Source organism: Xenopus tropicalis, chromosome 6, assembly GCF_000004195.4.
Source record: "Xenopus tropicalis strain Nigerian chromosome 6, UCB_Xtro_10.0, whole genome shotgun sequence".
In the NCBI taxonomy this organism is placed as follows: Eukaryota; Metazoa; Chordata; class Amphibia; order Anura; family Pipidae; genus Xenopus; species Xenopus tropicalis.
Window position 1 is genome coordinate 59,218,582 of NC_030682.2, and position 72,089 is coordinate 59,290,670.

The 72,089-nt window shown below is 39.1% G+C and overlaps 1 protein-coding gene across 1 annotated transcript; it reads right to left on the reverse strand.

The window, feature by feature from the left end:
* Positions 1-8,822: 8,822 nt before the first annotated feature.
* mcm6 (minichromosome maintenance complex component 6) lies at positions 8,823-56,128 on the reverse strand. Its single transcript, NM_001016221.2, is given in 17 exon segments — positions 8,823-9,069; positions 12,780-12,919; positions 18,526-18,693; positions 21,045-21,156; positions 22,748-22,909; positions 28,861-28,989; positions 29,412-29,567; positions 31,047-31,154; positions 35,563-35,704; positions 36,407-36,548; positions 37,395-37,545; positions 37,632-37,777; positions 41,374-41,539; positions 42,860-43,109; positions 47,342-47,452; positions 49,608-49,754; positions 56,000-56,128. Coding segments are annotated over 17 exon segments (2,466 nt in total). The 5' UTR covers positions 56,110-56,128; the 3' UTR covers positions 8,823-8,943.
* Positions 56,129-72,089: the final 15,961 nt, after the last annotated feature.

The following is a 72,089-nucleotide window of genomic DNA, read 5'->3' on the forward strand; positions in this document are numbered from 1 at the left end:
AAACAGACAGCAGGTAATAATAAGGGCTTTTTCTCTATAAGTAAAATTAACATTATTTTTAAAAAGTAAAAAAAGTTTTAATCCCTCCAAAAAGGTAAACAAAATCTAAAAAATTAGATTTTTTTTTGTTCATAATGTTTAACAATATCTTAAAATAAACAACTATTTTTAAAATTACTACTATTTCTAGAATTTTTAGGGATCATTTACCTAGACTCCAGACAAAAGCATGAAGATAATAAAATGTGTCCCTTAGTTCTCATTCACACACACAAAAAAATTTGGCGTATGGTACAAATGGCAGTGCCAGCAGGTGTAAAGCAGTCATGACCCCAGTAGTTTTGGGTCCCCAACACTAACATTTAAGACATTGTGCCCTCCAACAGCGTGACAACAAAATTACTGGTCAGACACATTGTGTCCCCCTGCACCAGAATTTAAAGACAGACGCATCATAATACTGTGATGCCTAAGAATTTCATAACATAGAAGCATTTTATATATATATTAATAGCATTTTATGACAAAACATAACCCTAGCCCTCAGATTTTCATGACATACCATGGCCCCAGCACCTTTAACTACAACTCCCCTTCTCCCTCTCCCGGCAGCTCAGTGCCAAATCTCTTTACTTCTGCTTAGTATCGAACACTAGATGGACAGAACAGAGCATGTGACCGAAACCAACATTTTTTTGCTCTGATCAAACACTCTGCTTTGATCAAACATTCTGACATAGTGAGAAGCAGGAAGAGAATGTTTTTTTAAGAGAAATGAAGAAGTTGCATACTACTCCATCCCATACCACTTCCAGCATTTCTGCCTTTACTTTAATTGAAGAACATTTTGCCATCATCCTAACTCTCCTTCATAATTAATTCACAAGTTGCCTTCTTCTCACTCCAAAACAAAAAGAAGTGTGGAGTACAAGTGGATATATTTGGTACCTTCCCACCAGTATCACAATGTTTTGGGGAGGTGAGTAACCAATTTCCTTCCTAAGGTGCAACGGATACAAGAGATCACTAGGTTTTATACATAAACAATGCCCCCTAGTGTCAATTTATATACAATTTCTTCAGACACAGTCCATAGTATGTCCATAAATCAAAGTGAAGAAACCTACAGAAAACAGTAAGGAGCACAACTTGCAAAAAAACATAAAAAGTTGTTACTAGACAGCTTTGTTACCAGACAGCTTTTACACTCTCTCTAACAGCCCAACATTTTTTAACTTTCTTTGTAAAACACAACCAATTATTAGTGATATAGTACAAAAACCATAGAAAACATTTAAAATGCACATCCTCATTTAGTCCCTAATCAGCAGTATTTAACTTTATAATTCAAAACAATTCTCTTTGCAATAACTTACGTGTATTGTGACCCACTGGGACTGTCACTTGTTCCAGGATTTGCCAACGCAATTGGCTTACATTATGTCTGAACTTAGAAAAATGTCTGCTGATGCTCGTGATTCTTTTAGATGCATTCTTTATATTACTTCTATGTTTATTCAGACACGCACGTATTTGCCTATAGGTTTGCCCCACACAGGCCAGTCCACATGGGCATTTAAGAAGATATATCACATTTTTGGAAAGACATATAAAATAGCCATTTACTTCAATATTAAATCCTTGTGAAGGATGAGTATGACATGACAAGCACAGGAATATGCCATACTCTGGGGTTTACTGAAATGTGCGGTTTCTGGGCTCTCAAGGCTTTCATGGCACTCATGTTAGTGGAGATCAGACTATTACCCAGGTTTTTGAAAGGGATAATAAGCCAGCCCAAAATTACACCACAAATGACCTCTTGCACACACTTTTTTAACCTACTCCTTGCACTTTGGTTTTTGTGAGTTGCATATTTTCCTGCTTGCAGTGTTAGTTTTGCTTCTATTAGATACTTAACGCATTGGGACTTGTATCAGCTACAGTCAGGTGATCCCAGTGGAGGCTAATTGAAAGGGCAAACCATTTGGGGGTTTAAACCTTGAAAGCAAGTAAGTTGCAGGTAAAACTCAGTACATGTATAAAATGTACAATAAAACAGTGAAATTCTTGAAAATTCAGATAAAAGTGAGTGTAGGACTAGCCAGCCTGGGAATGACTTTTAGCTCTTACAGTGCCCTATAGTCTGTAGGTTTGATGTCAATTTGAGAATATACCTAAAGATGAATTAATTAAAGCTCACTCTTTTGTGAAACTTAATTGCCTTTTTAAGGCTCTATGCTAAATGTGGCTTGCAAATATAATTAAAGTACATGTCATAAATCTCTACAGAACACACAGTTTAAATACCACACAATATTCCTCTTTTATGTAGAAATGGAAAATAACACTCAAACATGCTCATTTATTTTTACTTTTATGTAGCTAGCAGTTGCTTTCACATGAAAAAAAACTGTCTTATTTTGTTCACAAATCATACCATATGCCCATTATGAGTAGGTGGATAACGAATCATCCTTAATTACATAATACTCAACACAGAAGGGATTGAAAATAACATCATAAATATTCAGATATCTAAATCTGAATCTGCTTGTTTAAAGAATATTGCAATTTTTTTTGTAAAACAGCAGTTTGAAAACTCAAAAAGCACTATTTAGTTCTCAAATTTAATAAATGGTAAGCTATAACAGGTTTTGATTTATTCCAAGTTGAGCAAAATTATTTGTTGTAAGTTTTAGAATTTCAAAGTTGTGCTGGTGTATAAAATGTTTAGAAAAGTAACCAATAACTATTTAAAATGCAGGGGTTTCAGTTTCAGTATACATTGCTTTCCCTTTCGACCTTTGCTATCTATGCTAGTTAGTAATTGAGAAAGAAATGAAAGAAAATTAAAAAATATAAAAATGTAATATGGATAATGAACAACCAATTCACTGCACATGCTCTTTGCTGCTGTCAGGTACTGAGCTTAGGGGCCGACACACAATATAATATATATATATATATATAAACATAACAGAGTGACAGCACTCACGGGTTTTCACAAAAATAATCAAAAAGATAACAAAATTGCTAGAGCAAATAGTGAGGTTTTTATTGGACCTACGTTTCAGTTCCCTACTGGAACCTTCGTCAGGGATGAACATACAGCGTTAGTGTCAGAGATTTTAAGTACATCTTTTGGCGCCAAAAAGCGCCGTTGCTAAGCAACCAAAAGTATACAAACACGAAATAAAGAGTGCAATGTGAAAAGTAAAGGAGAATAAAGTTTTTATCAAACATGCGTGTGGTGTCATTATTGGGGGTCCCTTGTTGCATACTTCAGCCCAGTATTGAAATCGCCAATGTACAGCAGACCAGTAATTCTCATGCAGGCAGAGAATGTTCTCTGCCAGTGCGGAACTGTAACTCACCGTATGCAGGACAGATAGGTGCGCGTAAACCAACGGTGCTCATCTGTATGCTTATAGCCAGGGCACTTATCCACAGCGACATCGCAGTGTAGCTAGGTCGCGATCCCCCGTAAGGCTGGCTGACTCATTGGCGTGTCAGGAAATGTTATGCCCGTAATGCGCATCAAGCAAGGACATGTAGAGCTGCAACTCGGCTGGTTATAACCAGGGGGGTGCACTCCACCGATATGGTCCGAAACAAAAGTTTAGTGGGCAACACAGAACACGAGAGCGCCATACCAGCAGGGGTAGTTAGTTGTCCCGTATTGGTAGCGCCTGTCCTGGTGAGAATTAGCCCCACGCGGGGCGCCTTCTTTTTAGCTGGAAACTGCTGGTCGGGGGTCCTTATACGCATAAGTCTCACCCCACTGGATCCTAGGGGTACTCCTGCTACCCAAGGCTTCATTATACGGAAGGGCATTTACAACATAGGGGCCAATGACACCGGGGAGTACACATTGTTTGAAAGAGAAGAAAAGAGAAACAATAAAACTGAAAATTGAAACATCAAAGGTTGCATACAGCAGTGCAACCGTTGTAGCAGTTCGTTGTAACAAATACATAGCAACACGTTGTTCTTGATACAGAAAGCTGTGTGGGGGTAGAATGAAGTACATTATATAAAGCAGCCCAATGGCAAAGTCTCATTCAGTTCTCTGGGACTCACACAGTCCAATTTATAGATCCACCTTGATTCCTTTTGGAGAAGTGCTTGGTCCCTATTCCCTCCTCGTGATAGGGGGGGTTGGTAGTCAATTGCCATGCACTTGAAGGTGGGAAGAGAATGCTTCATACGGAGAAAATGCCTGGCCACTGGTTGGTCCGCTTTCCCTTCCTTCAATGCTTTGCTGACAGCCGAGCGGTGATTACCGATCCGTTCACGTAGTGTGGTGATGGTTTTACCTACATAATATAGTCCGCATGGGCAGGTAATAATGTATATCACATAAACTGAGGTGCACGTTAGTCTGTGGTTAATTTTGAATCTCTTTCCAGTGTATGGGTGGGGGAAGTCAGGTCCTGTAAGCAAACATCTGCAGGTTACACAGTCCGGGCATTTATAACAGCCCAATTTTTTATTAGTGGAAAGCCAGTCAGTATGGGTGGTAGGACTCCCTTTGAAGTCTGTTTTTACCAGCAAGTCCCTCAGGCTGCTGTTCCTTTTGTAGCCCATCATGGGTTTGTTGGCTAAATGTAAAGATAAAGTCTCATCCTGGCTAATCATTGGCCAGTTTCTTTGAACGCTTTTGGAAAGATTTGATGAAGCAGAATTGTAGGTTGTAGTGAAAATTAGAGGAATCTGTTGGGTTTTTATAGAGTGCTTGTCATGTAGTAGTTTGTCTTGCGTGTACTGAAGGGCTCTGTGTAGTTGTTCATTCAATTGGGTATCGGTGTAGCCCCGTTGCAGGAATCTGTCATACATTTCACCTAGCTGTACTTGAGCTGTATCGGGCGAACTGTTATTCCTAATGACCCGTAAGAATTGGGAAAAGGGGATACCTCTGATGGTGGCTGGAGGGTGGTGGCTTGAGGCGTGAAGTATTGAGTTGCGGTCAGTAGGTTTTCTAAACAGTCTGGTACCAAGTCCCGTTCCTGATTTAAAGATATTTAGGTCTAAGAAGTCCACATTGTCAGTGTGGTAGTGGAGAGTTAGTTTGATGGGGTTGTCCAGGCTGTTCAGATCCTGATGGAATTTTAGTATGTTTTCTTCCCCACTGGTCCAGACCAGGAAGAGGTCGTCGATATAGCGAAAATAAGTGGCAATGGATTTGCCTATTAGAGGGAAAATGTGTTCTGTCTCAAAGCCCCACATGTATAAGTTGGCATAAGAGGGTGCGAGCGCACTGCCCATGGCGGTGCCCGAGATTTGCAGATAGTAGGACTTTTCAAAACGAAAATAATTCCTGGTCAGAGTTAGTTCCAGGAGTTGTAGGAGAAACTCTATTGGTGTGCTACTTGGTGGGTTCATGGTTAGTGCCCTTCTAGTTGCAAAAATGCCCTGGTCATGGGGAATGATAGTATACAAACTTTTAACATCCATAGTTACCAAAAGGCTGTCTGGAGGGATATCTCCCAGATCCCTAAGTCTCTGTATAACCTGTGTAGAATCACGAGTGTACGATTGCATGGATTGGACTAAGGGTTGTAGAAAGGAGTCTATATAGGTCGAAACTGGTTGGTAGAGTGAGCCAACTGCCGAGATAATTGGTCTACCTGGAGGGGCTGATAATGATTTGTGGATTTTTGGTAGGGTGTAGATGATAGGAATACGTGGATATGCTGTGCTCATAAATTGTAGTGAATCCTCATCTACCCAGCCCGCACAAAGTGCTGAGGATAAGAGGGAATCCAATTCTTTCTTGAATTTATTGGTGGGATCACCAGATAGGGGTTTATATGTTACACTATCTGAAAGTTGTGCCAGTAATTCTTTTCTGTAGTAAGTATAGTCCAGTAGGACTATTGAACCCCCCTTGTCAGCAGGTCTGATGACCAAATTATCATCTTCCTTTAGGGATTTGATGGCCTTACGTTCCGCTAATGATAAGTTGGGGTAGGACTTAAGTGATTTGGCTGTATCTTTTGCCTCAAGACTGAGTACTTTCCCAAAAGTGCGTATGGCTGCTGGAGTGTTGGGGGGTTCAAAATTGCTTTTAGCCCTAAACTGGGGACGCTGTATTTCAGAAGTGTTACGAAAATGTTCCTTGAGTTTAAGTTTTCTTTGAAACTTATAGATATCAACTAGGGTATTGAAGGTGTTAGGGATAGTGGTGGGTACAAAGGATAATCCCTTAGAGAGTAATGAGACCTCCCCTTGTGTAAGTATATGCTGGCTGAGGTTAAAGATTATATTCTCCTCCCCCTTGGGGGTTTCCCTCTTATGTTTATGGCCCCCCCGCTACACTGCGATGTCGCTGTGGATAAGTGCCCTGGCTATAAGCATACAGATGAGCACCGTTGGTTTACGCGCACCTATCTGTCCTGCATACGGTGAGTTACAGTTCCGCACTGGCAGAGAACATTCTCTGCCTGCATGAGAATTACTGGTCTGCTGTACATTGGCGATTTCAATACTGGGCTGAAGTATGCAACAAGGGACCCCCAATAATGACACCACACGCATGTTTGATAAACACTTTATTCTCCTTTACTTTTCACATTGCACTCTTTATTTCGTGTTTGTATACTTTTGGTTGCTTAGCAACGGCGCTTTTTGGCGCCAAAAGATGTACTTAAAATCTCTGACACTAACGCTGTATGTTCATCCCTGACGAAGGTTCCAGTAGGGAACTGAAACGTAGGTCCAATAAAAACCTCACTATTTGCATCTAGCAATTTTGCTATCTTTTTGATTATTTTTGTGAAAACCCGTGAGTGCTGTCACTCTGTTATGTTTATTGTATTCCTTGCTCTGGCACCCGGGTATCGCTACAGATTGAAGGAGTGCTTCCTGTACTGCACCTTTATATATATATATATATATATTATATTGTGAGTCGGCCCCTAAGCTCAGTACCTGACAGCAGCAAAAAGCATGTGCAGTGAATTGGCTGCTATACACAGCTCTGAAGCTAGTGCTATTAGAATCAGAATGTATTAAAGGGAAACTATACCCCCAAACAATGTAGGTCTCTATAAAAATATATTGCCTAAAATCAGCTCATATGTAAAACCCTGCTTCATCTAAATAAACCATTTTCATAAAAATATACTCTTTTAGTAGTATGGGCTATTGGGTACTCCTAAATAGAAAATAGCCATTTTAAGAGCCAAACAAGCCAAGGCACACATACATGCTAGGCCACATCAGCCAAATAATGGACAGAGTTCTGTCTTACTCTCACTCTTCTTTCTGTTACAGTTAGAGCTGCATTATTTCTGGTCATGTGATCTCTGAGGGGGCACAAAGCCCATCACTAAATGGTGACGACATTCTTTAATAGGCCACTGAACTCAATATAAATGATCTGTTTGTTAATAATCCATTCTGGGGGTGTAGTTTTCCTTTAATCAGCCCTGTAGCCTCAGCTTATACGACATGCAAACCTCATTTTCTGCTTCATAGTTTGCAATAACCCCTAAGCTTAGCTTCTCAACATCTGCCCCGAGCATACTTAGCAAGAGACTGTCACTGACAGTCCTATCAAAATTCAAGATGGGGAGCTCCTGTAACTTTGAAGAACCATTATTTGTATATAGATACTGAACAGATTACACCTTTCTGGAAGGGGGTCCAATGGCGCAGCAGCGTTTAAACAAGAAGGGATGAGTTTAAACATTATGGGGAAACTAGTGCTAAGTCCTGTGGGATTTGATTAGTGTCACAGAGGAGGAGTGAGGAGGGCATATAGTATCCCTGTTAAGTAGAACACTTAGGGGCACATTTACTAATCCACGAACGTCCGAAAAGCGTCCGAATGCGTTATTTTCGTAATGATCGGTATTTTGCGAATTGTCGCAAATTTTTTGAGCGCTCAATACGAAAAGGTCGCGACAATTCGCGAAAGTCGTAATGGCTATGCAAAAGTCACGACAATTCACGAAAGTCATAATGGCTATGCAAAAGTCGCGACAATTCACGAATGGCTATGAAACGGTCACAACAAGTCGTAACGGCTACGAAAAAGTCGCAAAAAATATGAAAGTCGCAAAATGTTTGTTTCCAATCCGATTTTTTCCCATTCGGGATTCGGATTTGTGGATTAGTAAATCAGCCCCTTAGGGGCAGATTCATGAAATCACGAATTCGAATCCCGAATGGGATAAATTTGGATTGGATATGAAAATTTCATCACAAATATCACGAAAATGTTTACAAAAAAATCGTATTAGTCACGATAATATCGTACTGGCGATCCGAAAGTCACAAAATTTTCGTACCGTACGATCGTAAACAGTGGGAAAACCTTTCCAATGTTTTCGCGCAAACGTACAAAAAAGTCGCACAAGCGTATGGAAAACTTGCGTGGGCGCCGAAAAAGTCGCGCAAGCGATAAAAAATTTGGCGAAAATACGCTCAGACCATTTGAATGAACGCTACGAGCATTCGTGTCTTAGTAAATCTGCCCCTAAATGTTATCTAACTAACTATAGATTTAACTCCATTGAATAATGTAAGGTAAAAAGTAGTAACCTCTGCAGTCTCTCTGCAAATGTCTGTGAGGCAAAATGTGCAATGCCTGATGCCCTAGGCAACCTGGTCAGCCACCTTGCTCAACCCAGGCATATTCTCACCAAGCATTTTTGGCTTGCTGAAAAAATGCTACATGTGGCTTTACTGTAGTGCAGCGCAGTGTTACGGCTCCCATTTTGTTCTTCTGTAATATAATGGTATTTTCTGCACAAAGTTGCCCCACTATAAATAAAAAGAAATATTCACAACTGACAAAAGGGAATTTTATAGCAAAATCATTTTTAATATATTTAACTTTACATTTCTTTTGGACATAGAAACCATGACATAATTACGCCCTTTTATTCGCAAGAAAAGTTTGTACCAAATATGTTTGCCTACATAAACTGCTGTTTAATCTTCCAGCATATAATTTGGATTCACAACTAAAATTCGATCTTCAGCAGCATCTTCACTTGTCTCCTTTGAATCATCCATTGTTTTTAATTCTGATTTGTTCAGTTCTATCAGAATATGATCCTTGCAAACAATTTGGAAATAGAGCAATGTTAATACCAGTTTGTGAAAACATCCCAACTTTAATTTACATGAACTGGATTTCATATCCCCTTAAAAAGGAATCTAAATCCAATTATTAAAAAAAGCCCTAATTAAAACGCCCCTATATACACAAATTTTAGCGGTTTTAATGTTATTTGTAAATGTTAACAGCTAGTGAAATCAGTTATCTGCTAGTCTCAAGGTAACCTTTTGATTTGTGGATCTAAAAGACTTTGTGAGAGCCTTGGTTGGAGGAGAGCTGATTTCTGCTACATTGTTTCAAGATTTGACAGATAAATGTTGCTTTCAATTCTACATTTACAAAGTGTTAAAACCATCAAAATGTTTTTGATGTATATTAAAACATTGCTTAGAATTACTTTTGCATTAAAAAAATTTAGCTTTTTGTTTACATACCCTAAAATTTGAAAAGATATATATTTCATATGCCCTTACACGTTCATATAATGCTACACATATACCAACAAACATGGTACTGCTAAAGTAATGGTAACCAAACAGAAGGTACAGATTTTTGCGATGTTAATCAGCAGTCTGTTGTAATTGTGCTCAGTAGCAGATCAAACAATAGCAGCAGATACAAAGGTACCTGGTAAAATGAAGGAACAAGTAAAATCCCTAAACTTACTGTGATAAAAACCAAAATACATTTAGATTGTAAGCTCTATGGGGCAGGGACCTCCATCCTCTTGTCTTTCTGATTGTTAACTTATTGCAACTGTACCTAGTATTTATTTGTATTTATTGTTATACTTTGTATTTATTATTTTAATAACCCCCTGTTGTATTAATCTATTCTACTGTACAGTGCTGCGTACATAAGTAGTGCTTTATAATTATATACATACATACTTTATTTCACATGGCGATTTGTAAAAACAAGAAAAATTACATGTTATAAAAACATTTCAATAATTAACTGGGCTTTTGATGAATAGGGCTTATGATGAATATTCTTGTTGCCAATTGTTATAATAAAGAAACATGCATGTGTTATTTGCTGCACTAAATCTAAAAGTTCAAGTCTAAATATGGTTTTTAAGAGCACAATCAAATCAATTTAGCAGTTCAAACACAATCAAAGCAGTTAGAAAGTAGTATAAAAGCTGCTTCTCATCTTAAAGCCTAACAGGCTGTAGCTGAGGGAAGAGAGGGGTTTTGTTTCACAGGGCTTTATAGTAGACTGACAATTTATTTTGATTGCTCTACAATGAAGGTCATTCAGTGATACAAATAATTTCTTAATTTTAAGATACATAGATGCACAAATTTGCTGTAAAGGTATTATACCAGGTTATGGCAAATACAAAAAAAAAAATCACCAAACTGAAATCTCTCAGTGCGATTATTTGTGCAGAAAGACCTCAGAAAGTGAACTGTATTTTAACATAAATAAAAAGAGACAACACACTCTCTGAATTACAACTTAATTGCCAATACTAAAAAATTATACTCAAAATACCTAGAAATACCTTTGCAACAAAAAATAATCCAAAAGTTTTCCCCCATGTAGGTAACCTTAATCAGGCTCTGCCAAACATATTCAATCAGCAGTGACAAGTGCTCTATATTACAGATCAATATTTTGTTATTAAAAGTCAGATGTTCAACATACTGTTATTAAAGTGCTTTTCTAAATCAGTGTTGAAAATATAAATTTAGTAAAAGGGACTATTCAGGTAAATAAGTGAGGAATGCTTAGCACAAATCCTTACATCCTTGATAAGTTTATTAAAGTCATGTTTTTCCCCACAATTCCAGTGTCATTGTAGTCACAAATGAGCGATGCTCTTGATGCAATTGCACTGCACCTACTGCAATTGCATTCAGTTTGTTAAAATGAACACAACTGCGCATTAACTTTGTTGCAAATAGAGTGCGATTGCGATTAATATTTTCTATACCTGCCAGGCATCATTTACTCTCCTCTCTTTTCCTTTATTCTTTTGGCACGTCTAAACAATGGCAATTGACCCAGGTGCCGAGGAAACCCTTGAGCTACTGCCTGGTCAGGATGTGGTGGTAGCTCCAGGGTGGAGGTGAGAAGGGGCCACCTCTGTTAATTCAAAACGAAAGCAGGAGTGGCACTGAGCGCAACTATAGGAAAGTGCAAGGAGCATATTTTGTTGCGTACCTTTTATGAAAGTGGTTTTACACGCAACTGACTTCTGGGAAACATAAATTAGCCAGTTTTAAGGATGGTCCATGGAATGTAAGAATAAGTTGGCCTTATCGGTGTTTACATCCTTTACAGAATCCAGGGACTGAACCACTTACCAGTAATCCCATTTGAGGTTGGGTGAATTCTCCAGTGGTACAACATAATATGGGTGTTCTAACAGTATTGCCCAGGACAGGCCCAGCTCTCTCTCTGCCAGTTTATATTGCAGCTTTGGTCCCTTTGTTCCTTAAACTTCCCTCCAAAGGAGAGCTGTGCATGTGAGCTGAACAAAAGGCTCACACTCTAGCTCCTCTGTGCACAAGAGGGGGAAAGGTTTCAGGTAGCTCAACCGTTCAGCAGTGACTTTGCTCCTCCCTCCATGCTGCTCGAATAAACACTCCCAGGGGAACAAAGTAGAGCTTAACCTGTGTAGGAACCCTATAGCTGTCTCCCATGCCAACTGTAAGGCAGCTGTATGTGGGTCTTCTTTGCATTTGTTTATGGGAAGCACTGCGACTCACAGTCATTTTAACAGCATGGCCAGAAACTCTCAGGTCTGCCACAGGTGGCTACAGGGTGAACTGGCTGGGTGAGAGGAGATTATCACACAAATATCATACTACTAATTTTAAAGGATCAGATGAAAGCTGCACAGACCTGCCAGAAGATGTGGTATAACTGTAAGGCTTGTTTCTAAAAGTACACCGAATGACAAAGTCACGTCCCAGCCGCTAGAATAAATTACACACTTCCTGGGAAGGACCCTTCCTGGTTGTGTGTAAGCTAAATTACACTACCTATGTAGTGACCATGGACCACAGGGCAAAAGCAGCTGACAGGTCCCAATTATAGTATGGTTTGAGCATGTTTACATGCCCTGCCTGTCCTAGCCATATACCATCCTCCCTCATTTGAGTCAGGTGAGGATGATTAATATTTCCCTGAAAAATGACTTACAGGGTATGCTTACCAAGTGAGCCCAAACTTTTTTAACCCAGCCTGGGCGCACCCCTCTGGTTACCCACTATGAGGAGACCCCATATCAGGTGCATGTAGCCATTAGGAAGACATTGAGGCAAGAACTAAAATATATGAAGCAGTTAGTGGTTATACAGACATCCGATCCTGGTCCTCCCCTGTTTTTGTGCCAAAGAAAGATGGCGGTGTCTGTTCTGTGAGGACAAGACCAGTGACTCCTACCCCATGCAATGCCACATATTGATGACCTTTTGGACAGATTAGTAGGGGCCCTGTATTTGTCAGCACCTTACATCTAAGCAAAAGCTTTTGGCAGATTCCATTTACACAGGCAGCCCTTGCACGCCCATTTAATCTATGAATTCCTAGTAATGCGCTTTGGGATGAAGTATGCCCAGCCACATTTGAGAGATTGATTGACGGCTTGCTAGAGCAGGGGCAGAACTTTGCTTGCACCTACCTATATGACCATTTTTAATGATATGAGATAATGACATCAACAATACAGATAAAGCAGTCAAATACTTACATAATTTATCAATCTGTGAATGACCTTCTCAATTAAACGCTTTTTAAGGATTAGCTCTGTTTCAGTCTCTATTTCAGCTTCCATTTCTTTCAGATACCAGTTAACCAAGTCAGTTGTTGTTAGATGGCACTCTTCTTCAACTAAAAAGGAAAAGTTGTTAAATTGTTTTAAAGTCTTGTGAGAATATTTAATATATATATCTAACAAATCATAGTGTGTTAACTAAAACATAAACATTGCATATTTCCCTGGATTTAACCAAATGAAACTCCCTCACAACAGGGTGGCAATGCCACTATGTCCCTACAGGAAATGGACTGGCATTACTAAGCTAGCCAGAGAGAAGGGATAAGTGGATATATCTAATTTGTTTCATACACTCTTGAAAGTAACACATTCCACAGCATGGGATTCCTTTCCATTTCTGAAGATACCTTCTGTGTTGTTCCTGCATCATTTTTCTGTAAAAAGTATGTAACCCTTTCTTGGCACACTCACTTATTTGGGCTCTATACTTGCATAAACAGAAGATTTTGTTCTCTTAGCAATGTGAAAGATACTGGAAACTGGGATTTAGCGCAATAGCACACCTCAAGGGGGTTTCCACTAGGAAAAATAATTAGCACACACTTTGCAGCAAGGATAACTATTTATAACTGTTTAAATAGTATAAACACAACTGTATGGATAACTGATTATCCTGCCCTGAGGAACCCATCCAGTCTATCCACTCCTGGCAGTCTCTTTAGGTGCCCAATCCCAACTTGGATCTGGATAGGCCACAACCCTTTTATTCAGTTCAGTCCCTTCCCCAAGAGCTCTTAAGTCCCCCCAGGTAGCGCTACCTGCACCAGTGTACCTTCCCCTTTGAAAAGACGGCTGTTCCCACATAGCAGGCAATCAAGCAATACCTCGCCCAGCAGACTTCTCTTTTTGCAGTCTGAACACACAGAATTGGCACTGGCTACTCACTCTGGATCTCGCTTCCAAAAGCTGTCAAAACAACAGGGGATCCCTTTATAAACTGCTGGACCCGCCCCTGATATTTGGCTCCAAACCTAGGCACATCTCCTCTCTCCCAACGGTGCACTGGAGTATCCAGCCAGTTGGGTTCTCCCCAGTCTGTAGACAGGCTGGATGATGTCAGGGGAAAGAGCTCTCTGATCCCCTACAAGTACAAGAGAAGCAGTTGTATTTTTAGAGGGCCACTGCCCTCCATATTATACATAGCATCAATAGATGCAACAACTCGGGTTCACACTAAAAGTTCATTCAAAAACAAGGAGCACTTTAGGGACTTTCAGTCTAAAATTCAGTCCAGAAGGTATTAAGCTAACGTTTTGGTTTTACTAAAGGAACCTTCTTCAAGACAAACAAATATTTTTTCTTATATTTACAAAAAGGCTAGAATTTTTCTCTTTTAAAACATAATAGGTTCATATCTGTCTCAAACTGCATATTGCACCAATTTTCCATCATTTACAAATGGCCTCAAATACCATATTAAATTAAGAATAGTTTATGCGGTGTGTATAGTTTATAAAATTAGAGTGCCATTTAAAAAGTGAATCTGTTTGGTTTAATCTTAAAAGCGTCACTTCTCTGCTTGCATAGTAAGCCAGATCTACTGGAACTTTTGAATTAAAAAGATTAGATTATAAACAACAAGTTTTGGTAGAGAAGTGCATCTCTCACAAAAATAAACAAGACATGTAATACCCAAAAATGTCCACAAGATGCCAGTATAGGCTGCATTTAAAAACATGGAAAAAAAAACCCAAATCATGCAGAATCAGATATTAGTGTAGTTAGAAGATAACAGTTGAAAACAATGTAGCAGGATATCAGTTCCACATCTAGCTCCAAAACATCAAAACCATTCAGGCTATTGGCAAACACACATAACCCATGATGATACATGAAAGGGCTATGAACCCATTGATAAATTAAAGGGCTACATTGATTTAATATTATTGGTTTAAATATGAAGGCTTGTGCTTCATATTTGATTTGTAACATAGCTGCAGAAAAAGTAAAAAAATGAAAATCATAATGAGCAGATTTAATTTGAGATTTTCTCTCTCTCTCTCTCATATCTTGGCTAGTGTTTGCCAATTCCGGCTAGTAGGTATGAGCACGGGCACATGTGACTCCAACACACAGGCGGGGCCTTCGCAAAATGGAAGGTTTGCACTTATGAGATGTTGCGAAACTACAACTCTCCACTGCCACAGATTGTATATAATGTAAATATGGACGCCAGAGGTTCTTTTGTATTGAACTATAACTCGGTTTATTGGTGGTACACAGCATATGCAGGGTTAATACTCACAGGATTGAGGTAGAATGGCACAGATGTTAAATGCAGTTACAAGGTAACAGAACAGTGTAGCACCACTGTGGAGATATATGTGGGATAGTCTGAAGTCCCAAGGGTGTCTACCTTGGGCCGGATCCCTACAGCCAACAGTGGTTCAGGGGTTAAGACTAGCCTGACACCCGTGTCTGAACTGTGGTCCCTACAGTAAGGCAGCAGAGCCTTGGGTATACTAAACCCACTAAATTCTCCTTTGTTGGAGCAAACAGCTGCTCTTGCTAAATAGCCCTGAACTAAATCACACTTCTAGAGCGTGCTATGAGTCTAATCCTGCAAATAACTTCACCTCATTCATGGGGTCCCTGATCCCCGACTTATGATCACTAGATGGATTGGCTTTCTCTAGGGCACAGGCTTCTGGGCCTAGTTGAGGTCCCAGGCGCAATGTGCAACCTTCTATGGATGAGAGGAATGCCAAAGAGGAAGTGCCCACACCTTGCATAACACTATTACAGTGTGCAGAAAGTTGGTCATCCTAACCTAAGGGCGAATAAGTGCATAGATGCAAAATAGCAAGTGTCAAAACATTACATTCTGCTCAGTAACAGCAGAAAATGAAGTGTAGGGCTAAGACCATAGGGAGCTTTAACCCTATGGGTCCCTACACACACACATACAATATAGAATTTGTGCCCGCACTCTGACCAGTTCAGATAGGGTGCTTGAGAAAACAATGAATATCTACTAAAGGTTCAGCACACCATTACATAAATTAAATTATATTGATTTTGCTTCACTTCGCATTCCAACATTTCAGTCCTAATTGGGAACTTTCTCAAGGCTATTTCCCAAGTGAAAAATACGCACTTAAATAATAATCACCTCCCTCAAAAGAGGGCCAAGCAACACTGCCTTCATTTAAACCTGTTAAATACACCAAACCGTTTTAAACATGGAACTCTCTTATGTCTTAGCTACAAATTTACTAGAAAAGCTTCATACCAAAACATGTTGATACCATGAACACTGTCATTTCATTATAAAGGTTCAGAATTATGTTGGCATAGAACACTGGACACATTTTTAAAGGAAAACTATACCAGTATCAGTAAATATTCCCATATTACATCCTTTCCCTTGAGGCACCATTTAGTGATGGGCTGTGTGCTCCCTCAGAGATCACATGACCAGAAATAATGCAGCTCTAACTGTAACAAAAAAAAGTGTGGAAGCAAAAGGCAGAACTTTTAAAATTCTTAAAATGACAATTTTCTATTTAGGAGTACCCAGTAGCACATACTACTAAAAGAGTATATTTTTATGAAAATGGTTTATTTATATGAAGCAGGGTTTTACATATGAGCATGCAATATATTTTTATAGAGACCTACATTGTTTGGGGGATATAGTTTTCCTTTAAGCAAAATTGTTGTAAACTAAGTGAGAACCTAACTACCAATTTAACTTGCAGCACCATCGATCTCTTACACCGGTAAATATTCTCCATAGCTCTTACATCAAACATATATATCATACAAATATTTAGTGTAATATTAAAGAAATGTAAGGATTATGTAATCTTAATCTTAATATTACACTAAATATTTGTTCCAGCTTTTGCCCCAGGAGCAAAGGTGATGGACAGTGAAGTTCAATGACGAGATTGATTGATTCATTGCCAGATTTTTTATATAGATGGCATGTTGATACTACTAGGTTTAAGGCTCAAGTCAAGAGTTAGATATCATGTTGACAAAAATACATATGGAGGGAATTATTACAGGCAGATATAAGTAATACAGGATAGTCAGTTTTCCAGATATCCCTATCATATATGTTCTAACTTCACGGTAAAGACAATTGTTTCTGTGATTGGTTCTCAGTGGTGTACAACTGTTCAATGGTTAATGAAAACACAATCTTTCTTTGGGATACGAATTAATTCCTGAAGAAATTAAATTGTACACAGCTTAAAGGTGACCATAAACTACCAGATCTGCTTATTTGGTGAGATTGACAACCAAGTGGATCTGGGTCTGTTTTGGTCACCCACACACAAGGCCAAATCAAATTGGTACAAATGCTGACCTCGGGCCAATTGATTTGTTTATAGGCTGGGCCTTTGGAGGACCATCAACATGCCGATGCACCTCTTGTACAATGGGCTTTCTAAACCTGTCCAATTTTTGGTCAGATAATAGTTGAACAGGTCATCGGTGGCCCCATACACAGGACAATATATGTATGGCCACCTTAACTTGGATTAAGTGTTACTGGCAACAGTGGATGTTACTATCCTTTTTATTTAGACACCCATAAGGAAGGGGTTTGTGCTGCTGACATACTCATAAGAGAAATCTCAAAATATAGGGAACAATATTACATTTTTTTTTCCAGCTAATAAAGTTCACATTGTGCTTAAACTATTTTAGAGCAATTTTTTCAACAAAGCAAAATGTTGCAGTAACACCCTTTTCTAGTTGTGATAAAAGATTATTCATACATTTGCAATTGCTATCCATTTTATTTATTTTTTTAACTATATACAGGTATGGGACCCATTATTCAGAATGCTCGGGACCTGGGGTTTTCTGGATAAGGGGTCTTTCCATAATTTGGATCTCCTACCTAAAGTCTGCTGAAAGCATTATTTAAACAGTAATTAAACCTAATAGGATAGTTTTGCCTCCAATAAGGATTCATTTTTAAAAATGTGAATTATTTGATTAATATGGAGTCTATGGGTCTGCTACATTTTTGTTTGGAAGCCTTCCAGTTAAGAACTCTAGCTTTTATCTTGTTGCTAAAGTTCCATTATCATAACAACCACACAATGGTTTGAATGACTGAAAAATAGAGTCCTATTAAATACTCTGCAGAAAAAATGTTAATGGGCACTAGAAGAATCTACAAGGCCACTTATGTAAAAAAGTTAAAAAAAAATTAAATTATATATATCATAAGTCTATGATTAAGTGCTCTTAGCAAAAAACAAAGTAAAAAAGAAAAAATAAATAAATGAACACATCTGCGGCCTTGTTGAATCTTGTAGTTCCCATTTACCTATTTTTGCTGCCGACGGTTAAGATACAGAAAGATACGGCGTACAATAAAAGTAATAACATTAAAACTAAAGCCTCACAGGGCAAGTGTTTTTTATTTTGTTTTGTATGACAGTTTTCCCCCTGCAAAAAGCAAGTAAAAATATTCTCTTAAAAACTTGGTCAAGAATTTAGCCATTACAAGAAAAAATATGCAAGTGTGAAGAAACATTTGTGAGAGCTTGTTTACTGTCCAAAATACTCTGCTTTATAGTTAACCTTATTTATTCAGAGGCCCTTACTAAATATCAGCCACAGATGGGGCTTGATTGACTGAAGTAATAATTAGGGCTTTAGACCTTTAAAAATAAATTTGCATTATTATTACCTTCTTCCATCTTCTGCATGTGCAAAACCAACAAGTTGGAGATCTGCTTGTACTCGGCAAAGGACATTTTTAATCCTGCATTTGTGGATGGCTTGTCATTTATTGGTTCATCCTGATTTGTTTCCATTGCTTCTTCACCATTGTTCAGATTAGCGTTATTAACCTCTTCTAAAAAAAATTACAAATGTACTTTATAAAATAACTTTTTTCTGGAGACCAAGCAACTGCTCAGTAAGGAAAGCCCTGGATCTATAAGCGCAGGGGCTGCATGACAAGGGATCCGAATAACCAGCAGCCAGATTACACTGGTTTATGTTTAGAGATTGGCAGAACCAGGTGCAACTGTGATAAGGTGAGAAGGAAAGAGTTAAGGCAGGAGAAGGCTGGCCTGGGGGGCGGAGAAAGAGAGGAATGTGATGTCAGAAAAAGAGGGCACTCACTTCTGTATCTTCTGAGCAGGTAGAAACAACCCACCCTCCCCCTTTTTGCATATTTTGCAAAATGTCAGGAGTTTCTCTTCTTTTTGTTTTCATATTATCTATTAATAACCGGATCTGGATGTTTTCCTGAATGCATTGTTATATTGTGCTTTCTGTATCTTAATACGGTATAAAAATGAGAATCAGCATTGTATTTAATTCATGTTAACTACGATTGCTTGATCCAGGGAATGTTTCCAATCGCCAAGGGGGTCAGGAAGGAATTTTTTCCCTCTTGAAGCATAATTGGCACTAGCTTCAGGTTGGGTTTTTTGCCTTCCTCTGGATCAAAACAGTGGATATAGGATAATATATTTTAAGTTTTATTTGTCACAGCAGCGGTAGGGCCTTGCCAGAGTACTGCACAGGTCATTTTAGCAGAGGGAGAAAGGAGGTTCTCTCCTGTGACTGCACGGGGGATTGATAGATACAGACGCTACTACTGCTTGTGCTAGGTGACAGCCTGCTTGGATTTCCTATCATTGAGACACTGCAGATCCAGGACCAGCTGCAGGGCTGCTGAACTTCTCTCATGGTTGGTAATGCAGCTTCTGCTGGTAGCAGAGTTTGGGGCCATCCTCTCGGTAGGTAGAGGGAGTCTAAGTCTTCAGCTAGGAACGGCAGAGCATAGTAGCAACCTCTTATGGAATTATGGCTTTAGAATATTGCCTTGGGTTAGGCTGGCAAGGTCCTATTTATTTGATAAAATGTGAATAAATGCTGTGGCCATTTTCTCTACTTCTGTCTCCTGGTGTTTCATTAAGGTATGTAACAAGGGGGTTCAGTGGGGTGCCTCAAGGTGAAGGGTCAATTGAGGAGTCCCCTTGTCAAGCAAATATGCAAGTATAGGATGGCTAAATGCTCAGAACAATAGACTTATAGCAGTCTAGCTACAGTACAACTAAACAAAGGGGACACTCCTTTGGAGGACAGTAACGTGCATATTTTAGACCAAGAAGAATTATAGTTTGGCCAAGAAGACAGATGGTTTAAGAGAGGTACTTAAACAGAGGCAGGGCCTACGACACTGCTTATCAGCAATGTACAATGCTGCTTTGACATCCTTACCCTCAGCAGTTACAACAATTCACAATTCCAGTCACATGAATTGAATATTTTAACACCTGCCTCAAAGAGAATTATGGTACTATTGTAACTAGGTAACAACCATAGCAGCTGGATGTTGATGACTGTAGTAACCCTGTAGTAACTATCTTGCAAATGAAAATTTAAAATTACGTTCATCTCAAATAAGAACGTTTGTAAATAAAAATTAAAAATTCTGTACCATCTGATTGACAGGTAGGCCCAATACATTTTTTTAGGGGGGGGGGCTCCCTTTCCTAGCAGATGTGCTGCAGTTACCTCAAATAAACAACATCAGCACACAAAAACAAATTCCCCCACTAATTATCCGACTGGCACAAATCCTGCATGTAGAGTATTTTTGGTTATTTGGAGAGTAAATTCTAATATATCATTGAGCCCCCCAAAGGATGTATTAGACTTACAGTAACTGTCAATCAAAATCTGACTGACTCCTGCATGGAGAGAGAGAATAAAGAAATACAAGTTGCAGAGAGTGGAAGAGTAATTTCATTATTTCAGATACAGTACAGAATTTTGAAATGATTATATTTCTAAAGTTTCTTATTTTAGTGAGGTGAAGCTTATATTCAATTTTCATTTTTGCTATAATTTGTTACTAGATACTGGCAGTGGTCTGTTTAAAATGACACACCCTTATTTTGGGAATTTAGTTGAAACTGTCCAAATTGCCAAACATCAACAATTATGTATTTAACATAGTAGACTCCCCTTACTCCCCTTACTACAAAAAAACAGCATTGGAGGTGAATGATGAGAAGGGAATTTAACTGTAGCTGAATAGGTAACTGTCTGCATGCCACATTGCGCTTGCAGAGCCTGTAGTTGCCTTAAGCATTTACAGTATGAACTTTGTTCTTTGATTATTTAACCATCATTTAATTCCACTTATCTGGTAAGATATTAATGCACAATGGTTTAGCGTATATGTACCTTCAACGTTCTTTTCATCTTCTCCTTGATCGAAGCTGACATCTGGTGTGTCCACACGAATTATCGATTTACTAAGCAGTCTAAAGGCTTCTTTCACATGTTTTGGCTGAACCTAAACATGTAGCAATATTTACTGTTTGCACTGCCAGAGGCACAACTTCATGCTAAACAGAATTTTATACAATAGTGAAACACAATTTGTATAATTCATAATTGATTTTAGATTCAGGTAGTTTCAACCAGAATACCTATTTCATGTGACAGGGGTGTCCTCTAAAAATATAAATAAACCCTCTCAAAAGCTTACCTAACTAGCTATAAAATAAAGATAAAGATACTTAGGACCAAAGTGTCGCAAACTACAAGTCATACATCACAAGTCTGGTATTTTACCCCACTGAGTATCTCACAGTTGCATACAATTTTTACACTGATATTATATGTATTATATATCGAACTTGTATCATATATACAATGTGTAAATTGCATCATGTGGAGCAGTTTATTCTTAGCTACTCAATTTAAACATCCTCATACAAGCTAAAAATAGAATAGAAGGCCTAGGATGTCATGCAATACATTAATGATTGTACAGGCATGGGATCCTTTATCTGGAAAACCTTTATCCAGAAAGCTCAGAATTACATGATGGCCATCTCCCATAGACTCTATTTTAATAAAATAATTTCCCTTTTCTCTCTAATAATAAAACAGAACCTTGTAATTGATCCAAACTAAGATATAATTCATTCTTGCTGGAGGCAAAACAATCCCATTGACATTATGATTACATTTTTAGCAGACTTAAGGTATGGTGATGCAAAGTACAGTATATATTATCAAGTGCCCGTGTAGTTTAATCTACAATGTACTGTGGCAAAACCACAGGACAATTAAAGGAGAGGATTGGGATGCACAGGGCCAGTATTAGAGTGGGATTTTATACAAATAAAATTGAGAAGGGTAAAAGTAAGAAACAAGACATTTCACACCAATTAATGACCAAGCATTGGGCAGAGACTAGGCACAGCCCTGCTACATTTGGGTGCATGCTAATAAACCTTGCTTAAGTGAAAAGGATGTTAAATGGCCAATTGGTTCTGAGTTTAATTTTTTTTTTAACGTGCTAGCTTATTCCCTGCTAAATTCTAGACACACAGACAATTAATATATAGTTAGCATAAATAACAATGATAGGTAAACAACTTTTATGGATTTGTGTTGAATGGACTAATACACACTAAATTTTCACTTTTATGCTATAGTGACACCAATTGGTTAGAAAAATAACCTTTTACATTTGCCTAACCAAGACTATGATGACATCAGTTTTGGCACCTTTCTAAAGGGGAAGAGAGGGCAGGCCTGGACTGGCAATCTGTGAGTTCTAGCAAATGCCAGAGGGCCTGCTGTCACTATTCAATTCTATGCCATAGACAGTCGCTATTTAGTGAAATAACCAGGGTCTATTTTGAATCCCAGTTCAGGCCTGAGCGAGGCTACAATAAATGTTTTAGAATTTACAAACAGTGTGCTGGTCTATTTGAAAGACAATATATAAACTGTATGTGTTCAGCGTGTATCAGTGCTTAGTGATTGTCAAGCGATCTGAAATCCTCAGCATAAGCATCATGTTGGTAAAAGTTGGATTTAAACATGGAATAAATTAGGCAAAAATATCCCAATCACTAAAATCCACTTACTTCATCAGAGCAGTGCATTCGAGCCATACTTTCAGATAATCGTATCAGACTCTCAAGCTGTCTGACTGTAATTCTCCAAGATGACTTTGCTACTCCACTGCCATCACGCTGTCTGAGTCGTCGATACTGCTCAACAATGAATTCCTCAGCTTCCTTTGTTATCTTTGCAAAGAATAAGATTTTCACAAGGTACAGCAATAAGAAATAAAATACTTAATACCCACTTTCAATCCATTTGCAAAGCAAATTCATTTCATAGGAAGGAGATTAAATTGTGAAAAAATTGAATTTCCTTGTTAAACACACAAGTGGATTCACAAAAAGTCCATGGGTTTAAAGAAAAATATAATTTATTGAAATTGTTGGTTGATATCTTATAGTAAAGGGATATTGTCACAGGGAAGCATGTATTTTAGAATGCAATAGAATTCTATACTAAAAAACAGCAGCCTATCAACAGAACAATGGTCAGGTTAAAGGAGAACTAAAGCCTAACTAAAGAAGTAGGCTAGAAATGTTGTACATAATGTTTTGTGCTTCTGTACCAGCCCAAGGCAACCACAGCTCTTTAGCAGGGAAGATCTGTAGCTCCAAAGTTGCCCCAGTAACTCCCCATCTTCTTTTCTGCTGATTCACTGCACATGCTCTGTACTGCTGTCACATATATATATTATATTATAATATATATATATATATATATAGGGACCCATAGGGTTAAGCTCCCTATGGTGTTATCCCTTATCTTTTCCTTATCTGTGCTGCTATAGGGCAGAGCCCTCTACACTCAGATTACAGTTCTTAGGCTACCCCCTATAGGTTTAGCCAGGTTGACCACTCCCCTTGGCAGACTATATAGTGTCTTGTACAAAGAAGTGTCTTCCTCTCTGGCTGCTGTTGTCTCAAGGCTTCACGTCATCGAGCCTGAGGCATTAGGCCCCAGTAAAGAGAACCTGCCATTTTGTAAGTCGGGGACAGGGCCCCGTGAATGAGAACAAGCCAGCACAGTCAGTCTTACTTAATAGCACCCTCTAGGAGTGGTGAGCATAGTCAGCTTATTTAGTAAGGGCAGCGCTAGCCCCATCAAAGGAGACTGTACGGGTTTAGTCTAACCCAGGCTTTGTATGCCTTGCTGTAGGGACCACAGTTAAGACGTAGGTTTCAGGCAGTACCTTACCCTGAACCATAGTTGGCTGGAGGGGATCCGTTCCCGTAAAGGGCATCCATTCCTGGGCTCACAACTAATACTCTGCATAATCCTTCAAGTGGGTTATACTGTTCCTTAAGTGTCACATCCTCTGTTATTCTCTGTGACCATTCAATCTGCTGTGTCTGTGAGTATAATCCCTGTTGCACTATTAAGTTGTGCCTTGTCCAATAAACTTGTACTATAGTTCAATATCAAGAACCTTTCTGGCGTCCATTATTCTATCTGCACCACACAAGCTTTATCTAGTTGTAGTTCAACTACACCCTCAGCTCCATTAATACCTCCCATATAGCGGAGGCCCACTCCTGTGCATTAAGGTTGCATGTAACACATGCTCTATACCTATCACTAGCCTGGGTTTTGCCATATCCTAGCCAAACAAGTGTTACATATATATACACATACATTATTTGGACCTGTAGCATCTTCTATTACAGACCAACCCTAATTTTCTGCTTGATAATTTGGAAAAACTGCTAAACTTCACTTCTCAACCGCTGCTCAGAGCACACTGAGGGGTATATTTATCATGCTGTGTAAAAAGTGGAGTGAAGCATTACCGGTGATGTTGCCCAGTGCAACCAATCAGATTTTAACAGTTGGAAAACCAAAGCATCTGATTGGCTGCTATCAAGATACTGAAACTTTAGGCTGCTGCAGTTCAGTATATAAAATATGGCATTTTAGCCACATTCATTTTTAGGGTTTAGTTCTCCTTTAACAAGATAACTGCTCTGACACCACTCCTCAAGGATGAACTTGTATGTTTCTATTTTGCTACCACTGCTCTGCTCTGGGCTAATAGAACATTGTAAGTGCAATAGCAGATTTATGTTGCTCTTTGCAGAGTGTACCAGAAAATACGTAGGAACATCTTGCTATGGGAAACATTGTGGGTAAAACTCTGCAAAAATGTGAATGTCCCTGTCTGCTTTTCATGGCTTTCTAGAATATGAAATGCTCTGTGGCTAATGCACATTCAGTGGTGTTCACTACTTAATGATCATTAATCAAGGTGCTCTTCATTACCATTAGGAGTGGTGATAGGGCATTTTAGCTGCCTGATTGCAGGTGGACAAAATGCAACAGCCCAAATGAAAACTGCTCTCACACTGCTAGCACAGGTAGTTATTAAAATGAAATGTTTTGGGTTTTTTTAAGTGCTCTAATGTGTGTTTTTGGGCCCAGGACCAACTGAACTTGCTGAGTCAGACCATTTCAGTATTCCTAAAATGGCATGGCTGGTTTCAGACATTTCTCTGCCACCTAAAACACACTGTTATAAAACTGCCCATGTGCCATTTACTGTATATTGGACTAAATTTGCTTGTACAGTATTGCTTGTATTGTATGGATATTATATATACATACAGTTGTAAATAATGGTACAGTGGCTCTTTCTCTAAGTACAGAATGGACTGAGATGGCGGCCTACACCCTATTATTAAAACAAAACTATGATGCTCTGTTTAACAATAAAATTTCATATGGCAGAATTATCTGCAATGTAAAAAGCCCTATCTGTAATAACAGACACTAGATGTGCTCAATAGCAGTAACCCATAACAACCAATAAGATGTTTTCTTGTTCACAGGTGACCAGTATAAATTCTACCTATTGGTTGCTATTGGTTACTGCTCCTGGGCAAACTTAGTTCCTTTTATTACATAACCCCCACAGTGTAGTAAAGCATTAGAAAAACAGTATTCCTTTAAAACTGAAGTGACAATTTAGTAGTTAATATAATTTATTTTTGATTAATATTGCTAATTCTAGACACAGAGAGAAAGCCTCATGCAGCACAGTTTTTAGGGCTCATATCTGTGTATAGGGAACCATGCAGTAACCACTATATCAGTACAAAACAATATTACTGAATAAAAATATTTAAATATAAATTCTCTTTTGAAAGCTTTACTTGAGACATACAAAAACCATTTTTTCAGATCCTAAAAGAAACGAGTTTCTTCGGATTCCCTCCAAGTCAGTACACATGAGCAGCATTGCCTCTCCCAGACAGGAGGTAGGACCTATACCATAGCTAATTAAAATGAATCCTGCTGTATAGGACCACCTGACTTACTCATCACCCTTGGTATTTCTTTTGTCTTTATTTTTATTTTTTTACTTCTGTGTAGACACAGAGGTATGATGGAGAATAATTTACCTGATGTCACAATACACACAATGTTTAAATTGACACTTATTGGGAAGAAATGCAGGAGTGGGCATACCCATGGTCCGAACCTTGTATTTAAATAGCCCCCCTGCGCTAAGCCCAACTACGCACAGTATTCAAACTGACATCTATAGGATAGAGCAACAGGTGAGGGTATTCCTACATTTCTACGTGAACTAACTTAGCCTTCCTTTTCCTATGGCTTTGCAAGGCTTTAAAGGACTCCTGCACTGTAAAATGATTTGGACAAAAGGGCTGTGGGTATGGATATAGGCTAGTGTCAGCTAAACCTGAATCTGGTAAGTATAATTCCTCGGTATCTACTGTGTGTCTTAGGCTAACGCCAGACGAGGCGTAGGGCGTATATTTTTGGCAAGTGGAAAAACGGTTGCTGAAGATGCCACCCTATTTTCGGCAAGCATTTTTCCACTTGCTGAAAATATGGGGTTGCATACTAAATTAGCTAATTATGTCCCTCAGCTGAAAGCTGTCAGGGTTCTTGCTGGAGGTTTAATCCTGCCAACAGTCACTGCTATCTGGTAAGGTGCTCTTGCTGTGTGATATCAAATGTTTTATGTGCGGGCCCAGGGCCAGATTTACAAATTTTCCGTCCGCGGTCGCACGCCCCCGCAAGCGCGCATGCGCCATAGGCCAAACTTGCATACGGAGTGGGGAGAAGTCCCCATTGCTCCGTATGGGAACACAAATTTTTAGATCTTTGTGCAGCGGGGCCTCCAGGTTTCTGCCGCCCTAGACCCGGGCCTTCGTGGCCTCTCCACAAATCCGGGCCTGTGCGGGCCCGAGTCCTCTGTGCAGACACAGTGGATATTTGTGTTACACCAGGTGCTTCCATGACTCGTTGGGGTTTGTACTGCTTTAGCAGTATTGTTCCTCCTTCCTTTCTCATAAGTGTGGGTCCTATAAGCAGATTTCCTCTGGGTTTTGATTGGAGTTTGAATTCCACTGACAAGTCAGTGCTGTCTGGTGCTTTAATTCATATCACTTTGCTATTTTGATATCCAAAGTTTTATTGTGAATTTAAGTCCTCTGTGCAGGTACAGCTGGAATGTGTTCTCATTTTTACACCAGGTGCTTCCGGGATTGGCTGGGGGTTGCACTAAAAGTTAGCATGCTTGGGTGCTTCAGCGTAGGTTCACATGCCAGTGGGTGGTTGGCCCCCGAGTTGTGTAGATCAGTGTTTTTCAACCGCTGTTCCGCTGTTTTTCTTAGTAGCTCGGGCCCCCTTTAATAAAATCCGGGCCCTGTCATTGATTGCGCCCCGTGTGTACGGGTGACGTCAGTACGCACAGGGCGCAACGTTATAAAAGGGCCTGTGTGCGGTCGCGTGTAGGCAGAAGTGCAGAGGTGGCGCGCGTGAGGGGAAGATGATGCTGAAGCCGCCGAAGAGCAGAAGTAAAATGCTGCTGGGCACCAATGTATTAGGGGGGGCCACGGGGCACACTGACTTATGGGGGCACTGCTGCTGGGCACCAATGTACTAGGGGGGCTGGCTCTTGGCACCAATGTACTGGGGGGCACTGCTGCTGGGCACCAATGTACTAGGGGGGCATTGCTGCTGGGCACCAATGTACTAGGGGGGCACTGCTCTTGGCACCAATGTACTAGGGGGGCACTGCTGCTGGGCACCAATGTACTAGGGGGGCACGGCTCTTGGCACCAATGTACTAGGGGGGCACTGCTGCTGGGCACCAATGTACTAGGGGGCACTGCTCTTGGCACCAATGTACTAGGGGGGCACTGCTGCTGGGCACCAGTGTACTAGGGGGGCACTGCTGCTGGGCACCAGTGTACTAGGGGGGCACTGCTGCTGGGCACAGAGTTAAATTTTTTAACATTTTCTAATGGTGGTGTGCCTCGTGATTTTTTTCATGAAACAAGTGTGCCTTTGCCCAAAAAAGGTTGAAAAACACTGGTGTAGATAGTATCTAGTTTTTTAAATTGCATTCAGGGTGGCTAGCTTGTGCAACATGTGTTTCTTGTGCTTTTTTCTGGCTTGTGCCCCAGGAGCTACATGCTTTACAGCCGATTGGTTTCAATGGTTTGTAGACTGGTAAGCTGATTTAGCATTAGCAGCTGCTTACACAATACTTGAACTTGGCGCCACTGCTTGCTGCTTCCTAAAGTCAGAGAGGGGCAATGGTGCCCATGTGTATTGACATGTTGGGACTAGAAGAAATTGATGACAAATACATTAATTTATATATTTGATATTTGGAACGGTTGATATTCAATGCATGGCCCATATTAGAAACAAAGTTAAATCAGAATCAGAGAACAGTCTACTGGACAAGTGCAAGCTGGTTGTATTAAGTTTGTACTGTAGATTCATTGAAATCCCTCTGAGCTTGGCCTGTTCAAGCTGGTGAGCCACCACCTATGGGCAACTAAAGTCAAAACAGTGTACCTTACACATCAGACAGACTTTTCCAGTGATGATTTTAGCATACATCATAAAGTTAACTATTTAATTACCTTTATTATCTGGAATAATGCACCCTCTACAGGACATTTTTCAATAATTTTTTTATAAAAAGGTCTACAGAAATGTCTGTCAAGATAATCAGTTTCCAACCAGCAACCAAATCAATTTATATTCCCCATAGCCACAATGTCCACAAAGTTACTTTTCTTTTTTTGAAACCACTTTAAGGTTAACTACAAGTATAGGCACAAGTAATGCTGTATAGTAATGTAACATAACTCACTTTTGGCTGGAATTGACGAGCGAACAACAAATACCTCTGAATATCTTCAATTGAATAAACTCGCTCAATTGATTCTTCATTTCTCGCATGCAAATCTACTATCCTTCGTGCTATTGCATAATCTGTTACCTAAAGAGGATACATTTTATAGTGACTATACACAGAGTACAATTTAAAAAAAACCATAGGGACAAATGACTGTACAGGTAACGAGGTTACACACATTTTTCTCTGCTTGCCTTATATTTACTTGGTAACCTTGATTTGATTCCTGGTAACCAGGGACTATTTACACACATACAAACATATCTATATGTATACATAAACAATATGTTAATATTAAAGTGGAGTCTCAGGCGCCAGGTAGCCACAGTTTTCAATTAAACACATAAGTTCACTTCTACTAAGCTAGGTTTAACTTGGGTTGTGTTAAAAACACGCCAGATAGAATGAAAACACTGTCCAATAAGGAGAATGAAAGGCTAGCTCAAACAATACAGTTTATTTTATCTGACATGTCTATGCTGTTTAGAATACTTTTGAACAGTTACCTCATTGCATTCATCAACCAAAATGAAAAATAGATCAAATCGTGACATAATGGGTGCGGATAGATTGACATTATGCTTTAATGATTTTGATCTTTCATATCTTCCTCCAACAGGATTTGCTGCAGCCAGGATAGATGTACGAGCATTTAATGTGGCCTTAGGAAACACACAAAGAAGATAAAACATGAGCAGAACAGGAAGGAAAATAAGATTTATAAAAAGCATGGCATGCATAGCATTCATATTAATAGCAGGGAGAGTCTGGGAGTGTTTGTCAGCCATCTCAATCAAATGAGGTCTGATGATTATTATTTAGTTTGTTACTTAATCAAAAAAGTGCCAAGAAGAGTTAGGATTAAAAAGGAAATATTCTCATATGCCACATATTACAGCCACTGAGTGCAATGGGGTTGCTTAATGCAACTAATGCTTTTGGTTGTACATTAGGTTGTAGGGATATCTAGCCCACTTCAAATACATTACATATGATAGGGCCACATATCAGATTATTACTAGCAATGACCGGAATATTTTGGCAGGCATGGATTCGTGGAAAATTTCCACGGTTTGCCATTGGCAGATTTTTCTGTGAAACAGGCACAAAAATTTGACGCGCATCAAACAAATGACACACACAACAATAATTTTTTGGCGCACAACATTTTCAGACAACATTTTCAGCGTTTTGCAAATTTTTCACCAAAGCAAATGGGGCAGATTCGCTTAACACTAGCCATTACTATTATAAAAAACTTCTTGATATAAATCTAATTAGAAGAATAAGGGAGTAGAAGAAGTGGAAGTCACTCGATATTTCTACAATTAAGGATATAAAAACTAAAACTCCTCTAAAATAGGAAAAAAGTAGGGCCAATTAAGGGCCATGGCCCACAGGGAGGTTTCCTGCAGGAGTAAACCTTGAGCGAAAAGGAAGTGGCACGTATGCCTTCATAAAGGCGATTTACTTTATTGTTGGTGGGAAGGCATTTTGGGGTGACTATTTACCCCCCATAGCCAAGATTCACCACAGGTGACCAATCTCCTATTGGGTCATGGCCCTTAAGAGGATCACAAGTCAACTTGGTAAAATGTTAATCGGGTATGTTTATTTAATAGGTGCCCAGTTTTAAAGGGTCAGTCTAATAACCGTCACGCTGTTTTATTGTTTTATTTTTCATTGTCTGAACCACTGAAATTTTCTTGCAACACAAAGGGAGGCAAAGAGTTTCACTAGATTACCATGATTTTAAAGAGATTTAACATTTTATACATGAATCACCTAGCACACCATGTCACAGCTTTATATCAATGAAAACAAGGTGTGTTAATGACCTTTTAGGAAAGTCATCTGGGCCAAATTTCTACCAAAGGCTTGCTCCATTTGTACACAGGGACATATCTAGCAATGGTGTTAACCAGGGATTCGATCATTCTAATTAACAACTGGAAAGACCTCAGAAAATAATTTACAGCTATACTGCAGTATGAACTGGAGAGGGATACTGTCTGATGCACAATTTAAATTTATCTTTCAGAAACAATTACTTAAGGTTTAGGGGCCCTAAAAAAGGTATATTAGGCCTGGTAACTTATTTATGTACGTTTAAAAAACATTTTAACATTTATATAATGTACCTTCACTCCTGCTTTCGTGATGGAAATTGTTTGTTGCTCCATAGCTTCATGAATGGCCACTTGATCTTTCAGATCCATCTTATCAAATTCATCTATGCAGCAAACACCCTACATATTTTTAAAAAAGAGAAACAAAAAGATTTCATACATCTAGCAATATTTATCAATGGTAATGTATTCATTGCATTTTATGTTAGATAAAAAATGAAATTAATAGTGTTAGTGTTGTGGAATCTTCAGTGGACCCTTCAGATAAAGAGAGTTTATTGATATGTATGTATGCTCTTAATGTTGTTTTTTTTTGTGCAAGTGCAAAAACTTAAAGTGTTGCAGTCAATAAATTAAACCAAAAAAAAACTCATTTCAGTGGTCGAGAGCTTTAAAGTCACATCACTTAGGGGTTATTTAGGCGTAAAAATATATTTACAAAAAAATCACAAGCTCAAAAACGGATAAATAAGCTTGCTAGTGTTTGTATTTGATTTGGCTAAATAATGGAAAATCCTGCAGAAAAAGTGCTAGGGTTTGGATCATATTGCTAATTTATCCCCAGGCATGATAAATCATGTCATCAATGTAATTATAAAAACAAGGGATTTGAAGTTGTTTATAAACCCAAGTGCACTTTAAAAGAGACATTACATGGCAGTCTATTTTTAACAAGTACTTCAAAGTAAATATATATGAGCTCCGAGGCCAAGACCACATTGACAGATGCATAAAAAGCTAAAACCTGTGTCATTATGCTGATTGCTGTGATTAGCTAAGTGGAAGGGCTCCTTTACGTTGCTATTTGAAGCAATTTTGTGAAATCTCAGATTAGCACCAGCTATTGTTTTTAGTTCTTTTCAAGGTCAATAGCAGTTTCCTCTGGTCAGTAATTTAAATCATCATCCTAAATACTGCTCTCTACCAACTGAAGACGTTGTGAGAGATTCTCTAAAATCTCCAATTATAGATATTATTTTTACATTGCAAGCAGAAATGTAAAAAGGTGTATCAGAATTACATGTGCACAAAATCTGCCACAACTAAACCTTATTGCTGATGAGAAAGACTTAATTGATTTATAATTCACCTCTCACAAAAATCTTCACAAATTTTATTCCCCTCAGATTCAACTCTATTTTAGCTTACACAGGTAGTGTCGGAATTACTTTTTTCTAGCGCCCATAGGCTGCCCCTTTTCTCCGCCCCCACAGGATCATGCGCATCCTTGTAGTTCTCGTATGGAGCACTGGGGACAGTGCTCCGTATATGAGGTGCGGCTGGGCGGCATGCCACCCCCAAATTTTTGCCACCCTAGGCCCGGGCCTATACACAGGTATGGGAAATTCCTTATTCAGAAAGATCATGTGCCATAGAGTTCAAATAATCCACAATTTCCTTTTTCTCTAATAATAAATAATACTACTACTACTACTACATTACTTTGTACTTGATGCCAACTAAGATATTATTTATAATTATTGGTGGCAAAACACCAATGGTGGTTTAAATAATTTTTTTACTTGACTTAAAGGAGACATTTCATATCACCTTCATATTCAGTTATATGATTCAGCTTTCTTCAATCTATGGAATCTTGCAGAAAAAAAACGATTTGAATGCATTTTACCTGCTAAAATCGTTTTTATATCAGAGCTGCAGAGAGATCTTCACTCCTCTGAAGCTAAACTGAAATGAGAGGTGGGAGTGTCTCTTCATTCTCCCACAGGAAATTGTCACAGCACTGACTGACAGGCTGAACTCTGCTGTAGCAGGGAAACCCCTCCCACCCCCCCGCCTGTGTATCTGTTACCAGTCTGCACATAGCTGTCCTGTGCTGCTGCCTGAGCTTTACTTTTGGAGTTGTTGCAGGAGAAAATACCAAAAAAAAAACAGTTTAGGTGTCAAAGTACAAGTTGCAGGGAGTTGTTGCAGGAGAAAATGCCAAAAAAAGCCAGTTTAGGTGTCAAAGTACAAGTTTCAGGGAGTTGTTGCAGGAGAAAATGCCAAAAAAAGCCAGTTTAGGTGTCAAAGTACAAGTTTCAGGGAGTTGTTGCAGGAGAAAATGCAACAAAAAAGCCAGTTTAGGTATCAAAGTACAAGTTGCAGGGAGTTGTTGCAGGAGAAAATGCAAAAAAAACCCCAGTTTAGGTGTAAAAGTACAAGTTGCAGGGAGTTGTTGCAGGAGAAAATACCCAAAAAAAAGCCAGTTTAGGTGTCAAAGTACAAGTTGCAGGGAGTTGTTGCAGGAGAAAATGCAAAAAAAAACCCAGTTTAGGTATCAAAGTACAAGTTGCAGGGAGTTGTTGCAGGAGAAAATGCCAAAAAAAGCCAGTTTAGGTGTCAAAGTACAAGTTTCAGGGAGTTGTTGCAGGAGAAAATGCAACAAAAAAGCCAGTTTAGGTATCAAAGTACAAGTTGCAGGGAGTTGTTGCAGGAGAAAATGCAAAAAAAACCCAGTTTAGGTGTAAAAGTACAAGTTGCAGGGAGTTGTTGCAGGAGAAAATACCCAAAAAAAAGCCAGTTTAGGTGTCAAAGTACAAGTTGCAGGGAGCTGTTGCAGGAGAAAATGCAAAAAAAAAACCCAGTTTAGGTATCAAAGTACAAGTTGCAGGGAGTTGTTGCAGGAGAAAATGCCAAAAAAAGCCAGTTTAGGTGCCAAAGTACAAGTTTCAGGGAGTTGTTGCAGGAGAAAATGCAACAAAAAAGCCAGTTTAGGTATCAAAGTACAAGTTGCAGGGAGTTGTTGCAGGAGAAAATGCAAAAAAAACCCAGTTTAGGTGTAAAAGTACAAGTTGCAGGGAGTTGTTGCAGGAGAAAATACCCAAAAAAAAGCCAGTTTAGGTGTCAAAGTACAAGTTGCAGGGAGTTGTTGCAGGAGAAAATGCAAAAAAAAAAAAAAAGCCAGTTTAGGTATCAAAGTACAAGTTGCAGGGAGTTGTTGCAGGAGAAAATGCAAAAAAAAGCCAGTTTAGTTATCAAAGTACAAGTTGCAGGGAGTTGTTGCAGGAGAAAATGCAAAAAAAAGCCAGTTTAGTTATCAAAGTACAAGTTGCAGGGAGTTGTTGCAGGAGAAAATGCAAAAAAAAAAAAGCCAGTTTAGTTATCAAAGTACAAGTTGCAGGGAGTTGTTGCAGGAGAAAATGCAAAAAAAAAGCCAGTTTAGGTGTCAAAGTACAAGTTGCAGGGAGTTGTTGCAGGAGAAAATACCCAAAAAAAGCCAGTTTAGGTGTCAAAGTACAAGTTGCAGGGAGTTGTTGCAGGAGAAAATGCAAAAAAAAAGCCAGTTTAGGTATCAAAGTACAAGTTGCAGGGAGTTGTTGCAGGAGAAAATGCAAAAAAACCCAGTTTAGGTATCAAAGTACAAGTTGCAGGGAGTTGTTGCAGGAGAAAATACCAAAAAACAGCCAGTTTAGGTGTCAAAGTACAAGTTGCAGGGAGTTGTTGCAGGAGAAAATACCAAAAAACAGCCAGTTTAGGTGTCAAAGTACAAGTTGCAGGGAGTTGCATGTAAAAAAACACACATTTCTTATCATTAGGTACAGTCTATAGAATAAACAGATGTGACTCCTTTAATATGAAGAACGATTTTTTTTATTTGGTAAATTATTTTTTTTAATAAAGAGATTCAAAGTGCCTTACTTTACAGGATCCAGTCACAGCTAATTGAACGGCTCTAGTCAGGAGGGCTGGGCGGCTGGGAGCAGCACAAGAGAGCAGGACCCCAGAGTGACTGACGTGGGCGGGGAAATGATGTCACCAAAGTCCCCGCCCACATCTCACGCCCAGTCCTCTCTTAGTGGCTGCAGCGTGTCAGTAGGAAAGAAGTTAGGGCCGGCGGCCCTAGCTGAAGACAGAGACTTTGTTCTGGCCGGAAGCCCTGTGGATGGGAGGGGCTTCAGCGTTTCAGCAAGGATTTAACAGCCTTCTTGAAGAGTAGGTAGAAAATAGACTTTATTGTATTCAATTTTACAGTGTTAGCTGCATTTTAAGATAAAGTGAAAAATTATTGTATATGTCTCCTTTAAGGTATGGACACCCAAATAACAGAAACCCTTACCCAGGTCCCATACTTGTACAGGTATCGGACCCCTTATCCGGAAACCCATTATCCAGAAAGCTCCGAATTACGGAATGCCAGTCTCCCATAGACTCCATTTTAATCAAATAATTCAGAATTTTAAAACTGATTTCCTTTTTCTATGTAGAAATAAAACAGAACCTTGTAATTGATTCCAACTAACATATAATTAATCCTTATTGGATGCAAAACAATCCTATTGGGTTTAATTAATGTTTTATTGATTTTTTAGTAGACTTAAGGTATTGAGATCCAAATTACGGAAAGACCCCTTATCCGGAATACCCTTGGTCCCGAGCATTCTGGATAATGGGTCCTATACCTGTATATGGAATTGAAAATTGATTACTTGTGGTTGTCCTTGAATTTCTCATCATTGCCTAAATTTGACAAAATTAACCAAACAGGGTAAAGATATTTCAAATCACCATATTTTTAAATACATACATTATCTGCTAACATTAAAGCTCCAGCTTCAATCACAAACTCATGTGACTCTTCATCTTTTACAACAGCAGCAGTTAAACCCGCAGCACTGCTAGCTTTCCCACTAGTGTATACTGCTCTAGGACTGAATTCTTCTACATGCCTACAAAAGAAAAGGAAAGTAAAATATATATGGCAACCCAGCCAGTGCCGTTTTTCTAAGGCTGATGCCACATGTGGCGTTTTCCGCTGCATTTTTTCTCAGCCTAAAAACGCCGCACAAGCCACACAGCCCCTGACTATGGCGTTTTTCAGCCTAGTACTGGTGACGTAAGCAAATCCCGTTTCCATGGTGCTAATAGTGCAAAATAGCAAAAAACGCAGCGTATTTCCGCTAGGTCTGGCAGCTGCCTTTGCGTATACCTAGGAATAGCTTACTTTGCAAATACTGGCGTATTTCGGCCAATGCTTGAAAAATCCGTGCTAAGGCGTTTTCTAGCGTATTTCCGCATTGTGTGGTTTGCTTCGCGTCTTTTCAAGTTATTTCTATGGATGATGATATCAGGCGTTTTTCAGCCGCCGAGAGAATTAGAGAATACGCAGCGGAAAAACGCCACGTGTGGCATCAGCCTAAATTCCACCACATAGAACACAAGTGAAAATTGGACATTTTTATCTGAGAGTTTGCCCTTTACATGTACTTCTGTCAGTGAAGTCTCCATTGAGAAGAAAGTAGTAGGTAACTTCTGCATCCCTTTGAAGGTATCACTCAATGCAGCAGCAAACACGGTTTAAATAATTTTTCTGCATTAATAACGTATAACATGCAAACGTTGTGTAATGCCAGTTTTATACAAATTCTTACTTTAAAAACTGACTCTTAGATGTGCTGGGGTCTCCAACAATGCACACATTGATATCTCCTCTCAGAGAAGTACCTTCCATAGTGGTCTTCGGAACCCCCCCAAAGAGCATCAGTAATACCCCTCTTTTAATTTCATCATTACCTAGAAAATATAAAAGCAATGAGAAAGTCTGCTCTACTCCTGTTATAACAACTCAGTTTTTAATAAGAACAATTTGTAAGGACACAGCATGTACATGATACCATAATGTATTTCATGTCCACTTCAACTGCCTGCTGGAAATTGCAATGATGTAAAAGTTGTACAACAGAGAAAGGGATGCGATATGCATGAGTCTAGAATCAAAGGGAGTTGTGGTTGGAGGACTGATCCAGGCTATAGAGGCACCATGTTTTGACCTGGGAACCAGCCTCAGCATCTTCCAGGGCACATTTGCAGGGAGCAGTAGCAGGACCCTTGCTCCCAGATAAGGCTCTTAACATTTAAAAATAATTTGGGGGTTATGTAATAATAAAAGGCACTATGGTTGCCAAGGAACAGTAACCCATAGCAACCAATCAGCAGGAAGCATTTACTATTTACATGGATTTGCGGTGAATTTCCACATTTCGCCTTTGGCGGATTGTTTGCGAAACGGATGAAAAACTTCGCCGCACGTCCAAAAATTGTCGCTCGTGTCAAAAGAATAGTCGGATAACAAAAGAATAGCTGCGCAACGTTTTCGCCATTTCGTGAATCTTTTGAAAGATTCGCAAATTTTTCGGCAAAGCGAAACGGGAAAGATTTGCTCATCACTAATCTTATTGGTTAAATGTTCCTGGGCAAACTTAGTGCCTTTTATTACATATGGGGATTTCAGCAGGGCCTATGGATAGCTAGTAGACCTAGCTAAAAAGATTTGTCCCCTTCTAGACTATTGATTCTGTTTGGTTCTGTGGGAATAAAGCACTGCTGTTAAAGGGAAAACATTAATGGACAAAAGCTTACCATGTATTGTGGGGAAAAGGCTTGTACATAAATTGTGGTAAAGATTTTTGTCTTGACTCATTTCAAATACTTTTTCCCATTCTTGCACAGTCATTTGATTTTTTATACTTTCAGCAGTTTGGTCTTCCTCTCTTAAATCTTTGCCTCCAAACTGTGAAAACAAATATTTGATGCAGTTCAGCAAAATACAATAATGTATTTGGGAAGCTGTCAAAAGCCCACAAAAAAAGTTCTTACCCGTGGATTTGTAGCACCCACGTGGCAGGCTAAAAATGCCAGCCGGTAAGACAGATCTCTTACTCCCAATGCTTTTAAGCCTTGAACACCTTCAGAGTTAAAACCTTCTCCACCTGTTACTTTGGCCCCAGTCTCCATTCGAGCATCTTATACAAATATATAATAGGGAGAGTTGTTCATTATTTTAGAGGTAGCCAAAAGAAGTAGATAGAAAAAGCCTCTTCTCAGATCTATTTTGCATTGATTACAGTGAAGTTTTAAAAAAATTAAACATTCTTCAAAACCTGAGAAAGTTACAGTATATTAACATCATACATAATGACAAAAACAGGCAGACTTCCAGGTAACCTTTGGTATACAAATAGAATGGTGTTTAAAGGTATTCGGTCATGATTTTTATGGTTTAGTTGTATTACTGAATTACACTGTGTACTTTATTTAGCTGTAACATTGTTGTGTTGGCAGCAATCTCAGGTTATTTTGTCTGACCTCATTCTGAGATTTTTAGAAAAAGCCAGCACTGCACAATAGAACTGTTTTCAGATAAGCTATTAATTTAGGAGCAAACCTACACAAGCTGAGGGAGAACATACAAACTACTGAGTGCACGGCTGCAATTGAACCTAAGACCCCAGCAGTACCAGGTAGCAAAGCCTATGCTATCCACAGGGCCAGAACTAGGGCTAGGCAGAAGAGTCAGCTGCCTAGGGTGCCACGATTTAGGGGCGCCAGGCAGGAGCCTCTCTTGCCTACCCCTAGTCTGTGCTCTGTTTTCATTGCCCCCGCCGCTTATCATTATGCGGTTGGGGCAATGAACCCCCACCAAACTGCGCATGCGCGCCAAAACACACGGGGGGGGGGGGTAGGTGTTGCCTAGGGCGTCCAGTCAGCTTGGCCCGCCCCGTCTTTCCACACCCCCAGTGTAGAACAAAACTGCCCCATTTTGCTTCTCGTTAAAACCACAGAAAAATCAGAATGCATTCAATTCATGCAACCAATGGGGGAAAAAAAGCATGAATGTAAGAATTTTCATGTGCTTACCAAGAAAAACAAAACAAAAAATTTAAATAAAGATTGTTACATTGACATTTCCTTGACTTCAACAGTTTAGGTAGTGTATTTTTATTTTCAGGTTTGTGACACATAAATGTGAAAAGAATGGGTTTTTTTTTCAGTAAAAAATGTGAGATTTAGAAGCCTGCTAGTGAGCAGGTTTGTACATAGTGTTACACATTTATATTTGGTACATTTACCTAATTCAATCCATTCACATATGGTAATATTACCATTTTTCAATATAGTCTTATGAGTCAATTATTATTTCTGTCTTAAATGAACACATTCATTAATGTACTGCATGCACATTTGTACAACACTGGCCCAAATCCATGCCCATTCCAATTCCTTATTTTATTTTTTATTTTTAAGTAATCAGCTAAGCTCTGCCACCATTCCCAGTATAACTGGCCCAATGCCATGGTTATTGTCTGTGTTCTCTGTTTAAATCAAATCTATTCATGTGTTTCATTGTTAATAGTCTGATTCAGAGCTGCTCTTCCAGGCATTATTTGCTGCTGGCCCAGAGCCACAACTCTTCATAGTTATACTCTTAAATTTTTAATTGAATTGAATCTATTCAAATGTTTTCTAAAAGCTAACTGAATTTATTTTACTATGTTTTGCATAGCATTTTCTTCAGCGATAACCAAATACCAAGACTAAAGGGGCCATTAACTAACCATCTATGTTTCTTTCCGATTCAGATTTTTAGCACTAAGTAGTGAAAAAAAGTCACAACTTTTTCAAGATTTACTATGCATCCAAAGGGCTAAAATTCCAAATCTGACAATTTACCAGCTAAAACTTGCCAAGATTGTGTATAAGTCAATGGTCCCTTCTCCTTCTCTGTAGGATCCTTTCTTCCAAAAAATATCCAAAACTTGGATAAAATAGATGTAGATAATAGGTGTAAAATAGAAAAACCACATGCAGTTTGTGGTCCCTGATCAGAGCAGGAGAGGGTACCAGTAATTTCTAGTTTCAATGATACCAATTGCCACTCTCCGTTCTCTCTCGGTTTATCATAAAGAATACAAATAACAAAAACAACAAGTTTCCTCTTTGCTCTGTTTGTTCTTTCCACCGATATGCCCACCTAAGGTGGGCAATATCAGAGTAATCCGATTATTTGGATGACAGGAATAAGACAAGTCAGAGCGAGGTCCACATCAATGACTAGATACGGTCCCTGATCCTATGGGAAATTCGAACCTGCACAATCAATATCTGGGCAATTTTAGGCTAGATATTGGTTGGGGAAGCCCAGTGCGAGTCACCATGCTTGTGGTAAGTAACATAGGTCAGAAAGCTATGCAACAGTGAAAAGGTCAGGGTCACCTTCAGAACATTCAGGCGCAGTGGACAAACTGGGCTGATTCAGATCATATAATCAGTGTAGACTGAAGGTCCAGCTGCTTATGAAAACAAAACATGTTTATCGAGTTAAGTATAGCAGATTTAACCTGATACATTCTGTGCTTTCCCTAGCACATCATAAGTTTATGTTCAAGAGCCAGGAAAATTACTAAATAAGCTTTTGTGAATCTTATGGGCAGCAATATGGGAGATGCCTTTCTACATGCTGATAATTAATTTGAGGGGTCTGTAAGTACTTTTTGTAACTATTTGTTGGAGTGCAGATCTTGGGATCTCTTGGTAAATAAAACCTATTTTTCTTGCCACTATAGGGGAGTGGAGAATATACTGTATACCTCTGCTCTCATTCTAGACACGTTGGGTATATGATTGAACTGTAAACACTGCACAATATTACTCCTGTTGCTCTCTTATAGCTCTTGGACTTTTAGGTTTGAATTACTGCATGGGGGACTGTGGGAGATCCTTTTCATCCCAGAAAAGTGAGAGGAAGGCATTAATTACCAATATACCCTGTAACTTTGCATTTGGAACAGTGGGTAACATGCCCCTCATTATACTTTTTTTAAAAATGTATTTCTGGCATAAATTCAAAACAAGCATATATTTCTAAGAAAACATCTGAAATGTTGCCCTTGTACTATTTTATTTTCCGACAAAGCAAAATTGGACAGATTCACTTATCACTTAGTGATGTGCATGAAGCATATTAAAAAAATAATGTAAATACTGAAACAACTAATTTATCACCTGCAAATGAGAGGTAAAGGACAGGGAGCAGCAGAATATAGTCTACTTAAAGAAGCAGATAATTTGACCCCAGGCTCTGCTTTCTTCTTGCATGTTGCCCCAGTCTGTTGGTAACATTTATATATACATGTTTATGGTTCTTGGTTGTCACCCTGCAGAAGCATGTCCCCAGACTGCATGCTGATTCCTACCCAGTACTCTCAAGCTGTCAGGTACTGGTGGGCCAAGTGAAAAACTGTCCTTTATGTGGTAAAGGATACTAATGCCCCAACTAAAATGTAATTAGAAGTCACCTAGGAGCTCTGTGACCATATGAAATCAAACGGCACACACCACATATACTGGGATTCTATAAATTCCTCTATTTTATGGTCATTTTATTATTTTATCATTTTGACATGTCTACTTATTTATTTTTATATTCTAGTCTTCCCTAAGGTTGATGCCCTAAGGTTGTATTAGGTAAGTATTCATTTCAGCACCAACTCTGTGGTTCCGGTTGCAGAGAGAGAAGACCACACTTTAACGTGAAGAAAAAAAACCAAAAAACTTTTACCTCCTGCTGCCAAAGCAGAGATATCAGGTACAACAATTAGTGTACCAGTGAAATCACAACGATCACCAGCCATTGCGGTTTCCACAGCTTCTGCACGTAGAATTATTTCCACGCTACGTGGAATAGCCCCACGTGGTAACTCTGCCTGTGTCTCTTGAATTCTTACCTGTAAATGGAATTTTATTATTTAGTTAACTTTTTGGAAAGCAGGTAAAGAAATTACAATTATATGACTGCATAAGTCATCTAATTATCAGGGCTAGAGAGAGAAAACAATGGAAAGGTCACAGTGTGTTTATATTTAAAGGAATTCTGTCATGATTTTTATGATGTACTTTATTTCAAAATTACACTGTTTATATAGAGAATAATTCACTAAACCATTTCAAATTATGCAGCCATCTCAGGAAACTTTTTTGGACAGGTACCACTACTTCTCTCACTGTATAATACATTTTAGATCTGGAGTTATTTTTCATAGAAGTCAATGTACCATTATCTCCAAGTCAGTACTGTGTGTATATATCCTTTACCGTACAAGTTAATTGTACAGCAATGATCCCCAACCAGTGGCTTGTGAGGAACATGTTGCTCACCAACCCCCTGGATGTTGCTCTCAGTGCTCCCAAACCAGATAGTGCTCCTGACTTGGTATCAAATGTTGGTTGAATAAAAATAATATTTACTACCAAATAAAGCCTCCTGTAAGCTGATAGTGTGCATAGAGGCTACCCAATAGCCAATCGTAGCCCTTATTTGGCACCTCCATGAACTTTTATGATGCTTGTGTTGCTCTCCAAGTTTTCTTTTTACATTTGATTATGGCTCATGAGTAAGAAAGGCTGGGGACCCCTGTTGCACAGTAATGGCACATGGGGCAGTTTTCCACAGCATATTTTAGCTGGCACAGAAATGCCTGAAGCCACCCTAAATTATTGTGAAGCAGTATTTTACTTACTCGCTAAAATTTAGGACAGCGCCAGCAATGCTATTAGCCCATGGAGGCACTTTCAGTTCAGACAACTGAATCCTTCAGTAGAGGTGTCATGGAGCGGTTATCTTGTTACCTGTCTATTGTAAGTCGAATGGCTGTGGCACCCTGGAAAAAAAACTTGTCTAGCCCCATATGAAATTTTAATATTAAAAATTGCTTATTTGAAATGCATTCTGCTGGATTCTGCATTCTGCTGGAGAAGCTCTATTAATGTATATGTTTAAAAAAAATGTTTTCCCATTACAGAAATTTTTTAATGTGTTTTAATAAAGCTTAAATATCACCAATTTTTTCAGGCATGTATACGCCCCAAACGAGGATTTTGTAGTTCTGGAACTAATGTTTCTACTTGTTCCCACTTATTTGCACCACAGCAAACAAGCACAGCTAGTACATTGCTGTACACTAGGAATAAATGATCTTTTACTGCTGTTTAACAGTAATGGAGATTTAATTAAACATTCCTCAATAAAAAAGAAATATATGCATCACCTTTTGAAAATCAACAAAACGGGACTTATTTGTATCCAATGTGAATCGGCGGCGATTGGCACAGACTGGGTTCTTGCAGATCGTTGGTTGAGTATATCTAAATTGTTGTTCCACATCTTTTACAACTGATTGGCAGTCCATACAAAGAAATGTACCACTGACCAGTTCTGGGTGAACAGGATGGGTTCTGACAACTTGACCACTAATTCTTAGTAAAGTACCAATTTTGGCAGAGCTGAGTTCTCGAATCCTACAAATAAAAAATGTTAGAAAGAAATACTCTGAGCAAGATCTTTAGTTTATACAAGATGAATTACACAGATGAATATCTATAATTAATATTTTAACTTTTCCACGATCTTGAGCAATTTTCTAACTACAGGGCTGTACAGCAGAATGGAATATACAGTACATCAAGCAAACAGATTACACAGAAATGCTGAGCGATACAGGTAAAGAGTTAAGAGGGCCCTGCTCATTTAAGGTTATACTCTTCTAAAAGATAATGCACAGGGTTTGGGGCTGAGCAACAACAGGATTTGGCAAGTTAAGGAAGTGGCGCCGAGTGTCATTTAGCAGGCAGAAATTGAAGATTTTATATATTGCAAACATCTTTAAACAGTTAGGCTGATGGGGAGATTTGTTGTCTGCGCTAAATCTCTGCGTGGAAACTTTGGGTGACTTAGTGATGGTTATTCCTTCCCACCACATTCACATTATTGCTGGTAGGAAGGCATTTTGGGGATATTCATCGCCGTGGTAACAGGGATTTATTGCGGGTGACTAATCTCCCCATTGGACATAAGCCTTAAAGAAGCCCATGGTTAAACAGACTAATCTGTGGTGGGAGATCGAACCACTTGATAAATATATTGTTTTAACAAATATTACCCTATTTATAAAATTAATTAATAAAATTAAGCCCTGTGGATAATCTAGATAATGAGGAGTTCTGGGTAAGTGGGATAACATGACTAAATGCTCATTAGAACTTATGCAGCTAATTAAAGACAATGAAGCAGAAGTTGAACACTGCTTTAAGGAGGTTCCGAAATGTAAAAATGATTAATTATTTAGTAAGTTAAGATAGAGTTACAAAAGAATATACACATTTGCAGAGACAAAACAGACCGATAGTGACTTATGTTGTCTGAAGACATACTAGCAAGGACCCTTCTCTGAATTTAAACCCAAAAGCAACTCATGAGATTTTTGTAGAGGTATGTGCCAGAGATTAGTGATGAGTGAATCTGTCCCATCTCACTTCGCCAAATAATTTGTGAAACTACTGAAAAGACTGCAAAATTAAAGTCAATCTGCATTTTTTTTGTGGCTACCGTGTAACTTTTTTTCCTATAACTATGTATCCTGCAAGAAGAGAAAAGGGTGCAAAAGAATAAGAGACCAATCTGGAGTTGGTGATTAACCCCAGTGACAAAAGGGAACTGTGTATGGGAATGTATGAGACTATTGGGTGATGGGAACTACTTTCAACTACTAAATGGAGACACCGCAGAACAGCCTCAGCTAGAAATAGTGTAGTCGCTTGATGAGGTCAGGAACAGGCATTCTGAGCAGTAATGAATATGATTTTAGGAAAGTGAAATGGCCAATAATACCCAGATTATATACAATTACAAAAATACACAAAAACCGTGAAAAGCCACCTTAGCGTCCAATAGTGTTGGGAATTGGAAGTCTCAGAGCCCTCCATTTATATTGATGAGGTTGTCAAGCTTTTTATACCTAGCATTCACATGGAAGATGTGATGGATGCATTGTGACAGCAAGGAAATGTAGAAAAAGTTCAATTTATAGTCTTGAAGTGGAGTCACTATATACCAATGTAGTTCATGGAATATATTTACAGGCTGTGAGTGACACTTTGCCTGAGGGACATCGTATCAAAGTCATAATTAGTTTAGCGTAAATTTAAGTGAACTTATTTTACCTTCAAATATTTCAAAATATTTTCATCAAACATAGAGCACTGCTGTGGGTAGTGCATTCATGCCAACCTATGCAAACATCTATATGGTATGGTAAGTAGCACAACTGACAAATTCAACATTAAAGCCAGAAAATTGTACATGAGGTTTAGAAGGATACAGCTATAATTGCCTCAAAAAAGCACAAGTTAAATTCTTGGAGAAGCTGCTAGACCCCAAATATAAGAAGAAAAACCAATGATAAAATAATAAGATTAATAAGGGATTAGAGCAGGGAACATACATTGATCAGAGGGATTTTAGAGAGTCACTGGCACATCTTGAAACAGAACATGAGGTACTGACAGACAGCCCCCTTATCACCATCCGCCCCACGTAGCAAAAATTTACAGGATCAGTTTATAAGAAGCCACGGTCACCCTGCATAAAACAACCTACTTTAGCAGCTATAAGACAGGTTTAGCATAGGATAAGCATTAGTAGCTATAAATGAAAGGTTGAGAAGAGACAGTCAGGTTGGTAAAAAGTCAGGTTTAAAAACCTTAATGTTATGAAGAGTAATTTTTATGTGTCGGTATCACTAAGAAGTGCTTATAAATGTAGCGACTGCAAGGCAAGTATTGCCAGTACGTGAAAAACATAAGCACAATGAACGGATAGGGAACCTTAAGAAATCAAGGAATATATGAATTGTAAATCCACTGAGGTGGTGTATATCATGGAATGTTAGAGCAGTAAAAGATACACAGAGTTCAAACGAAGAAATCTGGAAGCAGGAGACGTGAAACATAAAAGAAATACCTCAGTGGCAAATCGTGTAAATAATTTCCACAATGAAAAGACAGAACATGTGTGTTTTTATGCTGTGGAACAGATCAGACAAGGTGCAAGAGTGGGGGATGCCAATATTAAATTGTTGCAGAAAGAGGCACAATGGATATATTTTATAAATAGCAGGAGCCGTGGGAACATAATGAAGGCTTCACCTTCAATTCATTCTTGTAGTAGGCAGAGAATTAAATATGGGAAAGACATCATTTAGGGACATAGTGGTGGACTTTTGCCTACACAGCTGCAAGTGTGCCCAGCATGGACCGGATGGGTCTATTTAATGGGTGAAAGCAGGGCGGGGAACCATAGATGGACTGTGTGTGGTAAATAGTCCCACCTAATTTCAGCATAAGAAGGAAAAAAATTGATAGTTGGGCGGTGAAGGGAAGAGAAAAGTGAATGAAATCCTTTGGGATTTAGGAGGATTTATTTAGATATTACAACCAATAATATCCTACTAAATCAATTTTGAAAACATTTTAAAGGCATTATTCGGCACCATACTAGAGTTGTAGGTTTGGTGGCTGTTTTGTGATTTCTAGGTAAATGGGCAGTTATGTTTTAATGCCAGCGAGCACTTTAATCTAAAGGGAAGGGCACCATGTAACCTGGTCCGCCAAGAGCAACATGGCAGTCATTCCCTAAAGCCTCCCAGACTGTTTCAAATGTATTAGCATTACAAGGGGTGGTTGTCTTTCAACCTAAATATATAACATGAGCCAAGGAGCGTTATTATGTATGATTACTATAAAAGAGAACTAAACCCCTCTGGATGTGTGTACCATTTTGAGATGGTCAGCTAAACACAATACCATTTGACCATTCCCAACCTTAAAACCTTTAAATTATATTTTAGTATGATGTAGACATTGGTATTCTAAGACAATTTGCAACTGGTATTTATTTTTTTTATGGTTTTTCAGGGTTTTGTTCAGCAGCTCTCCAGTTTGGTATTTTAGCAACTAACTGTTGCTATGGTGAATTTTTTCCTAGCAATGAGGCAGTGGTTTGAACAAAAGTTAGGAATATGAATAGAGGAGGGCCTAAATAGAAAGATAAGTAATGAAAGAGGAGAGAGAGTCAGAGGAGAAAGGCAAATAATTAAAAATCTATAAAAAAATTAAGACCAGTTGCAAAGATGCTAGAAATTAGACATTCTATAACATACTAAAAGTTTACTTAAAGATAAACCACCCCTTTAAAATACCTTTTCCATTGCCTGTAGTCAGACCATCAATGAACTGCATTCCAAAGTGCAGCGTTTAAATGTAGAACAGCTCGCCCCCTACCTTCAGTTGTCCGCTGTGGCAACACAGACATGGGTAATACATTTTCCAAGCAGGCACATGTATATTGGTCATTCTCCTTCCCCAAGCCCACACTTAATCTTTATGCAAGTTACCTTGCTCCTGACACATAGGAAGTACAGGAAAGAAAAATGTCTTAAATCAATTCAATGGTTAACTTGGGGCACTCAAACTATTCAGGAGGGGTATTTGTAAAGGAAAATGTGCAGAGGGTATAGTTATCCTTTAAACATGTTTCTGCACACAGATCAGGGTCGGACTGGGCCGCCGGGAAAAATCCCGGTGGGCCCCGGCGCTAGTGGGCCCCAGTGGCCCAGTCCGACCTTTGCCGGCGCTCCCCCAACTGACTGTTCCTCCCCGACGCGTTCAATTTTTCAACTTTTAAGCCCACTTACTTTTGTCTTGCAGGAAAGTCAGAAAAGGCTACATAGAATTCCTTATTTGCTGGGATGTTTCCCATCTGCCTTGCAAAACTTCGCACAGCTCGGCAAAGATGAGGGTAGACCCTAGGAACAGGGAGACAACTGTAAATCTATGCTTTATACATATTAGAAGGTTAAGCGTTAAACTTCTCACTGTACATTTAGCATAACATGACTGCCATAATACCTATGGTGTAGGTTGATCAACCACCATGTTGGGTGGGGGAAATAATTTCAGTTCAAAAGACCTGTACAGAAGGATATAAAGGAATTCAAACTTAGCTGCAGATTTATCAATATGAGATTAGAGCTCATCACAGAAAAATGCATTATGGGGTTTTTAGAAGCATATGTATCAATTGGTGAACTCTGACTTTCATAGGAATGAATAGAAAGTGGGTGTATTTTTCTGTGTTGAGCTTTAATCTCACATTAATAAATCTGCTCCTTAGCCTCCTTCATACAGGTACACGTACAGGTTCCTTAATCAAGAGGTGTAAAGGAAAATGTAACCATCAAAATGAATACTTAAAGGAAAATTAAGCTTAACAAAAGAAAAAGGCTAATAATGTTGTACATGATGTTTTGTGTTTCTGTACCAGCCCAAGGCAACCACAGCCCTTTAGCAGGGAAGATCTGTAGCTCCAAGTTGCCCCAGTAGCCCCCCATCTTCTTTTCTGCTGATTCACTGCACATGTTCTGCGCTGATTAGGGACCAACTCACAATATACCGTATATATAGAATATAAATGTTTAAGGCTGATTAGTAATTCATTCAGATTCACATTACATGGCAGCTCTGAAACCAGTGCAGTTAGCATCAACATTTAATAAACAGACTTGTAGCATCAGTTTATGACAGGCCAGCCTCATTTTCTTCTCCGTTTGCAATGACCCCTAAAAGTTTAGCTTCTCAACAGATGCTCAAAGCCCACTGAACATGTGCACTGTCCGAGACAGTTTTAACAGAATCCAAGATGAGGAGCTTCTGTGACAAATGTAAAGATCCATATAATTGCTACTATAGAGATGCTGAAACTTTTGGCTAGTGCAGTCAGTGTAGTATATGAAATATGGCATTTCTAGCCATATTCATATTTAGGGTTTAGTTCTCCTTTCACCAACAGATAATGTATATTATAATAAACTATGAAAGAGTCTTACCAAACTGGCATATACATATCAGTAAATATTGCCCTTTTACTTTTTGTCCCATTGAGCCACCATTTTACGACTGTTTGTGTGCTCCCTCAGAGATCAGTTGGCAGGAAATAATGCAGCTCTAACTGTAATAGGAAGTAGTGAGGAAGGAAAAGATACAGATCTGTATTTATTGGCTGATGTAACCTACCATTTACGTGTGTGAGCAGTGACTTGTAGGAGCCAGGGGGCAGCCCTTTGTACTTAAAATGGCATTTTTTTTTTTACTTAGGATTAAAAGTTGGTTAACATGCTTCTAGAAAAGTATTTTAATGAAAATGGTTTATTTAGATGCAGTCAGCTGGCATTGTAAATAGAGTAATAACAAAACAAATATTTGGGACAATATGATGCTATGGCAATGGTACACAGAAGTGCAGCTGCATTACAATTTGTATACTGTATGGCTCCATAAATATTCATTTGTCATATAGGTAAAGGGTTACAGTCTAGTTTTGATGAGAAAGAGTTTGATAGGCAAGAAGCAGACAATTGTTTAGATGAATGGCACAGAGAAATTCAAGAGAGATCTTACTTCACCAGGGACAAAACACTCAAATATTTCCCCTCAAAGTGCATGGGAATTGTCTCTAAGTGACTAAGTACATTGTTTAGAAACTCTCAGTGCTGCGTTTTTAAGTAATCCATGCCTGTCATTTGACAGCACGAGGGCCTTGCAGGAGATTGCCTTGCAGAAAGTTATAGCCACTATGTGGGGGAAAAAAATAAGAATCTTAAGAAACTGAAGGTTGAGCTAAAGAGCAGAGCTTTGCAAGAGAAGGATTTTATATAATAATAACAATTGAAGAAGTAGAATCAGGCATAAAATGAAACTGTTCTAATGCAAAACACAAAAAAACATTTTTTAGTTCAAGTCCTCTTCTACAAAATTTATTGGGAATGGGGCACCTTACAGTGCATCATCCTTGACTCCCAGGCTATGCAAACATACAAATAGACACACAATACACACAATGACTTCTACAGGACAATATTTGCTGTAATTTCTACATTAAGGTGTACATTTTGTTTAATTTACCTGTAATACTCTTCTTGTATAGTTGTCGCTAGTTGTTGATTGTAATATTCAATATCAGTGAAATTTACAACCAAAGTGTTCCTTTCAGGTCGGACAAGTTCTTCTGCTGCAGACACATAAAGATTGCTTCCATCTTTACCTTTGCACCTATGAAAGTTGAAGCAATAGAATCTAATATTACAATATTGCAGGGGAGGAGGGTCTGCAATACAGCAGACTCTGCAGTCTGGCCACCCCGCGACCGGAGTTAATTTTGGCCTGGACAGTGAAATCTTCTTGAGCCTGGTAACCTGCTTTTTGTAATAGGAAAGGGGTGTCAGGACCCATTGTAAGTGGCTCTAAATATATGATGTATTTATGATGTGGGGAATTTTGTTCCAAGAAGTCAGAGTACCATTGTGTATGGCCTTTACTATACATGCTGATTTTTAATCAAATGGCATATGGGGCTGTATTAAACAGTGCATTTTGATTGGCAGACATACCTGAAACCTACCTACTTCCTATTCATGTATATTAAACAAGCAAGTACAGATGGTTCTTAGCCAGAAAAAAATGCTTGCCAGACATTTTTATACTCATTTTTACTACCAGCATTTGACAATTTACATGAGGCCACTGGTAGACAGGGCATTTTGTCTGTTGGTGCAGGTGCAGCTAAAATGCCCATCACCACTCTTAATATTAAATTAAAAGCACCCTTAGTGATTCACATGAAGCCAGACCTCAGAGACAAAATGATCACAGGGGCAGTTTTTTTTGAGTTAGTCTGTCTGTCACTCTTCTGTGTGTGTCAGCCATTGGGCTTTTCCTTTTTTATCAGCAGCAGGTACAGTTAAAGGCGTTCGGACTGCTTCTGCAGCAGACAACCCCTGTCTGCTGTGGATTTAAAAAAGATTGGTATATTTAGCTGTTTCACTCAAATAACGGACGCCTTTTTAACCAGGATCTGCTAGTAGGCAAGTGAAATACACATTTTCTCTGCCTGCGTAAAAATGAGAGCAGTGCTGCCCTACACCCCATATTCTGTAGGCGTTGATAGGCATGGCATTCACTTGGCAGTGCACACACAGCAAATTTCTGTAGGAAAATACAAATTTTGCATTTTCACACTGAAATCGGCTCAATTTATTCTCTGACTGGTAAATGACGTGACATGAGTAACGTTGGATCCTGACCCGCCCCTTCTCCCAACCAACACCCCCCTTTCACTTCTTTACTTACCATCCCCAATAAACACACGAACACCAATTATTGGGATAAAATGGCCGCAGAGAATTTATTAACAACAAAGTTTTAATTTAAAACATAACATAAATAACAAATGTGAAACAAAACATCTCAAACATAACACAAATGTTTGTATAACAAACAAACCAACTTTTAAATAACCAAACACTGTAACTATCCAATAACTGCGCAGCGCAACTGGCGCTGCCAGCTGCCCTTCTAGCCCGGAACCAACTACCCAACAAACTCACCTCCTAATCCACTTTCTTACCCCTGAGGTTCCAAGCATGCCAGCCCCAATTAACTATAAAACTCCCCTCCTAACCCAACCATTGTTTTTCCCCCAACTCAATCACCCCGCCCACAACACTCCGCTATCTCCATCTCTATAGGGAGGGAGGGTGGGCGTTTTACGATGCTGACTAAAATGGATTGAGAAGCGGGAACGGTTCCCCAGCATTTATACCCCTTATGAATCAGCGAATCACCTGCAACTGGGAGTGGCTAAGTCTGTCCAACGTATCTGTCATGCCCCTGCTTCCCTACATTTCACTACGGGTCATTGGGCTACTTGCCTATCAGTGCATACAGACCGTGGGTACACAGACTGAGAAATTGCCAGGTGTGCCACTTGCTATAGTCCAAAGCAGAACAATGGTAGAAACATGGAGCTCCTATCAGTTCAGGCATCTAAATCCTCAGAAGAGCAGTCAGGGTTTCAAGGTTTCCAAAGCTTGGGGAGTTGGGGGTGAGATCAGTTTGCTCAATTCATGAGGCCAAAGGAGTCATGAGATACAGGATCAGATTGGGGGGTGCAGGGCCCACCAGGGCTTCTGCCTCAGGGTCTTCTGCACCCCCTATTGTCCCTGTCACCTTCTCACACCTGCCGCAGGAGCCCCCAACACCATCCAACCCCTTCCCCGAGCACGCCTAAATGAAACTAACCTGTGGTGCATCAGTGGGAGGGAGACCGGCAGGTCGCGGGAGCACCCTGGGGTATTCGGGTCTGGGCTGTCGTGGCCCACCAGGTTTCCTCCCGGCGCCCCGGCAGCCCAGTGCAACTCTGATGAGATATAGCTAATCGGTTGCCTGATGCCTTAATTTTAAAGTTGAGCATAAAAAAAAAATATTTGCTCTTTAGGAATATAGATTTCAGTACAGGATTACATTTAAAAAAGCAACATGGAAAACAACATGTATTCCCCTGACAGTTATTGTTTTAAGCATTTTGTGCAATGAGTTGCTAATTGCTGTATGCTCAGAATCAAGCCCTGGAAAAAAAACGTATAACACTATAAATCACACAGATTTGTTTGCTTATCTTCTCTACTTTTTTGTATGAAGCTGCTGTGCTGTGAAAAGAACAAAGGACCGCTATCCTTAGGTCATCAGCATCCATGGCTTTTTAACTACTGGAATACTGAAATGGAGAAACTCCATTAACCACCTGTCAGCAGCAAAGAATCAAAATGCTCTGCCTATGATAGATAGTGGCACAGAGACAGACAATTTATGAGCAAAATTTGGTTTTGTGCAAAAGCATAAAAGCTGTCAAAATGCCCAACATGGCATTGTCCTTAGGGCTTCATTAAAGGACATGTAAAGCCTACATTTGCCTACAATGTATATCAATTGGGCACGCCTCCCCCACCCAAATGGCATCATCTGTACTGCATATATCCCCTCTCCTTGCCAGCAACATCATATTTTTCTAAAGCAAATAGCAACTTTCACCTGGTGGCCATTTTTCCTCTGATACATAATCAGATACATTTAAATCTGCAAACAGCATACACACACACTGACCCTTATTCAGTAAAATTAATGTTACATACTACTAAAAATATATTTTAATGAAAAAGGTTTATTTACATGGGGCAGGTTTTGCATATGAGCTGTTTTATGCATTATATTTTTATAGAGAGCTGCTACATTGTATAGTTTTCACACTCTGGCAAATGCAGTTTTATAAATAAACACTTTTCGCTAATTTATATAGCAAACTATGTTCATCACATGGTATAAATGATTATACCGTTTGAGGTAGGTAACATATTAAGGGAACCTCAGCATTATAGGGTTGATTGATTATTGGCTATTGATTTTGTTGCCCAACTTCACACTTTTTTTGTCTTAAAATTAACACTGAATGTCCCTTCATTTTCGGAGTTTTACTGCGTAGGGAATATGGTCTGTATGACTAGTACTTATAAAAAAATACACAATTTCCACAATTACTAATATATATAATATTAATATATATATTATATTATATATATTAATATATAGATATAGATACTGTATAGAGAGAGAGAGAGAGAGAGTTTTTTTGCATACAGTGCATTACAGGTCTATTGTTCTTTTTGATGTAGTCTTCAATGCAGATAATACAGGGAACAGGCTTTGCATATTTTGAAACCTCCACAGTACATTCACTTAAATGAGAAAACCCACAGAGCCATTTGTAACTGGCAGCATGGTTCAACAGTTACAGAAAAGCTGCAAATAAGATAAATAAGTCAGGATTTCGCTCAGTGTGCTTTTTAGCTCAAGGGCTTTAACGCACAGGTAACTACAATCTCTTGGAGTGGCTTTGTGTGTGTTCATGTGCACAGGAATGAAGGAGTAAACTGATTTCTTCTGTGGGGACTATACCAATAGAGCACTCTGAAACATACAGAGTTTAATCAGTGTTTCACACAGTGCACTCCCACAGATCACAGGTATAAATGTTTGTGTGTAAGAGCCCTTAGGGGAAACAGCAATGTCTGCCTCCCCTTTGAATAAGAGTGCAATTTGTAGACATTTCCAAAACATGTATCATATTTAAAGGTTGGTAGGCTGATGGAAATCTGCGAGCCCACGCAGTGAAGATTAACATTTTACCGAAATATTGTGATCTGAATTCCCCATGTTAAAATCCTGTGACTGTCCTTGGCTTTTCAATATATACATGTTACAGTTTTTTTTTAAAGGGCTTGTTCACATTTTAATTAACTTTTAGAATATTGCAGAGAGTGATTGAGACAATTTACAATTGGTCTTCTTTGTGGTTTCTTAATTATTTAGCTTCTTGATCAACAGCTACACATTGGAATTTTAGCAGCTATCTGGTTGCCAGGGTGCTGTTTTCCCAAGTGACCAGGGCATGGTTTGAAAGATACTGGAATATGAATAGGAAAGGGCCTGAATAAAAAGTAACAATTACAATAAAATTATAGCCTCATAGAGCAATTGGTTTTTGGCTGCTGGGGTCAGTGACAGCCATTTAAAAGCTGGAAAGAGTGAAAAGAAGGCAAACACTATTAAAATGAAAACTGAAAAGTTGCTAAGAATTAAACATTCTATAAAGTACTAACAGTTATCTTGCTTATTCCCTCCTGTAGACAAGTTACAGAATCAAGCCCACCGAGGGAACGTATATTTCAGTACAGTCCTGAGGACTAACCTACAATGTCATTCATGATTTAGCTCTTGCTTGATTCCCCAAAAAGATCACATACTGCAAAAAATATTTTTAGAGAAGATAGTCCCTCCAAAGCTTAAGCTGGAACATTGCCATGAAGGAGTTACACGTATGGGCTAAGTAAGTGATGTTTGCCAAGGTCAAAAAGCTATCAAAAAGCTGTCTAGTAATTGTCTCCCAATTGTTTGCTTTGGTAACTATAGCCAACTTATAAACACTGGACAAATTTGCCCATGGGCAATAACCCATAGCAACCAATCAGTGATTGGCTAATTTTTAGGTTGAATAATGAATGTACACATTTAATTGGTTACGTCTAGCAATGAGAGAAACTGTCCTGTTTCGCTGAAAAATTAGTGAAATGCCAAACTTGCAAAATGTGGCTACCGCACAACTTTTTTGACACAACCGCAACTTTTTTCCTCTTTTTGCACCCGTTTTGAGAAAAAAATGCCAATGGCGAAATGCAGAACTTTGCAGCAAATCCATGCCTGGCAAAAATGTTCTGCCCAGGTGCAAGTTTGCCCAGTGTTTATAAGGAGAAGGAAAGCCTAAGTCACTTGGGGGGGGCTTTCTTCCGCGTTGGCGCGCTTGCACATTAGAGTGAAAAGCCGAACTTTAACAACAAAGTCGGCTTTTCACTCTAATGCGCATGCGCCGGGCCAGGGATTTCGCCGGCAGAAGAAACGCGGAAGGAGGAAGCGCTCCGCTACAGCTACCCCGGGATGGTCCAGTTTTTCCTAACAGGGGCACCAGCCCGGGGTACAAGGTTAGCTATTAAATTCAATTGGGGGTGCCTAACATTTTGGCACCCCCAAGTGACTTAGCCTTTCCTTCTCCTTTAAAACGTGATGATTTTGAATTTGGAAAACAGGAATAACATTTATTGGGATTTTTATTTAGTCCACTCCACTAGTTCCTCCATTTTTCCACAGGTCAAAAAGCAGGCAGGTTACCTTTGATGCAGTAAATGTAGGTTTTATGGGAATTGGGTATGGAGAAAGGCTGGACTAGGTTTACCAGTATATCCCCTTAAATATGGCCACCAAATCCACATATTGAGTGGCTTATTTGTGGTTAAATTAGATACATGCTGTAGCTGCATTGCTTTTTTGTAACTACATTCAAGTTAACAATTGAGGAGCATGTGTTTGGGCCAGCCCTAATTAAGGTTACCTGTTACAATGGTCAGTGTTAGAAGGGCAAATTTACATTTGAGTATTTATAGAAATGTGTATGATATTTTGCTATAAAAAGGAATTGGAGAAATGGACAGAACTTAAACTGAGACAGGAGAGACAAGAGTTGAACTAAGATAGACACTGCAGAACTTTGGAAAGAATTGAAGGAACATTTTTTTTCTGTAAATAAAACCATTACCCACAATCTGAAGCATGCAATAATAAATGAAAGGAGTACATAGGGATTTTTAAACCATATAAACCAGTTAACTGTGCACTTATTATGTAATAATGTTTCTAATTAATATCTATTTAAGGAGTAGTGCGGTGCCAAGTTTTAATTGATCTGTTTATTATTCAAATACTGTCATACTCTCTGTGCCATGCTTGTATAGCAAGTTCTACTTACTATGCACATTGTAACCTTAAAAGTAACGGATCTTGTTACCTGCCTGATAATGAGAATGGAACACAGTTTAACACAACTTTATAGAAGGTAATTATCTGTAACTTACTCTTCCAAAAACTCCAGGAAAAGCTTTTGACATTTGTCAGAAAGTTCATCTTTAAACAGTTGTCCAGCTGTGTCAGTCGCTCCAGCTGTTGCAGGGCCTCCCAGTTCCATTATAACATATAAAATTTAGCTATTTCTTACTAGACTTTATGACAAACACCACTACACTCCACTCATATTTCTAACTTCCTCCTTATTTGCACCGCCCATGGCTAATTAATGGTTATGTAACACACACTGGGGGAATCCAAAAAACTGGTGTCCCTTTACTATAAGTAGTAACCCTAGAAACCCATAACCCTTTGTCAAGTGCAGTATGGCTAAAATAGTAGTCTTATTTGATGCTACTAGTTATAACTCCAGGATTTTTTTTTTGTATTTTGTAAATTGCCTACTAAAAAAAAAAAAGATTAGTCATTCAGTTAGCAAGCCCGTTCCCAGATAAATTTTGTTTGGTTGCCACCTGATGAGCATCAAATGAATACAGAAGGACAGGGCTTTTTTTTTTTAAAGGGCGATTTTGAATAAGCAAATTGTAGCAGGCTAAAAACAGGTTCATTGTTTTCTATGGGTCGAGACACATAGGATCCTATACAATCTGATCTCTATAGGCTGTAAAGTGAAGTCGGATGAGATAAAGCCAGATGTAGTGTTTTGTTCCTATGTCTGCACGCAGTATATACTAATATGGACAAAAGTAGCTCCAGCTGGATGCCACAATATCGCATCGGACACGGATGCAGCTTGCTGTGTTCACACCCAACAGTCACATCGGATTAAAAATTACATGTAGCTTATGCATTTGATTTTTCTATCAGTCCCTTAATATATTGATGTACACAACTATGGGGCACATTTACTAACCCACGAACGGGCCGAATGCGTCCGATTGCGGTTTATTCATAATGATCGGTATTTTGCGATTTTTTCGGAAAATTGTCGCGACTTTTTCGTTACCAATACGATTTGTGCGAAAAAACGCGAGTTTTTCGTAGCCATTCCGAAAGTTGCGCAAATCTGGCGTTTTTTTCGTAGTGTTAAAACTTGCGCGAAAAGTCGCGATTTTTTCGTAGCGTTAAAACTTGCGCGAAACATCGCGCCTTTTAAGTTTTAACGCTATGGAAAAGGCACGACTTTTCGCGCAAGTTTTACCGCTACGAAAAAATCGCCAGATTTTGCTCAACTTTCGGAATGGCTACGAAAAACTCGAGTTTTTTCGCGCAAATCGTATTGGTAACGAAAAAGTCGCGATAATTTCCGAAAAGTCGTAAAGTCGCCGAAAAAATCGCCGAAAAAATCGCAAAAAATACGAAAAAGTCACAAAATGTTCGTTTTCCAATCGGAATTTTTCCAATTCGGTTGGAATTCGTGTCTTAGTAAATCAGCCCCTATATGTGTTTAAGTAAAGTACGTTCTCCAGTTTAAGGGCTCATCCTCACAGGTGTTTCACTCTGTATTTCACTGCAGGCAAGCGCAGGACAAAACTTAATTCTTTCAAATGTGTCTGTTCTCACACAGGCGCATGTAAGTGCCAAACACAGGTGGAATACAGCATGTTGTGTTCCACCTGGGCTAGGTGCTTACATGCGCCTGTGTGAGAACAGGCACATTTAAAAGAATAATTTGTGTTTTGTCCTCCCTGCAGTGAAACACAGGTGCACTCCACCTAAAGGAAACACAGAACATTAAAAGAACATTTTGGTGTATACTGGTATAAAAAATTGGTATTCTGACCACCGTTAATTTTTAACAACTGTATTAAAGTTTTTACCAGGGCCATATAATCTATATAGGCACTGCAGGGCATTTGTCTAGAGCAGCTCCTCTGCAGGGGTAGCTCTTGAATCTGGGAAGAGAATTGTCAGTCTACATTGCAATTTTAATAGAAGTCAATAAGAGCCATTTCTGTATGCATTAGGCTAATGCCACCAGTGCCGGATTTGTTGCTGGGGCGCCCCGAGGCCACCCCCATTCACAGTGGGGAGAGGTCCCCATCGCTCCATATGTGAGCAAAATTGCTATGCAGCTAGGGGCTATGCCGCCCCTACATCTGTGCTGCCCTAGGCCCTGGCCTTTGTGGCCTTGCCACAAATCCGGGCCTGAATGCCACACATTGCATATTCTCAGCAAGCTAAAAATCGATTGCCGAGAATCCGCCCCACTAATGTAAAAACCTCCTACTGCACCCGAGCGTATTCTCTCTGGTGAAGGGACACACAGGGTATTTCTGCATGAAAATGCTCGCTATGCAGTTTAAGGCAGAAATAAATATGCCTGCACCCGAGCGTATTCAATGTTTCCGGGTGCAGGCACAAGTAGGAGATTTTTAAAGGAGCGGGGTGTAAAAAACACCTGTCGAAAATACACAACATGTGGCATAAGTCTAACAGTCATATCCATTTAGAGTGGGCCAGGCTTACTGGCGTCATATAATTACTCACTCTTAGGGGCACATTCACAAAAGCACGAGCGTTCATTCGAACGCTGAATTTTTCGGGCGTCCGCACGACTTCTTCGTACCCTGCACAACTTTTTCGTACGCTTGCACCAAAAAATCGGAAAGGTTTTACCGCTGTTTACAATTGTACGGTACGAAAATTTTGTGACTTTTGGATCGCCAATACGATATTATCGTGACTAATGCGATTTTTTCGTAAGCATTTTCGTGATATTTGCGATCTTCAGAAATTTTCGTTTCCAATCTGAATTTTTCCCATTCGGGATTCGAACTCGTGATTTGATAAATCTGCCACTTAGGGGCTGATTTACTAATCCACGAACGGTCCGAATGCGTTTTTTTCGTAATGATCGGTATTTTGTGATTTTTTCGTAAATTGTTGCGACTTTTTCGTAGCCATTATGACTGGTTCGCAAAATGTCACAACTTTTTCGTAGCCTTCACGCTGAGTACGAAAGTTTCGGATTCATTCAAGCTTCAGTATCGTGACTTTCCTTGGGCCAGGTTGGAGCTGCAGAGTGCCATTGAGTCCTATGGGAGGCTTCCAAAATCATGCAAAGTCTGAAAGTTTTGCCCGCAGTTTACGAGCACTCAATACGAAAAAGTCGCGACAAGATACGAGCAAATCGTAACGGCTACGAAAAAGTCGCGACAATTCGTGCAAGTCGTAATGGTTACGAAAAAGTTGCGACAATTTACGAAAAGTCGTAACGGCAACGAAAAAATCACAAAAAAATACGAAAAAGTTGCAAAATGTTCGTTTTCCAATCAGAATTTTTCCCATTCAGATTCGGATTCGTGGGTTAGTAAATCAGCCCCTAAGGCTAATGCCACACGGAGCGTAATCTCGACAAGCCGATAAACGCTTGCCGAGTATACATTCCTGTGCTTGAAAATCCTCTTACCTGTGCCTGCACCCAAAAGCATTGAATGCATCTCTTTAGAGCACAGGCAAATGTAACCGACTGTGTCTGCAGCTTATTGGCCCATGTATGAGGGCCATGGGCACCCCTGCTTGACCAATATTGGGCATATGTCTATTTGGCAGGTTTGAAAGTCCCATCAGGTAAGGTTTGCATTAGCAAGTTGATTTGCCCCATTGAGTGGGCAGCCATATTTACAGAGGTCACCATATTAATGAATCTTTAAGTGTATGGCTTAAGCCACAGCAACCAATTAGCAATTAAATGTAACTGTTACCTACAAGCTAGAAAATAAAAGATCTGATTGGTTGCTATGGGCAATATCACTGGTGATGTTTGTCTCCAGTGTTAATAAAAACACCCCTTACTGTTATATTAAGCCCCTAGGCATTTTAAGCAACAATGTAATAAAAATTAGAGCAATTGCATACCAGGTCATTCAAACCATAAAAGTCAAGGTGATCTTTAATTGTCAGTTGCTGAAAATCACCCCCATTTGTTTATATGGCAGACCTCTGACAAGAAAGTTCCCCTGCGCTTGGGTGATTTTGACAGTACTTACTCATACAAACTAAGGTTAAAGACTACCTTTTGGAGCACTCACCCAGCACCTAATCTGGGAACTGGCACTTATATTGTAGTGTCACCCACTGTGACCTACAGCACTTATATTTGCGTATTTGTGTCTGTTAGTTACCCTCCCATATAGATTGTAAGCTCTACGGGGCAGGGACCTTCTTCCTCTTGTGTCCTCGACTCTTAACTTATTGCTGCTGTATTTATCTGTATTTATTATTATACTTTGTATTTATCTATTATCTTATTAACACCCTGTTTGTATTAATGTATTCTACTGTACAGCGCTGCGTACATAAGTAGCGCTTTATAAATAAAGATATACATACATACTGGAAACTGGGACCCAATCGGATTCTATTGCACACGCTCCTTCTTGATCAAAGGCTGGGAGCCTGCACACTTTGGGGCTGATTTATCAAATTACAATTGGGTCCGGATACTAAAAATTTGTATTTTATATATTAACTGTGCGGATTTTGTGTAATTTTTTTGTTAATTTACAAAACTTTTTTGTACTTTGCGACAATTTGTGCGACAAAATCATATTTGTCGCAACAAGTACGAAAGTTTCGGAATTCATTCAAGCTTCGGTATTGTGACTTTCCTTGGGCTGGGTTGGAGCTGCAGAGTGCCATTGAGTCCTATGGGAGGCTTCCATGCACTGAAGGTTCAAAGACAGAAAGTTTTTTGCGCTGTCGAGCGTTTGGATACAAAAATTTCAGAACTTTTGGATCATACCACGATATTTTTGTATGACCAGGATGCGAAATTTTCGTGCTTTTAACGCACATCAGAAATTATTGGATTTAACCCGAATTTTTGGAATCGTACTTTTAAATGTCCAAATTCGGACTTGATAAAGTGTGACACTGCTAGACATTGGGCGCTGCTCTCCTTTGGACGAAATCATCACTGTAGGGTCTTTATTCTACTTTAATGACTCTTTCAGATAAAGGATAACTGACCAGCTTGACCTTTTAGTATAGATGGCTGATGATAAACTTATATCGCCAAAGGTACACTTTCAACATTATTTTACTGCATATATTAACATTTTGTATTCTGATTACAGCACTTTGTAAATAAAAGCTTTAAATGTGATGAATTTAAAAATGATTTGGTAAATACTTGATGAAATACTGAAATATTGTTTTAAAGTTTTAAATACTTTTCTTTGAAATTTGTCAGAAAGGCAACAGTTTGCGAGTAAACTACTTTTTTTGCAAAAAAAAAAAAAAATCAGTGCCAGAAATTCAATAATTGTATATGTGATTATATAACATTACTGCCGTTACAGTAAACCGTTCCTCTGCCAACTGTAAAATATTCTTTCCTTCAGACGTAGCTGATGTACTCGTCATCTGAATCTCCTAGGAATAGAAAGCATATCAAAATGTTTATCTTGACCTTGTATATCTATGTGCCTGTACAGTTCCTTCAGAACACAGCTCATGTCTATTTACTCTCAACAATTTTATTTGACATAAATGGCATTCGTTTATTTATTTATTTATTTTACTTGAAAAGATAAAACGGATTTTTACAATGACCTAAATTTCCATAGTTTCTATGTTTAGAAATATCTGTTTAGTTAAAGACTAAGGTCAGGACTTATAAAGAATTTCTAAACTTATAACCCATCCTTTAAAACACTTTCCCATAGATTCCACAGGAAACTAGAGGGTGGGGGAGGAATATAAATCCTTTGGGAACTCTCTGCTTTTTATCATATACAGCACAAAATCCTAACTAAACTCTGGTAATTATAAATAAATTATGCTGGAAATGTCTCTATTTTAGATGTTTATTTGTGTCCAAAATTTTTTTGCCCAGTCCTAATGTCTGGTGCAAAAAACATATTTAAATGCATTATTAAACACATTTCCAAAAGTGTATATATATATATATATATATATATATCTAATTGTAACATTCTGGTCCCCTGAAAAATATAAAATGGAGGTTCTGCTGTATTACATACATACATTCATACAGTAAAAATAAAGAACTAGAAGAAATAAATATGTATTTTTACTTTTGCTCGAAAAGCACGTGCTATGCTAACCATATAATCTTACTTCACAAACTGAAGGAAAAAGCCTATTTACCATGGATTTGTTTGTTTTTCTGCTTGGCACTATTCTGAGTAGTTGTTACTAATGTAGTTGGCAGTGCGGCTACTAGTGCCCTTATGGCTTACTCTTGGCGCTAACAGGAGTCCTGAGCCCCCGCTTACTATGGGGGTTAACAGGGAGTCTTCACTCAAATGGCATGCCTCCACCCAGGGGTTATGTTGTGGGACTATAACTCCCACCCTGGGACCTGATATTGTACTGTAACCTTGCCAGGGACTCCACACAACTCCTGGTACCTTGCCCCTCCCTGGGGTAGTTGCTTACCGGCGGGTAGGTGATCCCTGGTGCAGGAATGATCCAGATACACACAGACTGTGATGAATAAGATGAAAGTCTTTATTCGGGTAGAACCTCTCCAGGAGTGGCATACAAATCGACAGGGCATATACTCCTCAGTTTCACCTTAAGGGTACCTCACTACTGTTGGGTAATCCTACGGTACTCCCGCCAAATGATCCCTTTTAGGTGCTCCCCCCGGTACTCACGCCGAGAGACCCTCTCTTAGGGCTCTCCCCGGTACTCTCGCCAGGCTGACCCACCTCCAGGACTCACCCCGGTACTCAAGCCTAGGCACCCTCAGAGTAGGACCCCTTCTAGCGGCGGCTTGATCCACCTACCTAGACCTTGTGTGCCCTGCACACCAGCAGATGTAATGCTGGGGGATCTTAACCCCACTATCACTCCTGGAGGGGCAATATCCACCCATTCTAGCTGAACATCTACATATCACTCCTGGAGTGACCTATTACCAAAACTGTCTATCTATTAACTGAGCCTGGGGTGCTCCTCTACCCAGAGGCTATCCCAGGCCTAAAGAGCCCACAGCACATGGCTGCATCCCTTTATATAACCTGCACACCACCCTGTGGCTGCAACCCGAACTGCAGGGATATTCCCTGTTAACCATTGATAACCCAGACCATACCAGTGTCCCATTTACTAGCACCAACCTGGGGCCCTATACTAGGGGTGTCCCATTTTTGGCAAACCCCTACACTAACTACTTAAAATTATAAAAAAAAAACATCAGTGCTTATTGTGGCCCTCATTTCCCACTGTTTCAGAAGGGTAGTAAGGTAGTTTATATAATTCTTTATAGTCACTGGCAAGTGGGATTAATAGGCTAACATACTATAGGAATAGATCAACATTTTCATTTATTTTGTTATATATTTCATGCAGTATTACCCTGTGGCCCTATCACTGTTTAGGCATGTAAAATTGATGTTGAAGCTTATTAAAGCCAGATTTAGCTGTTTTATGGTTTTAAAAAACTTTTCCCATATGTAATAAACAGCACTAAGTCTGCCCAGTAGCAGTAACCATGGCAAACAATAAGATGTTTGCTTTAATACAGGTGACCAGTAAATGCTACCTGCTGATAGGATGGCCATTACTCAATGTACTATGGGATTAGAAGTTTTGAATTTGTATTTCTTTGCCCAAGAATGCAATGGCCACTATTATGAGGGTAGACCCTTCTGCTGAACAGTGCGGTGTCAATGTCATAAAACCCATGCACACATGCTATATTTTGCCCTCTGCATCAAGTCAGACTACTGACACTGGACTATGCTCAACAAGGACAAGTGGTTAATGAGTGTCCAAAGGTCCTGAACTTTCAGGGTGCAACTGAAGAACACCTGACTGTTTTGTGCAGTAGCTTGGATATTCACATTGAAGACATTTAATTTATGTAACCTGTAAGCTGGTGATAATGACCTTAACACTGATGGCTGCCTTAATACAGGCACCTCTTTAGACTAGCCCAATGTCAAGTGGCCAAAATACACCGGGCCTTGCTACTCTATGTTTTGGCAGGTGATGTTGTTCCTGCAGAAGTTTAAATAAGCAATTGCCAAAGCCCTTGGAATCTCATCGGCTAGTGGCACTTCAAGAGCAGATACACAAGTCCCCTCATCTCCTGCCACATCCAGAATGTTCCATGAAGAGTTCTGCCAAATCCAAATTTCTTGTTTCTCTGAATAGTGCACAAAGTCTAACAATGTATGCTGCTGCCTTACAGGGGGTGCTAGGTCAAATTTCAGCCAGGCTACTATTTACAAGGAGTTTGTCTGTTTTCATGTGCTTCTGTGGTGGAGGGGGGGGGGGGGGTACATTGATTTCCTTTTACATTCCAAAAACATATTGGCAGTTTAATTGGCTTTTGGTAACACTGACCATAGTATGTGTAAATGTGACAGGAATCTTAGAGTGTAATCTCCACTAGGGCAAAGAATGATGTATAAACTCTACAAAGTGCTGCTTAATATAATATATACAGTATCCTTTTGTTGTTTGCTTTTTTACCAAAAATACAGTACAATACAGTACAATCAGTTGCAACATATGAATCTGTATTGCTTACACTTGAAAAAAAAAATATCAGTGCAGCGCCCAGTGGGGATCGGGTCTGGGCCACCGGGGCCCACCAGGGTTTTTCCCGGTGCCCTGTCAGCCCATCTTAGAAGCAATGTCAACCATTTGACCAAAAATATTTTCCCAAAAGTTCTGAATAGCTTGGTAGTTTCGTGTATTTCATTTCTTCTACCATAGATACTATTAATACAATTGTGTGCTTAGTTTTCCCAGAGCCTTTAAAAATCTGCAATTCTCTGTAGTAATATTTACTTTGCTATAGCATTAAACCCATTTTTGAGTTGACTGTGCCTGAGGTATTTTTTAAAAATTGTTGAAATTCTAGACATTCAAATTCTAGGTGCTGATCTAGGTGAAGAATCTAAGGGGCAGATTAGGGTTCACCACAGGAAACAGTCACCTACTTTCTGTCCATTCCAAATACAATACAGACTATGAACATAAAATTTACTATTTTTATTTTAGTGTCTCTACATCCACAAACTGTCCAGTAGATGGAAATAGCAAAATGATATTGTTTTAAAGTAGTGTTGGTGGATATGGCTTATTAGAACTGTGGGTTGGCATAATTTTGGCACACCATACTACACGTACATACAACCCAATTCAAGCACTAGATAAATGTACTATGTAATATTAACTGCATAATTATTGGCTGCAACTATTAACTAAACCCTGTGCAATTTAGTTACCTGTGTTAGTAAATCCAGTCCTATATGCAATGATTTGGTGCTTCTTAGACTCATTTCATTTATGAACAGCGAGGCAGTGCAAAAAAACACTACTGAACACTAATTAAAGGATTGCTTACCTGATACTACTGGCTGGTGCTTCTGTTCACTAAAAACTGCACTAGTCCTGGGAATTTCTGTAGAAGATTCTTGTTTCCATCTTCTTAGGCTTCTTCTTTTGTCTTCATCCCCCCCCCCCTCCGTGATTTTAGTTCTCTTTAACTTTAATTACTCTCCACACTACATTTTACAAATGATAGAGACCTATGGCCACTCCAGTAAATAAAACTCTGTCTACGATGGGCAGAGCTAAATTCATGATGGGTGGGAAACACAAAGGTGTCAATTTGACAAGCAAGTTAGGGAGTGATGGTGCACTCTTATGCCTCTCAGTGCCCAGGGGCAGAGTAAGGCTCCAAAAGTGATCAATCATGTTAAAATTTAGGGGGCAGGGGATCTAGTAAATGTAATTATTTTTCCAGCACTCCTCTTCATACAAATTGTATTTTTGTTCTAAAAATGCTCTCTGTCTACACATGGTAAAATATATGGGATTGCTGGGATCATGCACATCTGTTCTTGTTACAAGCACAGTTCATTTTAATGATTGTTTGCCTGGTTTTCATTTAACTTCCCACTGAGCAGAGACTGGAAGAACAGGACACATTATATAACTGAGGCCTGAATTGGCCTCCCACTCCATTTGTCTTTGTCAGTTGACAATGCAATACTGCATCAACACAGGAAGTGTGTATATATGTCTGTACTACTTTGGGGAAATAAAGAACTGCTAAACTTAAACAGAATAAATGGGCTAAAAGAGTATAAAAGCACAGTCCATAGTCATTAGATACATGCTTGTTTCTCATTTGGCTGTCAAGAGCTGCAAGATTTTTTCCCATATAGTAACATAGTAACAGTAGATGAGGTGTAAAGAAGGTATTTTCACAAGGTCCACCCTATTTGCCTAAGTGAAACCTGCCAAACTACTGGTTGATTCAAGGCGAAATCCCCCACTGCAACCTCTCAAAACAAACCTTGAATCAACTTGTGGGTAAGAGTTAATTTCAGTAACTTTGTATTGCTTCACTTTCTAAAAAGGCATCTAGCCCTTACTCGAGAGTTCCACAATTTCACTGTCCTTACTTCTTTCCTTTAATCTAACTGTATGATCTTGAGTCTGCTGGAAGGACCTACTGGTGAATCAAGTATCCAAGATTTTAAAGAATGGTTCCCTTGTATATTTACACAACGTAATAAAATCCCCCCTAAAGCACCTCATCTCCAGTGTAAAAACCACTACTTAGGCAACCTCTCCTCATAACTGAGACCTTACATTTCCTTTATCAGCTTAGAAGCTTTTCTTTGGACTATCTCTATTTTATTTATTAATATCCCTTTTTCAGGATTAGAGACTAAAACTGCACTGCAATTTTTAGATGAGGCCTTACCAGTCTTTGTAAAGAAGCAGTATGATTCTCTTCTCCCTTGACTCTATACTCATTTTAATACAAGTTAGGGCAAAGACACGCAGGGCAATTAGTCACTGCGACTCTTAATTAAGCCAGGCAACTAATCGCGATGACTTTTCACATGGCCATTGCTGTGACTAATTTCTCACGCATTTTCACAGATTAGTCGCCGCGACTAATCGCCCCGTGTGTCTTCGCTCTAAAACCTTGCTGTCCCTTCCTCCTGCTGACTATCATTGTTTTCTAAGTTTACTCTCCACTAAGTACCCCAGGTCCTACTCCATCAAGAACTACTTAACTTAATCCAATTTAGGGTATAAGCAGCTTGCATATTTTTACATCCCATCTTACATTTATCAACATTGAATCTCATCTGCCACTTAGCTGCCCAGTCTCCCTTCATGGATGTTGCATGTCGCATTGAATTAACAGGCCTGCATGCTGTAGTTTTGTGCCATCAGCAAACAGAGATAGATTGCTTCCAATGCCCTTAGCCAAGTCATTAACGAACAAATGAAATAAAAGTAAGCCCAATATAGAACCCTGCAATACCCCACTAAGAACCCTTCTCCAGTTACAGAATGCTCTTTTGACAAACACAATCCTTAAATGAGAATGAAAGGAAAAGTAAGCTTTATCAGAAAGGTCTATTTAAATATAGCCATAAACTAAACTGCTGCTTTGAGTCCTCTGTGAAAAGAAACACCACATTTCCTTTCCTTCTATTCTGTACACATGATCTTCTGTCAAACTATCTTCTCTAAACAAAATCCTTGAGGGCATGGCACAATCCTGCTTCTCTCAACTCTCTCCCTCTCCCTTCTCCTCCTTTCCCCTATTTGCTGTAATTTGAGCCCAGTACACAGAGATGCAAGCAGGGATGTGATGTCAGAACAAGATAAAATGGCAGCTGCTTTCTTAAACAAACAGAGGGAGCTTCTAGGGCTGCATACTCAGGTATGGTAAAGTATTCTGCAGAATAAATATAGTGTTCTAGCTTGCTTTATTGTGACTAATCTCTTGGCAATAAAATGACTCAGTAGCCTTTCTTCTCCTTTAAGCCAGATTTCTATCCTTGTCCAAACAGAACTGTTAATACTAATTGACCTTAGTTTAAAAATCAAATGTCTTTGTGGTACGTTATCAAAAGCCTTGACCATAGACCATATCTATTGCAACCCCACTATCCAAGTTCGTACTCATCATAAAAGCAATTACATTTGTGTGACATAAGGTCTTGCTGATTATTACTTATAATGCCTTTCTCCAGTATATAATCTTAAATTTGACAAACCTTCAAATAACTTGCCCACAACAGATGTCAGATTTACAGGCCTCTAACTGTCAGGCTGAGATTGTAATCCTTTTTTAAATACTGGAATCAGCTTTGGAATCATCACCTTTTTTAACTCCGTAGGCACCATACCTGATGAAAATGAGTACGAGAAAATCATAAAAAGTGGCCTATCTAATGTTATACTGTTCTTTTCAGAAATACGTTTTCTCATTAATGTCGCAGAGTTCTTTTTAGGAGATTATAAATAGCTCTTGACCACATCTAGAAGATGATTCATGTAACCTTTTGTGTACTAGGCTACTTTTCATATTTCATTTATTGATAAGCAAATTTTTTTGCCAGGCATGGATTCACAGCGAATTTCCGCATTCTGCCATTGGCAAATTGTTTCGCCGCGGAAAAATTTAGTTGTGGGCGCGTAAAAAAAAGGCGCGGGTGACAAAAAAGATGCAGGCGACAAAAAAATTGTGTGACAAATGCTTTTCACAAATTTTTCGACGTTTTGTGCTTGGTTTTTTCAGTTTGGCACTGTTTCAAGCCAAACCCAGGCAAACTTAGAGCTTAGAACTTAGTTTTTTCTTAGTTTTTTCCTTTCCTTCTCCTTTAAATAAAAAACAATACATTATTTTCCACTATGTTGGGTATCCATATACAATGAACAAAAGCACACGTGGGAGAGAATAATCCCTAAACATAAATGTATAAAACAGACAAAAGAAACCTGTGGGTAGAAGGGGTCCCTTGTAATTAGAAGAAAGGAGACCTTTTTCAAACACAATAGACAGTTTTAAAGCCATACAAAATATACAAGACTCCAGCTATTCATGCCTGTGACATTAGAAAAGGTATGTACCCCCTCTGAGTCAAATTGGTGGTTGCTTTGTTATAAGCTATATATGGAATATATCAGCAAATTTGTACACTCACAACTTGGTGAACAGATATTCTTCTGTTTTATTCACATTACACGTATTTGTTGGTGAATTGGTTGAAATGTAACTATTACCCTGACATTCTGTTCACATGTCATTTTACTACTTTTATCTAAAATACACTGGAAATCACATTAGTGCACAAATGAGATAGAAAGTCCACTTACAATTATATGAAATTACAACAATTTTGTGCTTGCCATTTTTATATGTAATTATTCTTTAGTTTTAGACTTTCTGTTCTTAAAATTACGCTTTTTTCCACAGCAGCATTAGCTCTAAAAGTCACTTTTTAGTTTATGTTTTGCATTTAAAAACACAGTAAGAAACTGGAGTGCATATGGCCTGTAATGAGTACAAAGAACGATTTCAAGCTGTGTCTCGATGAGAGAGGATACAGTTTGTATTTCTTATATTATATTGATGCTGGAATGTCCAATTGTGTGTCAGGCAGTTCCTATACCAGACAGTGAATATAAATGAAACGTGATTTTGTTCTTCTCTCAAGATGTGCCTTGTTGCAAGTGTCATGTTCATATGGAGAATATCTGGAAGGGATACTAACACAAAGATATTACAAGATTTAGTAATTGTACATTAAACATATTATCTATTAACATATTATCTGTTTTGCCACCTGTTAAGTATTTTTGTTTGTTATTAGGGCAATGACAAACCAGGAGATTAGTTGCCTGCAATAAATCTTCTCTACTGCAGGCGACCAATCTCCTGCAAATGCTTTCCCATAGGCGATAACTGGTGAGAAAGCATATGCATCACTTTGGCTTTCCGAAATCGACTGAAATTGCCTCCTGCGAAACCTTCAGGGGACTTTGGAAGGCTTTTGTTTTCCCAAATGGGCTTTTGTTATGGCCACTGGGAAGGCATTTGCAGGAGATTAGTCACCCCTGGTAGAGGAGATTTATCGCAGGCAACTAATCTCCTGGTCTGTCATTGTTGTTCTTCCCCCTAGAACCCTAGCACCAGCGGAGACTTTTTTTTTAAAAAGAAAAAACGATTGTTTCCCCCAACTGGAGCGTGGGTTCTATTAGCCTGTACCTCTGGTGGGGGAAGCAAATTTATGGTGATAGATACACTTTAAGTGACTAGTTTTGTCTTAACTTACCGTAGAGGCCACAAGGTGGTATCTGACTTAAGGCAGCATTGTTGTTGGTGCTGTTCTCATGAATATGCTGTCAAGTGCCGGCCAAGAGTTTATACCAAAGGATCCAATAAGAAGGCATTCGCAGAGCTGAACAAATGAGTTTTTACCATAACATTCTCCCCAGTAATAAAAAATATTGAGTTTTGGTCAAACCTATTGTGTTTTGCATGTGTTCTCCTGTTAGAGTGGCTGGTTAAACTGGTTGTGAGGAGCTGATGTGCTGTCACCCCTACCAAATATATTAGGTTTGATACAAACTGTTTATACCATGAAACACTAATAAAACATACCACAGCAGACAGGGTGTATATGTGGCAGACAGTAAATTAAGTCAGAATGCAGGAAGTGGTCTGGGAAGGTGACAACAAATGCAAGAAGCAGGCAGAAAGTCAGGGAAGGCAGCAAGCAATCAATGTCAAAGTAACAGGCCAAGGTCAAAACCAAGTCACAATATGAGAGAACAAGGGCAGGGACGGCCTTAGGGACAACGACTTTAGGATCCTTGATAGGACAGGAACTCAGGACAGGACAGGAACTCACATGGTTTGGCCACAACATAAAAGCTAAAGGATCCAGCCTTGGAATGAGGCAGGTTTAAATAGCCCCTTAATTGCGGCTGTATCGTAGCAGGGTATCAGGGAACTCATTAAGAAAAAAAAGTCATTGATATTATCCACCAAGCTAAAACCACACTGCCTTCTGTGGCTCAATCTAGAGGAGCAGTAACCAGATACAAATCAGGTCCCTGGTTCCTGAAATTCCCAGATGGACCATGAGATACACCTGCCTTCCATACAAGCCTTTAATCATTGCTTTACAATGTTGGGAATGCAATGGCAGCCAAAGCTAGCACTCTATATATATTTTATAAAGTTAGCAGCACAAAAGTAAACCAGAAAATATATTTGATGGTTTGTCTGTGTTCTACACCAACCATACCAGCCATTTTGCTCCAGGCAGCGCCTCCCCATCTTCCTTTCCACTACTGCATAGTGGTAAATGGCACAGAGGAAATGTGGTGTCCCTTGAAATCTGAGACCATGTGTGGAATCAAAACATTCCTATTCTGGCTCTGACAATTTTCCCTGAACTGTGTTCTCTTTTTTTCTTATTCAAAGCATAACAGAGAATTTGGAAATTAAATTTGACTAAAATTTCACAATTGCTGAAAGAGTAAACATGTTAAATCTTGATGTTCCTGATATACTCTAAAACACTTACTGTGGGAAAAATAAAGAAATACAGGCACCAACACATGAATAGAGCCAGGAACCTTTTGAATAAACAAAAAGTACCCTTTCCCTCCAGTGATTAGTGGCCCCAAAAATACAATAGGCAGGTGGGGCCCTTATAAACAGCTGTGAGGATGCTGACTAAAACAGGAATTTTTCTGCAGTCATACAGAAACATTGGTGCACTGGTTCCCACAAGCTATTGAAAAATAAAAGTAGTATATTAAAATGATTCATGTGCTATTTCCCTTTTTAAATTTTAAACCGATGAAGCTATCTAGAATCCAAAAAGGACAGAGATCAGCTTACCTTAAAGGACATTTTAAATGAGAACTAAATCCTAGAAATGAATATGGCGACTAAAAATGCCATAGGGCATTAGGGGTAATAGCAAATTATCAAGCAGAAAGTAACAACCTTACTTTCTGCTTGATAATTTGCTATTACCCCTAATGCCCTATGGCATTTTTGTCTGTCATATAAGTTGATGCTACTGAGCTATTCTGAAATTATAATGCTAATTGCACTGGTTTCCAAGCTGCAATGTGCTAATTCTATGATGCTAATAGAAGATGGGGCTACTGGGGCATCTTTGGGGGCACAGATATTTACATCTAAAGGGCTGTGGTTGCCTTGGGCTGGTATAGAAGCACAAAACATAACGTACAACCTTTGTAGCCTACTTCTTTAGTTAGGCTTTAGTTCTCCTTTAAGGGCAGGGGCAAACAGGGCAGATTGTCAGCCAGCGGATAATCACAGGCTGACAATTTGCCCCTTTGTTTAAAATA